The sequence below is a fragment of the Salvelinus namaycush genome, chromosome 5 (assembly GCF_016432855.1).
Source record: "Salvelinus namaycush isolate Seneca chromosome 5, SaNama_1.0, whole genome shotgun sequence".
NCBI lineage: Eukaryota > Metazoa > Chordata > Actinopteri > Salmoniformes > Salmonidae > Salvelinus > Salvelinus namaycush.
The window spans coordinates 40274917-40347005 of record NC_052311.1 but is presented as its reverse complement, the minus strand read 5'-3'; the positions used below and the strand labels follow the sequence as shown (position 1 = coordinate 40347005).

The following is a 72089-nucleotide window of genomic DNA, read 5'->3' as shown; positions in this document are numbered from 1 at the left end:
AGGGGCAATGTCACTTCATCCACATCGGTATCTTCAGTCAGAGTGCAGTACCTCTATATTATACTGTAACATAAATCAAATCAAGGCGAAATAGGCTACTCAGTGCGCAGTAAAGAAATGACAGCTGCTAACTCCCGTTGACTCGCGTGTCTTTTGTCGTGAGATGAGGGAGGACAGTAAATAAGATCTTCTCTCAAAGATAGTCGTCACTTCTGCCTTTTTCCTTTCTTTATAGAGCGTGAAACGTTTCCTCGTCGGTTGTCACTCAGTGCATCCGAACTGTGCGCATCACCGTCTTTGGAGCTTGTTGGTATACTAGGAGTTCTGAGTTCGGGCTGTGACTCCATCGCCTAAGGCACGCCTATGATTTTTTAATTTGCATGAATACGCACTTGGCAAGTTTTGCAGCGATCAGCCCTCTGTGGAATCCCGTGGATTGTGACGCGCAACTTCTAAATATTTGATTCCCTTTTCGTCTCCAATAAATTTCTTAAAGCCTTCCATGTAACTTGTCACGTGAAAAGTATGTGGTTTAGTTTGGCTACTTTTGTTTTCCAAAGTTAACCGTTACCTATCCATTGTGCTTGGCTTGTGGGCGTCGCTTCTCGCTGAAAGGCAGGTACAGTTTTAGGAATGTCACATGCTATGTACAACCCCCCTCCCCCCTTATTATTTGAACGAAGATAAGTTAGAGCGACATCAACAGCCTGGGGTTACATCCCAGGCTTTGTCGCAACTGGACGTGACCCTCATTATAGGACGGCGAACAATTGTCCCAGTGCCGTCCGGGGTGGGAGAGGGTTTTGGCCGTTGGGGCTTTCCTTGGCTCCTCCGACACATTGGTGCGGCTGACATCCGGTTTAAGCGAGCAGTGTTCACCAGTTCACCAATTCATACAGTGTGCTCCCCAATAGCAAATCGGACTTCTGACTACAGCCGCACTATAGCGACGTTGGCAAAAAGCGGATGTAGCCAGTTATCAGGCATACAGAATTTAACCTAACTTCACGGAAAGAGGGACACCGCACAGGCGTTTTCTACGCCTGCTAATGTTGCTACAAATAAAATGACAGTTTTGTATATTCTCTTATGAAATGCAGGCACAGTTCATTGAAAATATAATAACCTAATGTGCCCTCCCTTGAGTTGAAATCGCATTATCGCATTAGGCTTTCACTATAAAGAGATGTTATTTTGACTTGCAGGATTTCATTGACCATACAAAAATTGTGGAGCAAAAGCCTACCTTTGAGTTGGCATTGCCATACCGCCCTCTATGGGAAAGAGGAAAAAGTTAGATCACAATCCTAACCAAATCTATGAGTAATTTGAAAAATATTCAGCAACAACATATTGTGAGCAGTGGTGTAAAGTACTAAAGTAAAAATAATTTAAAGTACTACTTAAGTAGTTTTTTGGGGTATCTGTACTTTACAATTTATATTTTTGCCAACTTTTACTTCACTACATTCCAAAAGAAAATAATGTACTTTTTCCTCCATACATTTTCCCTTGGCACCCAAAAGTTCTAGTTACATTTTGACAGGACAATGGTCCAGTTCACACACTTATCAAGCGAACATCCCTGGTCATCCCTACTGCCTCTGATCAGGCGGACTCACTAAACACAAATGCTTTGTTTGTAAATTATATCTGAGTGTTGGAGTGTGCGCCTGGCTATCCTTAAAAAAAAACAATTGAAATGGTTTATACTTTTGATACTTAAGTAGTAGTATTTTACTGGGTGACTCACTCTTATTTGAGTCATTTTCTATTAAGGTATCTTTACTTTTACTCAAGTATGTCCATTGAGTACTTTTTCCACCACTGATTGTGTCATAATGTAGAATGACACTTCCTACAGTTTGTCTATTTTAGGGAGCTCCAGTGTTCCTATATTGATATTTACTTGCTGTGTTGAGGAAACGTCATATAAATATGCCACTTACAGCAAATGTTTTCTCCAAGGCAACTTTTAATACAGTGAGTGCATACATTTTTAGTATGTGATCCCTGCATGATTTGAACTCATGACCTTGGCGTTCCTAGAACGACACAGGACCAACACATACCTAATTATGGTTTCCCTAATGCCATTTCCTAAACCAGGCCCCCAAACTCTCACCTCTAAAGAACACTCTCTTTCCTAACCTCCAACCCTATTGTTGTTTCTATCAAACAGTATAAGTTGTGACCTGATTTAGTGCTTGGTTAAGCTGTATCTGATCCCAGCCCACATGAAAAAATACTATAGTATACTATAGTATTCACTGTAGTGTTTTGCGTCCGCAAAAACACTACTGTGAATACTGTAGTATTTACTGAGTATTTACAGTTAAGTATAGTATCAATACTGTAGTAAAATAAAACTGTAGTATATACTATAGTAATTAATTAAGTGTTTTTGTGGACTATAGTATACTGTAGGATTTACTGTAGTGTTTTTGCAGATGTCACTGCAGTATCTATAGTGTTTTTGTTTTATTATCTTTGACATAGAAGTGGAGGCTTTTTCCTTCAGGAAACCTACTGGAGAAATACTGAGAGAGCTCATTTTCCATAACCTGTAGGTAGGTAGGTAGGTCTGGGGTCTGAACGGATAGTTCAGAGCTTCTGCTCTTTTCTATAACCTGTAGGAAACACAATATATGGTCTATACTTGGCATGTAGGTTTCTCACTAACGTGTGGCACAAATTGCAATGTGGGGGTGGGGAATGTGCAGGGTATACACAATTTAAATACTGTAGTATTTACTATAGTTAAAAAGAGTAGAGTTTTGCAGACATTAATGTAGTATTTACTACAGTGCTTTTTTTGCAGATAATACTGTAGTATTTACTATATTATTCTAAAGATACAACATTATAATTACTACACATGATTGAGGGATACAACAGTGTGTAGTATATTATTCTACAGTATACTTCAGTTTACTATATAATTCTATAGTAAGTACTTTAATATTCTATAGTAAACTGTAGTCTTTTTTAATGTGGGAGGGGTCTTACCAATGTTGAGGGGACTTTAGCCTAGCGGCTCGGGAAGGCCTGGCTAGCTCAGTGGTCTTATGAATGTGATGGGGACGTGTCCAGCCATAGAAGTTCAGACAATATGAGTTTAGTCCCTGTATGCAACCATGTATTTCTCTCTTCTTGGTCAATATACCCCCTGGCCTGGGCTAACTAGTGTTGTGAATGTGTGTTGTAGACATTAGCGGTCTCTGTTGTCTTGAATCCCTTGTTTTCCCCATCATCATACCCCCTGGGCTTAATGCTCTCTACTGAAGTGTGAGTGAGACAGCTGACACAACAGCACAGTGCTAGTCAGACTCTAATGTCAGTGTCAGACTGAACTTCCATGGCACAGTGCAGCACAGCATGACAGCTAGCATCAGAGAAACACACGCTCATCTCTATCAAACATCAGAGAGAAACCTGCCAAAGCCAAACATATCATATTAGGACTAACATGCTGTGCCATGTCATGGCCGGTCGGGGCAGCCATCAGGGCATCTATCAAGCAGTGCAAAGCCCTGCGTCACTGCTGCCACACAGCCCTGTAAACCCAGTTTATCCCATTTACTCGTAGCCCACAGCAGAGCAGAGATCCCAGAGCCTACCTGCACAGTCACACTCCTCACAACAGGGGGTCAGAGGCAATCGCATTCACATAGATCACTGATCATTCACAATCGCTCCGACATGGCTAGTCCAAATACTTATATTATATTTATATATATTCTTAATTCCATTCCTTTAGATGTGTGTGTTGTTCTAGTCAATGCTATCCTATATTGCTGTATATATACTATTCTATCCTACATATTCTACAGATATACTAAATACTCTATCCACATACATCACATACTATATATTTATACTCCGGACTCCGACATTGCTCGTCCTAATAGTAATACATTTCTTAATTCCATCCTTTTACTTTTAGATCTGTGTGTATTGTTGTAAATTGTTAGATATTACTGCACTATTGGAGCTAGAAACACAAGCATTTCGCTACACCTGCAATAACATCTGCTAAACATGTATGTGACTAATACAATTTGATTTGATTTTAAGCATTATAGACTTAGATCAGATACATTCACAGCCATATTCCATATGCAACCATATGCACATTATTCGAATCATGCATCTCACTCACGCTTTTTCTGGGATAGCCAGTTTTTTATTGGTGGACAGTCCAATGAGAGATCACAAGTCTCTCAAATAGCAACTAACATCTGGAAATGTATGTGAGGAGTCAATGTATTTCCCAGGTGTGGAGGTATGGGTTGGCCTTCGTTCAAGAGCTCTGTGCACCAGCCATCTCCACTCCAGCCAAATCAGAGTGGTTGCCATAGAGACAGTAGGTGTATATTCCTCTACAATGGTTGACAGGGGCTGCATAGAAAAAAAAGGATATGCAAAAATTGTCACATTATGCTTTGGTGACTGGAAACATCCTCATTGCATGGACAATCCTGAATTTTATATAATAACAGACAACTTTATCTTCAGAGATGCCATAATCAGTGAGTGCTTTGAAAAGCAGTAGATGGGTAAAATCACTGGGGATGCCAAGCCAGGGGAAAAAATTGCATATTGTGTGTTGTGATAATTGTGTTGTTTGCTCTATAACATGTTAGTTCATATGCCTTGCCACCGTGATATATAAGCCTAAAGGCAGAGACAATAAGAAGAAAGGGGCAGAATAAATTCAACCACCTTTGTTTCATCACAAAACCAGACAGCAACATCTGTCCACAAATCATATTGCATGTAACAAACAGTTACATGACATACAGCATGGACAATCAAGTTAATGTCTCCGACATTTTCAGACAACTATTTATTTAGAATCACAGAGTTACCGCAAGTCGCAAAGAAAACAGGAGATGCCTCCACTATTCCAGCACAATTTCAACTTCCACATCATCAAATCACCTATGCTTAGTCTAATACAGTGACAATTAAAAGATACCAAAAACAATTTAGTCCAATCAACGTAAACTAAATACACTGCTCAAAAAAATAAAGGGAACACTAAAATAACACATCCTAGATCTGAATGAATGAAATATTCTTATTAAATACTTTTTTCTTTACATAGTTGAATGTGCTGACAACAAAATCACACAAAAATTATCAATGGAAATCAAATTTATCAACCCATGGAGGTCTGGATTTGGAGTCACACTCAGAATTAAAGTGGAAAACCACACTACAGACTGATCCAACTTTGATGTAATGTCCTTAAAACAAGTCAAAATGAGGCTCAGTAGTGTGTGTGGCCTCCACGTGCCTGTATGACCTCCCTACAACGCCTGGGCATGCTCCTGATGAGGTGGCGGATGGTCTCCTGAGGGATCTCCTCCCAGACCTTGACTAAAGCATCCGCCAACTCCTGGACAGTCTGTGGTGCAACGTGGCTTTGGTGGATGGAGCGAGACACATGATGATGTCCCAGATGTGCTCAATTGGATTCAGGTCTGGGGAATGGGCGGGCCAGTCCATAGCATCAATGCCTTCCTCTTGCAGGAACTGCTGACACACTCCAGCCACATGAGGTCTAGCATTGTCTTGCATTAGGAGGAACCCAGGGCCAACCGCACCAGCATATGGTCTCACAAGGGGTCTGAGGATCTCATCTCGGTACCTAATGGCAGTCAGGCTACCTCTGGCGAGCACATGGAGGGCTGTGCGGCCTCCCAAAGAAATGCCACCCCACACCATGACTGACCCACCGCCAAACCGGTCATGCTGGAGGATGTTGCAGGCAGCAGAACGTTCTCCACAGCGTCTCCAGACTCTGTCACGTCTGTCACGTGTTCAGTGTGAACCTGCTTTCATCTGTGAAGAGCACAGGGCGCCAGTGGCGAATTTGCCAATCTTGGTGTTCTCTGGCAAATGCCAAACGTCCTGCACGGTGTTGGGCTGTAAGCACAACCCCCACCTGTGGACGTCGGGCCCTCATACCACCCTCATGGAGTCTGTTTCTGACCGTTTGAGCAGACACATGCACATTTGTGGCCTGCTGGAGGTCATTTTGCAGGGCTCTGGCAGTGCTCCTCCTGATCCTCCTTGCACAAAGGCGGAGGTAGCGGTCCTGCTGCTGGGTTGTTGCCCTCCTACGGCCTCCTCCACGTCTCCTGATGTACTGGCCTGTCTCCTGGTAGCGCCTCCATGCTCTGGACACTACGCTGACAGACACAGCAAACCTTCTTGCCACAGCTCGCATTGATGTGCCATCCTGGATGAGCTGCACTACCTGAGCCACTTGTGTGGGTTGTAGACTCCGTCTCATGCTACCACTAGAGTGAAAGCACCGCCAGCATTCAAAAGTGACCAAAACATCAGCCAGGAAGCATAGGAACTGAGAAGTGGTCTGTGGTCACCACCTGCAGAACCACTCCTTTATTGGGGGTGTCTTGCTAATTGCCTATAATTTCCACCTGTTGTCTATTCAATTTGCACAACAGCATGTGAAATTTATTGTCAATCAGTGTTGCTTCCTAAGTGGACAGTTTGATTTCACAGAAGTGTGATTGACTTGGAGTTACATTGTGTTGTTTAAGTGTTCCCTTTATTTTTTTGAGCAGTGTATGATGTGGCTGTCCATGGTAGCAATTTCTGTGTGTGTGTGTGTGTGTACGTACAAGTACAAAAAAACATGTTGACTCACCCTACTTGTAGAGAAACGCCAATGCCATCCTCCTCTCATGTCGCCGAAACGGTCTATGACTATCATACGGTAGGCTACACACGTTTAGTTTTTGTTGTCCTGGCTAAAATGCTTGCTAGCTAGCCTGACTTCCTTTCATGGGCAATGATGAACCAGCTAGTTAACATTAGCCTACTATATCTACATATTGAACTTCCATCCTTTCAGGCCAGAGGCAATGTATGAATTTATGGTTGGATCAGAATCGCCTTTATTATCATTGGCCAGTATGGAGAATTTAGTAAAAACCACAAGTCCAAATCCCTATCTCCATCCATGGTTAATTTAGGAACAGGACAATTTTAGCTAGCTAGCTAGACACCAGAGGAAAACAACACAGCGAGATGCAACAATTAAAGTTTTTTCTGTCAATGTTGTTTAGCTGTGATCGTGATGTGATTGGTGTGAAGCCAAATCCAAACTGGCTTCCATTGACACTTTTTTTGGGGGTGAATCGGGACCATTCACAGTTGAGCTCAATGCTGATTGACTATTATTTTATATTGTTTTTATCAAGGGAGGCCAAATGCAGGCTGGCTTCCCTTGCATTCAATGCTACGGGAACCAAATCAAATGTATTTATAAAGCCCTTCTTACATCAGCTGATATCTCAAAGTGCTGTACAGAAACCCAGCCTAAAACCCCAAACAGCAAGCAATGCAGGTGTAGAAGCACGGTGGCTAGGAAAAACTCCCTAGAAAGGCCAGAACATAGGAAGAAACCTAGAGAGGAACCAGGCTATGAGGGGTGGCCAGTCCTCTTCTGGCTGTGCCGGGTGATGTTCAAATGTTCATAAATGACCAGCAGGGTCAAATAATAATAATCACAGTGGTTGTCGAGGGTGCAACAGGTCAGCACCTCAGGAATAAATGTCAGTTCGTTTTTCATAGCCGATCATTAAGAGTATCTCTACCGCTCCTGCTGTCTCTAGAGAGTTGAAAACAGCAGGTCTGGGACAGGTAGCACGTCCGGTGAACAGGTCAGGGTTCCATAGCCGCAGGCAGAACAGTTGAAACTGGAGCAGCAGCACATCCAGGTGGACTGGGGACAGCAAGAAGTCATCAGGCCAGGTAGTCCTGAGGCATGGTCCTAGAGCTCAGGTCCTCCGAAAGAGAGACAGAATTAGAGAGCATACTTAAATTCACACAAGACGCCGGATAAGACAGGAGAAATACTCCATATATAACAGACTGACCCTAGCCCCCCGACACAAACTACTGCAGCATAAATACTGGAGGCTGAGACAGGAGGGGTCGGGAGACACTGTGGCCCCGTCCGATGATACCCCCGGACAGGCCCAAACAGGCAGGACATAACCTCACCACACCACTAGAGGGATACCTTCAACCACCAACTTACCATCCTGAGACAAGGCCGAGTATAGCCCACCAAGATCTCTGCCACGGCACAACCCAAGGGTGGGCGCCAACCCAGACAGGAAGATCACATCAGTGACTCAACCCATTCAAGTGACACACCCCTGCTGCTTTTTAGTTAGCTTTGCGACAGTATCAAAAATAAATGTTGGATTGTTCTTATTTTCCTCAATTATGTTGGGAAAATAGGATGATTGAGCAGCAGTGAGGGCTCTTCAATACTGCACGGTACTGTGCAGTATCATACTCTTTTTGTCATACTCTTTTTGACCAGACAGCATCAGATAGATGGGCTACACATACAAAGAAAAGTGGGGTCTGTTTCGCTCGCTCGGAGGCTTTCCCTGGTGAAATACAAAAATGCAGCCTCTTGCAACTTGAAGGAAAATTATGAAACACAGAGAGATTAAAGAAATTATTTGTTTCTTTTTTTGTTGGTACATTTTTTGGGGAAGCCTGGCTTCCCTTGGCATCCATGAATACACACCACTGTTGAAAAGACTCTTCATGTCAATGCACCACGGAAGGACCCAACATCTGAAAATATCTTATTTCGCAACTGTGATTGTTGGCCCTCTCCCTCGTAAAACCGATCTTTTACACTCACAGAGAGCCTGCCCCCAGGGTCCATAAAAAAATGATCAGGACAGTTCGGCCCAATAAACGAAGAGAAGCCAGGGTTTTCACTGTGCCAACCAGCTGACAGGAACCATTGGATTGATGCACCGTGAAGAGTCGCATCCTCTCGGACAGCCACATCATCTCCCCTTGAGCTCATCTTTAGAGTTAGAGACGGTCAGGGAGTTAGAATCTAATGTCTTAGTCACTATTCTTCACTCGTCTGCATTTTCCACATCTAACAACAACAACTAATGAAGGTCATTGACGTCTGAAACATAATGTTTTGAAAACAAAATACAATAGCTAACTTAACATGTTTTGTGAGCGAGAGTCGCTTTAGTCGAGCAGGGCGACTAGCTAGCTAATTCCTCAGATCATATGGAGAGGAACTACACATTAACACATACTGCTAATGAGTTGGATAGAGAGCAGGGCTCTCAAATACATTTTGGCGATGCGGTTCCGGGGAGAGTGCACTCGTGTGTTTTCTAGTTAGACCTATTTTAATGTGCTGGATGAGATGCATGGGTTGTGGTGTCAGTATGTGGATTGCCCAGAGGGCCATGGAGGTCCAGGGTCCTCTAGCGGCATGATGAGAATTTCTATCTCATTAAGAGCAATCGAGCCGGTCTGACCTCTCTCATCTGACCTCGTTTTAACAGGAGGGGATGGAAACACCGGTTATTATGCTCTAACATGAGTGAATGAGTACCGAGGCACTGGTTAGATGGGAGTGGGGACTTAGGCCTATAGCAAATGCAAAAATATCTGTTCGTACACATACGTTGCCACAATCGCTCTGAAACGTTCTACAGATGCCAAACTAAGATGGTTGGAATAGGTCATATAGATGGAAAAGTTTTATTTCATGTGGGGTATGACTTTCATAGGATTTATGCGGAGGATTTGAAGTGCTCTGTATTTTTTCACACCTTTTACCCTTTCCTTCACTATATCTGTGTGTCTTTACCCACTTTGCATAATTTCAAGTTATTCAATCATTCTACACTTCTAAGCAATTGATTAGTGCGGGCAAATGAGCAAAAAAGTTATTTCATAATGTAGACCACTCCTTTCAGCAGCATGTGTTTTAGATGTGTTTTTATCTCCTCTCTTTGGCTGTGAAGTTGTGTGGAAACAACTGACAAACATCTTGGCTAATCTGTTTCCTCTTGGCAGTTGAAGTGAGTAACGTGAACTACCTTATATTATATATATTTTTTGTGTAGAGCTATAGTAGAGACCAGGACCGGAACTCTTGCATGTTATCTGCATATACCACTGACGGTGATGCAAGATGCATTTTGCAAAGTCGATTATCTTAGAAGTTGTATGGGCAGTGCATTTTGTGGGGATAAAGAGCTTAAGGTTTGATTTGTAGCACTTCACTTAAAGCCTGCAGGTATAATGAGGCGGCAGCATTATGAGGAGGTTATAATGCAGTGTAAGACATGTCATACGCATGCATGACTCCTTAATAACATCTAAACTCATTATGATCCGGACAAAATACCAAGCATTTTGAGTCAAATAAACATTTCCCACATAACTGTATTATATGTCTTGAGCCATTATGAAAGGTCATACGCTTATAACAATTCATAAAGCATTATACCTGCACTTCTGCAGGGTTTAAGTAATCCGTGTCCTCCTCTTATTCCTCTACCTCTTTCACTCTGTCTCCCCCTTCCCCCTGCCTAAGATGACTGGATTTCCAGGTGGGTCGCATTAGTTTGTCCAGTCGAAGTGACATTCCTGGCACTGACGGTAGTTAGTTTTGGGTGTGGATCAGAAGCTCCCGGACGGAATGGGATTTCCAGCTTTTCTCAGTCAATGTGTTTTGACTCCTGGTGAGATAGGGTCGTGGCAACTAAAAAAAGCAGCAGCTGCTTTAATATGGATGTTTCCTACTTCACCGGCGTGCGTGTGACTGTGTGTGAGTGCGCATGCATGCATGTGTGTGTGCGTGCATATGATGCGTGTGTGCACGTTCACACACGTGTGTGTGTGTGTGTGTGTAGGTGCATGGTGAGACTGATCTGGGTTTCTTTTGTCAGGGCCGTACTGAGGATAACAGTACGGGTTGTGTTTCAGGGAGACACAGAGAGGCCCATCTCTGTCCTAGTGGAGGTCTCATAGGCCGGATTATGGGCTGTATATGATCTGACAACTAGGGAGTCCAGTGACACCGGAGAAGGAAAGCACACCACTAGCTGCTAAAGCATTTTAGGGAGTGATGGGCATAGCAGACCCTATTTGATCTGACCCGTGTGCTGTGCTGGGTGGGTTCACCCTCCACCTGTCATGTGTTGTGTTGGCTTGGCTGGCTTACATTCTCCAGTCCAACCGTACGCCATCAACCATCACTAGACCTCTGCCCTAACACCTGGACCTCTGGCTCAGCTAGGCCAATATAGCAAAGCCTCCAAACTTTGGCACTCGTGTACACCTACCACGGTGTATTTCAGGGGTTTTTCTAATCTATTAACTCATTTTAATTGAGCTGTTAATTCAATAATGTCGTGGATAGGAAGTGATAGGAGTTTGGCTCCTCACAAAGGTAGTGGGCGAAGACTGAATACAACAAACCTACAACTGACCAAACAATGTCATGTCAACCCTTGGTTTGTCCACCGCCTAGCAACAGAAACAAAAAGGTCTATTTTCTGCAGCCTGGTTGTCCAGCCAAGTGGCCAGTAGGACTGGATGTTTGGTGCAGTCCAGGTAGCACGTGGTTTTAGCCCATCAAATCACCAACCTCATTGAGCTTCAAAGACGTCCCCAGACAGCAGCCAAGATGGCAGGACTGCACGTTGTGGGCACGCTCAGTGCAAGCTTGTCTTGGGAACGGACCTTAATGTTCTAAAGCAGCCAGCTGAGCTGACGATTGTGGAGCAGTCAAGTAATCCATGCTTAACTGGCTCCATGACCGCTAAGTGGGATTGGGAGTGCTGGCTGGGGCTCTAACCACTCTCTGTGGCTATGAAGAGAGACTATAAGCTGCTGGAAGGGACTTTAGCCAATGGACGGGTGAGGACTGCAGCGTATGAATATCTCTTTAACACACAACTTATGGATGTTCTTGGACAGTCTCGGACTGTCAGACACTCTCTGGTGAGTTAAAGTGACGTGTCACAAAGTTAAAGAGGTACAACAGAATTGTGTTCTTGTTAGATACTGCGTCAGTCTCAAAAGTGATGTAAGAGTACAACCTATAGAGGGCCAGAGTCAAAGGCCACCTTAAATTAGGGCCAGAGCCAAAAGCACAGACCGTAAATCAGTCCACAGTCGCACAGCCCACTTAAGTGACATACTAGTATCATTAGTGCATTATAGGATGTTCTGTGTTGAGTTCTATTAGAACATCATCTTTATTGAACTGCTCGTTTTGAGCCTGGTGTGGCCAGAAATGATATTCTCTCACCCTGAACCCATAAGCTTATCTTGCTGTAGTTGTTTGCTGTAGGTGTGAACACTTGTGAAATATAGTTGATAAATTGTGATGTGAGACAGGGTTGTATTCAAATCAAACTTTGTCACATGCGCCCGAATACAACAAGTATACCGTGAAGTGCTTACTTACAAGCCCTTAACCAACAGTGCAGTTCAAGAAGAGTTAAGAAATAATTTACCAAATAAACTAAAGTAAAAAAATAATAAAAAGTAACACAATAACAAGGCTATATACAGGGGGTACCAGTACCGAGTCGGTGTGCGGGGGTAATTTGTACATGTAGGTAGGGGTGAGTTGACTATGCCTAGATAATAAACAGCGAGTCGCAGCAGTGTACAAAACAAATGGAGGGGGGGGGGGGGGGGGGGGGGGGTCAATGTAATAGTCCGGTGGCCATTTGATTAATTGTTCAGCAGTCTTATGGTTTGGGGTAGAAGCTACTAAGGAGCTTTTTGGTCCTAGACTTGGCGCTCTGGTACCGCTTGCCGTGCAGTAGCAGAAAAAACAGTCTATGACTTGGGTGACTGGAGTCTCTGACAATTTTATGCGCTTCCTCTGACACCGCCTATTATATAGGTCCTGGATTGCAGGAAGCTTGGCCCCAGTGATGTACTGGCCTGTACGCACTACCCTCTGTAGCGCCTTACTGTCAGATGCCGAGCATTTGCCAAATCAGGCGGCGATGCAACCAGTCAGGATGCTCTCGATGGTGCAGCCATAGAACTTTTTGAGGATCTGGAGACCCATGCAAAATCTTTTGTCTCCTGAGGGGGAATAGGTTTTGTCGTGCCCTCTTCACGACTGTCTTGTTGTGTTTGGACCATGATAGATCGTTGGTGATATGGACACCAGGGAACTCGAAACTCTTGAACCGCTCCACTACAGCCCCGTTGACGTTAATGGGGGCCAGTTCGGCCCACCTTTTCCTGTAGTCTATGATCAGCTCCTTTGTCTTGCTCACATTGAGGGAGAGGTTGTTGTCATGGCACCACAATGCCAGTTCTCTGACCTCCCTATAGGCTGTCTCATCATTGTCGGGCCTACCACTGTTGTGTGGTAGGCCCGACAATGATGGCCTATCACTGTTGTGTCGTCAGCAAACTTGAATGTGTTGGAGTAGTGTTTGGCCACGCAGTCGTGGGTGAACAGGGAGACAAGGACGGGACACACCCCTGAGGGGCCCCAGTGTTTGAGGATCAGCGTGGCAGATGTGTTGTTGCCTTACCACCTGGGGGTGGCCCGTCAGGAAGTCCAGGATCCAGTTGCAGAGGGAGGCGTTTAGTCCCAGGGTCCTTAGCTTAGTGATGAGCACTATGGTGTTGAGCTGTAGTCAATGAACAGCATTCGCATCTAGGTGTTCCTTTTTTCCAAGTGGGAAAGTGCAGTGTGGAGTGCAATTGAGATGGCGTCATCTGTGGATCTGCTGAGGCGGTATGCGAATTGGAGTGGGTCTAGGGTATCCGGGAGGATGCTGTTGATGTGAGCCATGACCAGCCTTTCAAAGCACTTCATGGCTACCGACGTGAGTGCTACGGGACGGTAATCATTTAGGCAGGTTACATTTCGTTTCATTGGGCAAAGGGACTATGCTTGAAACACGTAGGTATTACAGACTCAGTCAGGGAGAGATTGAAAATGTCAGTGATGACACTTGCCAGTTGATCTGCGCATGCTTTGAGTACACATCCTGGTAATCCCGCTGCTTTGTGAATGTTGAACTGTTTAAAGGTCTTCCTCACATCGGCTACAGAGAGCATTATCAGACAGTCATCCAGAACAGCTAGTGCTCTCGTGCATGCTTCAGTGCTGCTTTCCTCGAAGTGAGCATAAAAGGCATTTAGCGCGACTGGTAGGCTCGCATCACTGGGCAGCTCGCATCTGGGTTTCTCTTTGTAGTTCGTAATAGTTTTCAAGCCCTGCCACATCAGACGAGCATCAGAGCCGGTGTAGTAGGATTCAATCTTAATCCTGTATTGATGCTTTGCTTGTTTGATGGTTCGTCTGAGGGCCTAGCATCAGAGCCGGTGTAGTAGGATTCAATCTTAATCCTGTATTGATGCTTTGCTTGTTTGATGGTTCGTCTGAGGGCCTAGCGAAATTTCTTATAAGTGTCCGGATTAGTGTCCCCCGCTCCTTGAAAGTGGCAGCTCTAGCATTTAGTTCGATGCGGATGTTGCCTGTAATCCATGGCTTCTGGTGTGATATGCATGTACGGTCACTGTGGGGACGACGTAGTCGATGCACTTATTGATGCTGCCGATGACTGAGGTGGTATACTCCTCAATGCCATTGGATGAATCCCGGAACATATTCCAGTCTGTGCTAGAAAAACAGTCCTGTAGCGTAGCATCCGCGTCATCTGACCATTTCCGTATTGAGCGAGTCACTGGTACTTCCTGCTTTAGTTTTTGCTTGTAAGCAGGAATAAGGAGGATAGAATTATGGTAAGATTTGCCAAATGGAGGGTAGGGGAGAGCTTTGTATGCATCTCTGTGTGTGGCGTAAAAGGTGGTCAAGAGCTTTTTTACCTCTGGTTGCAGATGAGACATGCTGGGAAAAATGTTGTAAAACGGATTTAAATTTGCCTGCATTAAAGTCCCCAGTCACTAGGAACGCCGCTTCTGAGTGAGTATTTTCTTGGTTTGCTTATGGCCTTACAGAGTTGGTTGAGTATGGTCTTAGTGCCAGCATCGGTCTGTGGTGGTAAATAGATGGCTACGAATAACATAGTTGAGAACTCTCTTGGTAGATAGTGTGGTCTACAGCTTATCATAAGGTACTCTACCTCAGGCAAGCAATACCTCGATACTTCTTTAATATTAGACATCGCGCACCAGCTATTATTGACAAAAATACACACACCCCCACCCCTCATCTTACCAGACGTAGCTTCTCTGTTCTGCCGGTGCATTGAAAATCCCTCCAGCGCTATATTATCCATGTCATTGTTTAGCCACGACTCAGTGAAACATATTACAGTTCTTAATGTCCCGTTGGTAGGATAATTGTAATCGTAGGTCATCAATTTTATTTTCCAATGATTGCATGTTAGCAAGTAGAATTGATGGCAGTGGGAGTTTACTTGCTTGCCTACGGATTCTCCAAAGGCAGCCCGATCTGCGTCCTCTTTTCCTCTGTCTTTTCTTTACGCAAATGACAGGGATCTGGGCCTGTTCGCGGGAGTGCAGTATATATTTTTCGTCGGAATCGTTAAAAGGTAGACATTTGTGGTGAGTAATCCCAGTTCTGATGTCCAGAAGTTATTTTCAGTCATAAGAGACGGTAGCAGCAACATATAAAAAAAATAATTTACAAACAAACAAAATAGCACAATTGGTTACGGGCATGTAAAACGTCAGTCATCCTCTTTGGCGCCATCTTAAATTCTACTCATCACCTTACTCTCATGTCCATTCTCATCACCCTTTCATTTCCAAAATGAGGATCCCTGTCACACAATGAGGTGGGGCTGACATGAATAATAAGATGAAGCCAAAGACTGACTCACCGTTATTACGAAGCCTCAAATTTTGCTCTAAAACAGAGGGACAATGATTAAGGTCTCATTCAACTGAGTAAGTCGAAGTAAGGTGGGGTGTGTGAAAATGTCCATTCCGGTGGAAGACAAAAATCACATTCAATTGTTTCTTGTCCAACAAGAAACTATCGTTTTTGTTTTTTTTGCTACGGTGGGCACTAATGAATACAACCCAGGTGTAGCTAGGCCTTTGCCTGGAATCTTCCATGCCCCGGGTTGGATCGGAGCGCCATATCACAGACTGGGAATGTGGGATGGAAGGAAATGGTATTGCGTGGAGCGTATAGCATGTTCCCTTTTCTCAATAAACATATTAATCCTGAGGTACATTATCTCCTCTGGCTGGCCTGGAGGGCAACTGACGGTACTATGAGCTTCCCATCTGCAGGATGAAGGAAAAAACAGACAGAAATGCTGTCTCTTTTCTGTTCCTCCACAGGAGGACTGTGCTCCCAGAATGTCTGGCTTGCTGCTCTGTTACGCTCATCAGGGTCGTATTTATGAGAGCACAACGTAGCAGAACGTTGCGCAACAGAAAACATAAACAAGTGTTTCTTACTGAACAAGTGTAGATAGTATCTCCCCGTTTCAGCCTTTTTCTTCTTTTTTTTGTGCCTCATGAATACAACACAGGGAGAGACATTTATTTTACTCAAACGGTTGGACCACCTACCCACTGGATGTTAGGAAATGACTAGATGGAAGATCGAGAAACATGGTATAGAGGTGATGGACACACTGGTTGCTAGTCCCATCCACACTAGTCCCATCCACCAAGCTACCAAGAGTGAAACAGGGAAGAGTCAAGGGAAGAAGAAACAGGGAAGAGTCATTAAGTTAATCAAAACAGGAGCATTTTACATCTGGTTAGAAATAAATAAGTCAATCTCAACAGAGAAAAATGTCCACCTGTGTGCTACCAATATTCCCCCAAAAGACGACCCATACTTTAATGACGACAGCTTCTTCATCCTAGAGAGGGAGATCAACCATTTCCAGACCCAGGGACATATACTAGTCTGTGGTGACCTAAACACCAGAACTGGACAAGAACCTGACACACGCAGCACACAGGGGAACAAACACCTACAGCATTCGCTCCCCCATATGGGAAAGGGGATACCTAGTCAGTCGCACAACAATGCATTCAAAAGAAATGTGTCTTCCTCATTTAATCCAACCCCTCTGAATCAGATAGGGGGGAGGCAGCCCCCCACACCTGTACACAACTAAACTCAGCAACAACAAAAAAAGTTACCTCTTTTTCAGGACCCCGTCTTTCAAAGATAATTCGTAAAAGTCCAAATAACTTCACAGATCTTCATTGTAAAGGGTTAAACACTGTTTCCCATGCATGTTCAATGAACCATAAACAATTAATGAACATGCACCTATGGAACGGTCGTTAAGATACTAACAGCTTACAGACGGTAGGCAATTAAGGTCACAGTTATGAAAACTTAGGACACTAAAGAGGCCTTTCAACTGACTCTGAAAAACACCAAAAGAAAGATGCCCATGGTCCCTGCTCATCTGTGTGAACGTGCCTTAGGCATGCTGCGAGGAGACATGAGGACTGCAGATGTGGCCAGGGCAATAAATTGCAATGTCTGTACTGTGAGACGCCTAAGACAGCGCTACAGGGAGACAGGACAGACAGCTGATCATCCTCACAGTGGCAGACCACGTGTAACAACACCTGAACAGGATTGGTACATCCGAACATCACACCTTCGGGACAGGTACAGGATGGCAACAACTGCCCGAGTTACACGAGGAATGCACAATCCCTCCATCAGTGCTCAGACTGTCCGCAATAGGCTTAGAGAGGTTGGACTGAGGGTTTGCAGGCCTGTTGTAAGGCAGGTCTTCACCAGACATCACAGGCAACAACGTCGCCAATGAGCACAAACCCACCGTCGCTGGACCAGACAGGACTGGCAAAAAGTGCTCTTCACTGACGAGTCGCGGTTTTGTCTCACCAGGGGTGATGGTTGGATTCGTGTTTATCGTCGAAGGAATGAGTGTTACACTGAGGCCTGTACTCTGGAGCGGGATGGATTTGGAGGTGGAGGGTCCATCATGGTCTGGGGCGGTGTGTCACAGCATCATCGGACTGAGCTTGTTGTCATTGCAGGCAATGACATTTGAGAGGCATTTTACTCAATCGTCACAGATATGAAACTCAGGGTTGACACTACCGTACATGCTCAAAGTTGGAACTCAAGTGAATAGATATATTTTTAGAAGTTAAATATAAAAAAATATGTTACCCATTAGATGGAAATTCAGCTCTCTGTCACATTCTATGAACAAGGAGAATTTCAGGAGATATCCACATTCATATAGTTAAATTCTGCGCAGGAGAGCATCTCTGGAGTATGTCACGCTCATTAGCAGGAGGTAAACGACTAATGAGGTAAACACTTCACATCTGAGGTAAACGTTTTTAGCAGGAGGCATACGTCGTGTGCCTGTCAGTGACCTAGCTGGACCATTCCGACCTGACATGGAGCCAAGTCTTTCTGTGTAACGCATCATGTCCGTTTTGACTAATTGAGCTTAATGGAGTAATCACTAGGAACTCAGGTCTCAGTCTCTGGCTGACTCCTGACGTCATACTGTATCGACTTAAGACTATTAGGATTACTTAATTACCTTAATCACCACCCTTCCTCTCTTTCCATGGCAGGGTCATCACGGGTAGGCGTTTAACGGTTGTTTATTTATGCAGAGCACAGATGTTAGAGTGGAGAGAGGCATTCAATGTTTCCATTGAGATCGATTCAGCGAGAGCTACATTTGTCGGGGAGCTTGAGGGCGAATGCCTACATTCTTGTGGGGACACTACAGACATCACACAGAACTATATCATTAGCCTTGGACATTCACCCACTCTTCTGTTTTGCATAACACAAGACAGGCCTATTGTAATACAGCACAAATAATTATAAGACCAATTCTACAATAAGAGTGATAGAACCAGGAAACATGGTTGTTGCACAGGTGAGTTTTATTGCATGCCATTTTCTCACATCCAAAGTCTCAAACGAAGGGTGCTGCATGGAATAAGACAGGGTTTACATGGTCCGAGTCTGGGCTACGAAGCCCACACATCGGCTCCAGAACACAAAATAAAGGAAAACAACTCAAATACAGCCAGCCAGAAAGTAGTGAAAATATTAGTGTGTGTACATCAGAGGATCATCAGGGTGGAAGCAAGGCACAAACACTCGTCAGCTTGTCCTATAACTCTGATAAAAGGGAAACACCAGCGAACTCTCATATGCAATTAGCTCACATTAGAAAACGGCAGGATGCATGACACCGTCACTCGCTACCCTCCTTTCATGATTCAACTACACTGCATCACACAATATATCCAGAACACAACTAATTTCCCAACTCATAAAGTAGAACTAGGTAGCAACCAGATCAGGCTAGCCTCAACTCCAGGCTCCGACTTTCTTTCGGCCTAGTTCTCCTCAGAGGAACTCGTGCTGTAGTACTTTCCCTAATTGGCACACAGCTTATGCACGTGCTGAAACCGACCAATCCTGCTGGGTAATGTAGTTTTGGACCCAATTTGTAGTTTGGACTGCTCCATTTCCTTATATACTTTGTCTTTGGCAACTACTGTGAACATATTTTAAAATGGCTGAAACTTTTAGGAAGAATCTCTTTACTCATGTTTTGATTGCAAAAAACGTGCATAACATGGGAGTCGTAACTTATATACCTCAATATTTTCTCCCCCACCGTTCCTTCCTCAGGGACACTCTCAAAAGGTTAACACGAGAAAAGAACACTGGAGTTAAGCATAAAAGACCTGCGTCAGACCCAGCCCACTGGCACAACTGGGCCTGGGGTATATCGTAACACTGACTGACAGGAGATACATAAGGATATGTGGGTGTGACGTCTCACAACGCTATGTGGGTGTGACGTCTCACAACGCTATGTGGGTGTGACGTCTCACAACGCTATGTGGGTGTGACGTCTCACAACGCTATGTGGGTGTGACGTCTCACAACGCTATGTGGGTGTGACGTCTCACAACGCTATGTGGGTGTGACGTCTCACAACGCTATGTGGGTGTGACGTCTCACAACGCTATGTGGGTGTGACGTCTCACAACGCTATGTGGGTGTGACGTCTCACAACGCTATGTGGGTGTGACGTCTCACAACGCTATGTGGGTGTGACGTCTCACAACGCTATGTGGGTGTGACGTCTCACAACGCTATGTGGGTGTGACGTCTCACAACGCTATGTGGGTGTGACGTCTCAGTGTTTGTTCCAGAAGGGGGTGGCGATGGGCCCCTGGACAGACCTCTCCACCACAATCATCTCGTTGGGGTTGTTGCGGGCGCCATAGTGATGCAAAAGCTCTTGGATCGCTGCCTCCTCAATCTGCAAGGAGGAGAGAGGGGGACATACAAACACAGTTGGAGTGTTTTAAAGTCACAGCCAAGTCTAGGCAGCTGTCAAAAGGCACAGCTGGAAACAAGTAATTTCTAATGACATTAGACAGAGGTGAAAGAACTAAGTATTTCTGATTTCCTCTTAGGAGACACTTATCAAGGTACTTTATTATTCTTAACCTTTATTTAACCAGGAAGGGCTCATTGAGATTTAAAATCTCTTTTTCAAGAGCGTCCTGGCCAAGATAGGCAGCACCAAGTCATTACAAAAATTACAGACAGACAACATGAAAAACTACAAGTAATCTAGTAAAAACCATTGCATTCACTAGAGTATAACAATATCAAAAACAGCAAATTAAAAACATTGACAAGTCAGGAAATCAGCCTCAAAATCCTTCATCAGTGATTTAAAAAAGTTCTTCCAGTTTAAAAGTATTTTGTAAGGTGTTCCAAGACGATGGCGCAGAGTACATAAAAGCCCTTTAACCAAATTCAGTTCGAACATTTAGCAGGATAAAGTCCAGCGAACGAAGAGAATACCCACCACATTTCTGAACAATAAAAATGCCCAAAATAAAAAGGTGGTAAACCCAAAATGGCTTTGTAAATAAAAGTATACCAGTGACTGAGCCTACGAGTGACTAGAGAAGGCCAGCCAACCGTGGTATACAAAATGCAGTGGTGCGTAAGGGTTTTGCAGTTTAAAATAAATCTCAGTGCCATGGTAAAGTGTCAATTGATCTCAAACACTGAGCGGAAGCATTCATATATAAAATATCCCCATAGTCTAGTAAAGGGATAAATGTAGCTGATACTAGCCTCCTTCTGGCTTCAAAAGAAAAACAGGCCTTATTCCTAAAATAAAATCCCAATTTCAGCTTCAATTTTTTTGTAAGTTGTTGAATATGCAATTTAAAAGAGAGGCCGTCATCAATTAAAATTCCAAGATATTTATATGAGGTTACAACCTCAATCTCCTTGCCCTGACAAGTAGTAATAGGTGAAAGGTTCAGAGGTCTATTTCTTGCATTAGAAAACACCATTAGTTTAGTTTTGTCAGTATTGAGGATAAGCTTCAATTGACACAAGGTATGTTGAACAGTATAAAAAGCAGTTTGCAAGTTCTGGAAAGCTTTTGTAAGAGACGAGGCACAACAGTAAATAACAGTATCATCAGCATTAAAATGAAGTTGTGCATTTTGGAAATTTTTGTCTAAATCATTTATATAAATAGTGAATAAGAGAGGACCAAGTACAGAGCCTTGGGGCACACCATTAAGGACAGACAATTTAACAGACATAAGCCCATCAAATTGAGTGCACTGAGTTGAGTATGTGAGTTGGACAGACAAGCTCACAGTGAAAGGAAAAGCACAGTGTGCATAGTAAACATCTGCTACAAATTTCTACACACACACACACGTTACCTGAATGAGTGCAAGCAGTTTCTCTCGGCTACGGATCAGTGCAGCCTCCTGTTGTTTCTCCTCCTCCACGATGGAAGCAAAGGTTACCACGGAGGCCGTAGGGGGGCTGCCCGCCGCTCCCAGCACCCAGGGGCTGGTCAGTAAAGAAAATTACCTTGACTTTGTGACAGGTTGAACATTCTCCCCCTCAAACAATTGTTCCTTTTCCCCCCCGTGGTTGTTCAGGTTTTTTTATTTCAAGGTTGGGACAAGTTGACAGGTGTTAGGTACATCCTGTAATAATTCTGACGCTGATCTGACAGAGTAAGAGACAAACAGAGAGAGACACAAAGACACAAACAGAGAAAGACAGGTCTGAACTAGATATATCCTGTGACAGTGGTAACCAAGGATGACCACAGGCTACCCAAGAGGACAAGAGTTGGGTGAATTACAACTGACACGCACACAGAGAGTGACAGAGAGTGTGTGTGTGTGTGTGTGTGTGTGTGTGTGTGTGTGTGTAAGAAAACACTAATGAGTAGAAAATAAGTATAAAAAAGTATAAAAATAATAAGTATTAATAATAAGTATTATTATTATTCTACTTGTAAAAAAAACGACACATATGGATATTACACTTTCCCCAGCCCTGAACTTTCCCTCCTTCCATCCCTCCCTCTGTGCTTATCAGCATGAGTAGACGAGAACCTGAATCCTACTTCCTGTTCTGAGTGATCACTTGTGACATGGACAGCACTTATCAGTGCTGATTAGGATCAGAAGCCAACAATACATCACAGACTCACTGGCTGATTCATATTCAGGACCCACTACTAGTTTACGTCCCAAATCACCCCATATGCCCTACACGGTGAACTACTTTTTACCAGAGCATGGAGTGAGCCATGTGGGCCATTTTTTTAGGCAAGTCAGTTAAGAACAAATTCTTATTTACAATGGCGGCCTACCCCGGCCAAACCTGGACGACGCTGGGCCAATAGTGCGCTGCCCTATGGGACTCCCAATCACGGCCGGATGTGATACAGCCTGGATTTGAACCAGGGACTGTAGTGACGCCTCTTGCATTGAGATGCAGTGCCTTAGACCACTGCGCCACTCGCGGGCCCAAATGTAGTGCACTACATAGGGAATAGGGTGCCATTAGAGACTGCACAGAGTGGGAGCGGACGTCACAGACCAGAACGTGAGCGTTTCCAGTCTGTGGGCTTTAATCCATCTTAGCTCTGGGCATAGATAAAAGATCTACGTCTGGAAGACAGATGCCTCGAATGACCCTGATAGAAGAGGAAGTAAGAGAACGTCAAGAGCTTCTGCAAAAACAGAGAGATAGACACCACTGGGTCACACAAGTGCACACACACACTTCCTGTAATTCTTTGGCATGATATGACTTGAGAGATGTCACAACTCAAAACATTGCTACCAAAGTTAAAGTAAAAACATCCACACATCGGTTTCACAAGCATTCCTCAAACACCTCCGCCCATATTATGTGTTAATCTAGATGTGCTGTATCCTACAACGTTGACCAGTACATGAACAATCTTCTTTTCCAAACTTTTTTGTTATGTCAAAACACCCAAAAATATATAATGCTGAAGTCGTATTGTTTACTGTCGTTTCAAATCAGGAGCACACATTATTCAGTTACCCTGGTCTCAGATCAGTTTGTGCTGTCTTGCCAACTCCCATGGTTATTTTCATCGTAGCACAAACAGCTCTGGGACCAGGCAAGTATTCAGCTCTTTTGGCATCTAAAGCTCTACCAATCCAGCTGGTGTCTGAGTGGTGGTGTAGTTCACAGTGCAGGGTGAAGTTGCCCCTAGGGAAGCTGATCATAGGATCAGTTCTTATGAGAAAGTTCACCCGAGGCATAGTTGACGAGGCAGTTCTTCTAGCTGACGTGTCAGTCTTGTTGAATGGGAAGTGAAAAGGTCATAGTGACCATCAGCCTAATAGCACCACAGCCCTAGCAGTGAGTCACATCCTGCTTCAGGCAGCTGCCTCCCTTTCAGTACATTGACCATTCACTAAACCCCGCCCCACTTGGTTACTGTTGGAACCTCGGACAACATCTCAGGATGCCAAATTCCCCCTTCCAACCACTGGCGAAATCCATTCACATTGATCTCAAAATGTGTTTTTAATACACAATGAAATAAAACAGACTACCCCTAACTAATCAGGAAATTATTGGGTGTTGTGGACTGTCATCACAATTGCTTAACAGGAACGTAGGACTATATTTTACCATATACCGGTATTGATGCACAGACTGGTTTGGGTTTTTACTTTACATCCTATAACGGTATTTGAATGTTTGGTTTTTAAAATGTGATACGCCATGTGTAACATACATTTTTAAAGTTTACTTCGCTACATCCGTCTCCGCTCTCTCACTCCATGCGGCTTTCCACACATACCTAGCCCCGTCCGTCACTCAAGGAGCGCATGTGTTATTCCTCAACCACGATACACTTGCGTACAGTCTGCATCCAGCACATGCAACAATGTTGATGACAAGGATACTGTTTTCACTTTGATTCTTAACATAATTCCACTAGCGTTCTATAACTACACTATTAGGTCGTGTTTCTTACATCTGCAAACAGCTAGTTTGTATTTTCTTTACAAGTTGTGTCTAAATCTTGTTAGCCGCTAATGCTAATCACTAGTTACCTAATATACGTAGTCAAAGCAAACGTAATTAGCTATACACACACAGGTGACAGTGTAGACCTAAATCAGCATGTCGTTTGTGCAACAGTATCTTATAAATCAGAGAGGAATACGCGAAGCATGAATATGTTAACTACATGAAGTAGCTAAGAGAAAACATTCAATGCAGCAAAAGATTATTGGGTCCCCTAGGTAACACTTAACAATTTTGGTTCCTACCCTATAACTCCTTGGCATTTTTAATTGTTGTCATATCAAACACTGTATTCAAAGCTCCCACTGTTATATTTGAACTATAGAATTAGAATAATCATTTTATTTCAATGACGCCAACAGTTCACCCAAGTGTTTTGCTCTAAATCACATGTCAAATCGCAATAATGCCTATAAAAGTGTGGAAATTATCTCAAATGAGTGCAGGAAATGCAGAAATGAATGAAAATAAAAATGAGTTGAATTGAACAATATAAACAAAATCAGAAAGGAGCAAGACCCATTGAAATAACTTAGATTTGACAGTCACGCACTCATATAGCAAATGTAGAACTTGTATTATTCAAGAAACTTTAGAAAACGTCATACCATCCCAATTTTTTTCAAATATGATATTTTGGCCATATCGCCCAGCCCTACGGGAACCTGGTAAAATTACCTTTACGTTTGGAGTGTGGTTAGTCACTGAAGGGCTCAATGTACTGTGCATGCTGTCAAAGGTACTGTAACGACCCTGGGTTTATAAGCGCGGAAATCGACTCTGCCACTTGAGCATGCTTTTGCGGCAGTCGATAGCGCGCCGGACCTCGGGCTTAGACGGTTGAGGGTTCGAGACCTGCTCCTTGCTGTTTCATTACAGTACTAACCACGTTTGGGGCTAACAAGTGCTCTCAAATATTTTGCTGATGTCGACAGCAGATATGTTAGAGAAAAAAAGTTACATTAAGAAGTTAGCTAGCTAGGCAGCTTTAGCAATGTTTGGTGCTCAATGAGAACGATGCCAGTAGCTAACATTAACCAGTTGAGCTAGCAAAGTACAATTTCGTGTTAGCAAAATACTCCAAGAGTCTCTGCATTTCATGAATCACAGTGGCAAGTACCCCTTATTGCATTGTTCAATTATTTAGCCATTTAAAACATATGTATAGAATAAAACTCAGTTTTTCCTCACTGCCCTCACTGGCTTTCATGTGTTCACAAGGTGTTGGACTCGACGACAGTTGCTATCCATTGGAGTGCTGCGATTGGTTGCCCAGAATTCCAGGGCAGTTATGGCGATATTGTCCTCTGCTAAAAACAATGACGAGTTTGCCATTTTTTGTGCCATCTGTGCATCTGCATAGATCACTTTGCACCCATGTAGGCAGGAGTTTCATGAGAGTGAGTGTAGAGAAGGCGGCTTCCTAACCTTCAGATGACATTTGAACATTTCCGATGCATCTGCTCAAGCAAACCACAGATAAGACTCTCAGGGCTGGTTTCCCCAGACTAGCCTAGTCCTGGACTAAAGATCATGGTCAATAGAGAGTCCAGGATTTGGCTTAATCTGTGTCTGGGAAACCACACTCCAGAGCGTTTCATTTGGACAGTAAGCTTAACATAGTCAACTCTAAATTATCTGTATAAAAACAAGTAGTCCTCCAAATCATTATTCCTTCTTTCGTGTGCTTCCCTTTGGAATAACAGAGAATCATCATAGAGAAACTCTGCCAGTCACTTCCCGCTTTCTTAGTGACTATGTTTATTCTAAAGAGATACCTCACACAGAGTTTGAACTAATTCCTGTATGGTTAACCATCAGATACAAGCTTTACCATCTCCTTACTACAACAAATTTGTTTCTCACCAAGGTAACCAAATGACATTGATGCTAGTAGATCTTTTAGTGTCAGATTCCTGTCTGATAGAAACAAGAATATGCATGAGCATGGCAACACACTAGAGACATCTAGTGGACAATCCTGGTACTTTGGGGTAGAAGACTAGTTCATAGATTTTTATTTTATTTAACTAGGCAAGTCAGTTAAGAACAAATTATTATTTACAATGATGGTCTACTGGGGAACAATGGGTTAACTGCCTTGTTCAGGGGAAGAAATACACATTTTAACATTGTCAGCTCGGGGATTCGATCCAGCAACCTTTCGGTTACTGGCCCAACACTCTAACCACTACCTGTCGCCCCAAAATTCATCAGCCATAAGGGCATTCATCCCTTGGCCATACATAAATGCTAGTCTATAATGTGTGTTTATATAATGGACACCTCTGTATGTGTGTTGGCGACGATGAACATAAAATTTGACAAACTGTATGTGTGCATGTGTCTGTGCGTGCATAGTCTTACCCGGCGGGTCTCTCTGGCTCACTGGGGGGCTCAGCAGTACATTTGAAGGTAACCCTCCTGGCAGCAGAGACCGGAGGCCCCTGAGCTACTGGTCTTCCCGGGGCCCCTGGCCCCCCGTTCCTGACCTGGCTCTCCTCCTCCACCAGGAGGTCCCGGAACGCTCGAGACGAAGGGGGTGTCTGGAACGGAGTGGCCCTGAGGAGAGGAGGGAGGTGGAACCACATTTGATAATCAAGAGTTCTACTTCAAAGCATTAAAAAGGACCTGTTTATTCTATTACAAAGGGATTGTCGCACCAACCCACAACCTTCTGTGCTGGCTCTGATATCAGGAGCATTCCTTATGGAGAAGCGCTTACCATGTTTTCGCACTCTTCGAGGGAGTAATCACTGGTGTCGATTTGGATAGGGCGCACTCAGCACTGCCCTCCTTGGTTGCCGTGGCGATCATCTTCCTCTGCTTCTGGGAGAGCTTGGCTGGGAGAGGGGACTGCTTGCTGCTGCTGCCAACACTGCCAGGACTTTTAGGAGTTGCTCCGAGACTTTGTGTCTTTGAGCTGGCTTCCATATCCATGATTGCCCTGAGGTCCAAGACAGGAAGTGGCAGAGCAGGACTGGAGAAAGAGAGAAACGACACAATGTCACATACAGTTCCACCCCTGACCTGGTCCACAGTGACCTGGCTCACCTGGCTGTGACCTTGGGGATGTGCTCTAGAGCAGAACTCTTTGGGGGTTCGGCGGGGAGGCTGTTCCTCATGGTGGTGGTGGGGGTGCTGGGGGGAGTCTTCAGCCTGGGACCTCCTCCAGCCCTCTCCTCCTCGGGCCTGTCGTGGAACACGGGACTCTGGAGGTCTCGGGGGCTGCCCACACCCATGTAGCTGCCCTCAGAGTCAGATGTCATCAGCTCCTGCAGAGACTCCATGGAGTTGGTCTTTCCTGACTTTACCAGGCTGGGAGAGAGGACTGAGACTAGAAGAGACATATCATAATCCATATCAGCCCAACTCCAATTAAAGGAAATAATTATTAGGTGCCGTGACAGAGTGTGTGTGTGTGTGTTCTACCTGCAGCAGGAGGGCTCTGGATGATGTCAGAAAGGGTGTAACCCCCTGAGCTGTCGGAGCGTCGCCTAGGTTTTCTCTTGGCCTTTAACTTAGCCTTCTTCAACAGAGTCTCCCTGAGAGGAGGAAGATGAGACAGATGATGAAGAGGAACAAATTCGACCACGGTTCAAATGTTAGGGCGGTTACTGGCTAGATGCATTTCATTCCAAAACATTGGAACCTAGTTTCAGCACCAATTCAGTCCCATCTCAATCATAACAGGAAGTGAACGAAGGAGCAACTTTGTGGAATGAGATGCAGCCACAGTGTTGTACATAGTTTGATAGATGGTATAGTACCTGCAGGAGTAGTTCAGTTCAGTATCAGCTTTAGAGCTGAATGAAGAGTCCCAGTCCTCGTACACACTGAGGTCCGGGGCGTCTGGGTAAGGAGTGATCAGTCGCATCTGCATGGCCGGAATCTGACAGGAACAGGATGGTAACAGGTCAGTTAGTCAGAACCAACAGTCGTGTTCAGTTCAGAACCTATGGTTGTGTTCAGTAGGAATCGAATGGAAGAAAACAAGTGAAACAGGGAGGGACTATCTGAGGAACCATCCAATAAGAAACCCCTATTGTCGTTTTCTGTTTGGAACAGTTTCTGTTGAGTTCCCCTAATGAACATATGCCAGGTATCTCACTATGCAGTTGATGCAGGTATGGTCACGGCACTGAGGTGAAATGACTCACCATACTCCTGTAAGAGGCAGAGAGCTCCACCAGCACCTCATCACTCAAGATATCCAGCGCTCTGAAGAGAGAGGTACAGATATATAAACAGAGAGGGAGATGGAAAAAGAGAGGGCGGGGCGGAGAGAGGGAGAGAGAGTATTGAAGAATCCATACACTAGCCACTTCTGGGAAGATTGGAAAACACCAAACAACACGAAGAGTTATCTATCCAAAATGGAGATGTATGGGTAAACCACTTCTCCAATCTTTTTGGCCCCATAACAAAGAAAAAACAGCAAAAACATATACATGATCAAATACAAATCTTAGAATTAACTATTAAAAGACTACCTGAACCTACTGGATTCTCCAATTACATTGAATGAACTATAGGACAAATTAGAAACCCTACACCCCCAAAAGGCCTGTGGTGTTGATGGTCTCCTCAATTAAATGATAAAATATACAGACAAATGCCAATTGGCTATACTTAAACTATTTAACATCATCCTCAGCTCTGGCATATTCCCCAATATTTGGAACCAAGGACTGATCACCCCAATCCACAAAAGTGGAGACAAATTTAACCCCAATGAGTCAACAGCAACCTTCGGAAAATCCTCTGCATTTCATTAACAGCAGACTCCTACATTTCCTCAGCGAAAACATTGTACTGAGCAAATGTCAAATTGGATTTTTACCTAATTACCATACGACAAACCACGTAGTCACCCTAACTAACAAACAAACAAATCAAAACAAAGGTAAAGTGTTCTCATGCTTTGTTGATTTCAAAAAAGCTTGAGACTCAATTTGGCACGAGGGTCTGCTATACAAATTGATGGAAAGTGGTGTTGGGGGAAAAACATACAACATAAAATCCATGTACACAAACAAGTGTGCGGTTAAAATTGCAAAAGAAAACATTTATTTTCACAGGGCCATGGGGTGAGACATGGATGCATCAAAAGCCCCACCCTCTTCAACACAAATGAATTGGCGAGGGCACTAGAACAGTCTGCAGCACCCGGCCTCACCCTACTAAAATCTAAAGTTAAATGTCTACCGTTTGCTGACAATCTGGTGCATCTGTACCCAACCAAGGAGGGCCTACAGCAGCACCTAGATTTTCTGCACAGATTATGTCAGACCTGGACCCTGACAGTAAATCTCAGTATGACAAAAATGATGGTGTTCCAAGAAAGGTTCAGTTGCCAGGACCACAAATACAAATTCCACACCGTTGCCCTAGAGCACACAAAAACGATACATACCTCAGCCTAAACATCGGCGCCACAGGTAAGCTATGAACGATCTGAGAGACAAGGCAAGAAGGGCCTTCTATGCCATCAAAAGGAACATAAAATTCGACATGCCAATTAGGATCTGGCAACAAAAAAAACTTGAATCAGTTATAGAACCCATTGACCTTTATGGTTGTGAGGTCTTGCTCACCAACCAAGAAATCTCAAAATGGGACAAACACCAAATTGAGACTGCATGCAGAATTCTGCAAAAACATCCACTGTGTGCAACATAAAACATCAAATAATGCATGCAGAGCAGAATTAGGCCGATACTTGCTAATTATCAAAATCCAGAAAAGAGCCGTTAAATTCTACACTCACCTAAAAGGAAGCGATTCCCAAACCTTACATAACAAACGCCATCACATACAAAGAGATGAACCTGGAGGAGAGACCCCTAAGCAAGCTGGTCCTGTGGCTCTGTTCACAAACTTATATTTAAAATAAGGCTGTAACATAACAAAATGTGGAAAAAGTCAATGGGTCTGAATACTTTCCGAACGCACTGTATACACACTCACTTGGACTCGAGCAGGGCAGCCATGTTGAGCACAATGAACTGGATGCAGGATAGTTTGAGCTGCTCGGCGTTGTACATGGCAGAGAACTGCAGCAGCTCTGCAGCGTTCTTCAGTGTCACTGAGGATTTTTAAAACCAAACAGGACAGTGCACTTACACGAGTGCTTTTCAAGACACAACAAAGCTGTCTGATATCATGTTGAGAGGCATGAGAGAGAGGAGAGGACAGAGGGATGAGAGGAGAGCAGAGGAGGCTAAGAGGACTAAGAGGACAGAGGGAAGATGAGAGGACGTACGGTTCTCAGTAATGGCCACTTCACACATCTCCTTCAGTCGGGTGATGAGAAGCTGATCGGCCACCACCAACATGTTGCAGACAAACTCCACATTCAGAGACTCTGGAAGAGGATAGAGACGTTGCTTCCACCATGTAGCTTTCAACTATCTTATGCATCAAGATCAAAGTCAACATGATGAGGTTCATAAATATCATTATGGGTCACATCACATGATACTTATTTTTAACTCAATATTTATGTAATGCACTTATTTGACAGGGACAGCGCACATTAATTTCAGAGTCAATGTATATGTACCCAAGTTGGCAAAAGAGCTATTTTCCATCCATAGTCCTGAAGCATTTTTCACTGAGTATTTGTGTGTGTGTGTACAGGTTGTATACGCATGATCTGGTGTGTCCTGTGTACCTTTGATAGTGGGAGACTCGTCAGTGTAGACATATTCTAGGATGACATGCAGTATGTCTGAGCTGGTGGGCATCTCCAGTGCACTACATGAAGTAGCCTGTTGAGAGCACACAACAACGACATTACCAACACTGTTCACAAGTAGCAACACACCTACTCAAGCACAATGTGAGACAACGTATTCAGAGCCAACGGTTACTTCTGGCAATATTAAAATTAAGCTTTAGCGTACAATGAGCAAGACCTCCAATTGCCAGCAACTAAAAACAGACATTTTATCATTTGTATAAACTAATACAGATTGATAAAAAATGAAGTAACATCAAAGAAACAAAACATTACGACATACCTCTATCCAGGGGTTCGCCAGCATACTGTGGAAGTACTCTGAAAACACATACGTGACATATGTTTACAATACAACCGCCACCAAGAAATTTCAATTTAAAATATATCTTTTTTAATCATCTCCCAGATACTGATTAATCTTAGTGCTTAATTAAAAATAATTTTAAATTGAGATTCTCCATTGAGCATGCTTTTAGTCCAGGGCTAGGGTTAATCTGTGTATGGAAAACAGGTCCCATAGCTTCAACAAATGACTGGAAAATCTAGTGTCAGATGTCTTCAACATTGAATAACCCAACCCCCCAGTTCACACCTCACACCCCAAGAAACGCAACAATATGTTGGCACACTGTAGCTCACCAAGTCGGGCACACAGCACACACTTGTGACAGGGGAACTCCTTGCCATCCACAGACCTCAGAGTGACGTCACAGAGGTAGGAGCTTCGGGGAGACACAGATACAGCTTAGACGGAACAATATCTCCTCTGGTATTGTGATTATCTGACACAACAATTGAATAGAATCACAGAACATCGACTTGAATAAGAATGTCATTCTAGTAATTATCTTTCTATGAACACAATATTGTCTCACGTAATCTGCCACATGGCAATTACTCACCACTTTTTCTGGTTACATCGTGGCTTGTTGGCAGTCATCTTATGGACTACGTTGATCTTCCCGTTTTCATATTTCACTCCATCCAAACTGTAATAAATGTATTTAACAAAATACACTACATGTTAATAACCCCCTTAAGGTCGATGCCCGTGCGGAAATCAATTAACATAATATAAAATTTCCATCAAAATCCGACGGAGTTAGAGACTTTTTTTTTTGCATGGGCTGTGTCTCAATCTAACGCATCCGCCGATGTCCTCCTTCCGCATCTGCAATGGAAGATGGCAGAGCTACAGCGGTGTTTGTTAGACCAGGAGACATCCCGAAAAATCGTTTTTCACAAAATGTCCGCAGTGTCAAAAACGGTTGTGGCTAGAAACTACTTGAACACAAATGTGTTCTCGGTTTTGCTCTACGATACCCACACGCTTCACAGGACTAGTCTCATGTCGCTAACACCGGCGTCTCAACTCCAAACACTTTTGTCAAGTCCGAACGGTTTGAGCTACAAACTAATATGACCCCACCATCAAAAGCGAAGACTCACAAACGTGTTTTCCGTTTTGCTCTATAACGCCCACAAGTTTCACGAGACTCGTCTCAAGGTAACCCAGTAAAAAATGAATTAAAATGAATAGTTTTTTTTGGGACAAGGTTACACATGTAACCTTTTTTTTATGCTTTCCTATATACACACACTGTATCTCAGATGCATTTCAGACACCTCAAACCATACTTATTTTTGATAAATTTTTTGACTGTTTTGTCACGTATGAATGTGTTAAAAAATGTATTTATAAAGCCCTTTTACATCAGCCAATGTCAAAGTGCTATACAGAAACCCAGCCTAAAACCCCAAACAGCAAGCAATACACAGAAACTCCCTAGAAAGACAGGAACCTAAGAAGAAACCTAGAGAGGAACCAGGCTCTGTTATTCAATGCGTTTAAGACCAATAGCAGAAGCCCAAATTCAATGTTTCAAATAATATATATATATTTTTTTTTTTATACCTATAGGGGTCCTAAAATTCCAAATCAAATAGCTAAATGATCCATGGTATGACCGTCTTAAAACAATTCCACATGTTAAGCCCCCAAAGGCTTAGGGGTTAATAGCAAGACAAATAACATAACAGTAAACATGTCGTCCCCCACAAATGTCAAAATCGGGCAAGTGGTGTCTGAGATATCGCATGTGACTAACGTACATACAGTTGATTACTATAGCGCCCCCTTGGGCCAATCAGTGTAATTTCGTAAATGCTTGATCTCTATGGCAAGGCTATCAGTCATACGAGTTGACAAAATCAGCCAGTGTTGACAGATATCTCATGGGTTAGCTAGACTCATATCCTGAGCAAATGTGCCAAATTTCCTCACTCAGAGTCAAACAGATCAAGAGATATAACATGTGCCTGTAATGGCGGCACCGTGTGGTCAATGTGAGTCTTGACAGTGTTTGTTCTTGCACATGAGTCTTGACAGTGTTTTTTAAAATACAAATATCCTTGACTGATTTATATGCATTTATGTGCCAAACCACACCCACGTGAATGTTTATTGGTCATGTTGTTTCAGGTACTAGTTTAAAAATATTGCATCGAGAGACATTTTCCCCTTGATGCCACATATCAAGTTTCGTCATTTCGGTCATTCGGTGCCAGAAGAGCTGTGTTTTAAGTGTTTATCACAAAATTCTAAATGGTGGAGAATCCATCATGGCGGACCTTATGTGTCCCTGATGGAAATTTGTTCCTTGTGGGGAGAAGGACCCGTTTCGAATTTCATGACTTCAGGTCAAAACGAGGTGAGGTGCATAACCTTTCAAACTTAGCATTTTCAAATCTCATTTTATAGCACCACCATCTGGCCAATCAGTATAATTTTGTAAATGCCGGATCTCTATGGCAAGACACATCCTTCACCCAAGTTGTCAAAATCGGGCCAGTGCGGTCTGAGCTATCGCGTGTGACGAACGTACTTACGGACAGAGACAGACCCACTATCCGATTTCATCGTGGGGGACAACAATCATAACCAACTCAGTCCTCACCGTGCCGACAGACTGCCCATGCCGAGCTTCTTGGCCACGCCCTGTAAGGTCTTGACCGGGTTGACTCTTCCTCCCTCTCCAGCTCCAGCCTTGCTTCCCTTGCCTTTTTTCCCAGGCTTGGTACCCTTGCTTTTGGGCTTGTCTCCGTCCCCTCGGGCCAAAGGGGTCAGCGAGCGGTACACTTCCAGGGCCGAGCGGTCCCTCAAGTTGCCCTCATGGAAGCCCAGGTCCTGCAGGCTGCTGATCAGCTGCTCCTGCTCCGGGTCTGGGCCCTGTTGATTCTGATTCTGGCCGAAGACTCGAGGGCGGTGGCCCTGCACCAGCAGATCACAGGAATCCGTATAGATGAACTTCAGGACGTGCTCCAGCATCTCAGGGCTCACCGTCTCCACCACCAACAGGTCACAGCCCACCGCATCCTCGCTCCTCCTCACCTCCCGGTCTCCCTCCTCCCCGTCCAGCACCAGCTGCTTCCTGAAGAACTCGGACCTCATGGACAGGAGGTACTTGTGGGCGGGGAAGGTGCGGTCTCCGGCCTGCAGGGTCACGTCGTGAATACTATCCGTCTCGTCCGCTTCCTCCAGCAGGCTCTGGAAGTGTTGGGAGAAGGAGGAGGGAGAAACGCTGGGAATCTCATACAGGCTGGGCGGGGGAAGGAGAGAAATCAGACATTTTGTTCACTAGGCACGAAATGCTCCACAAATGAGTTAGTACATCCCTGTTTATGTGAATTTACCCAACAAACATTTCTTGTCCATTTCAAAACTTTTTGTGACAGTGTGGCCTAATGAAGACGACATAGTTCAAATGTTTTAAAGGAGCGACAACACACAGAGAGGAACAGTACCTGGTTTTGGGGTCCGACTGCAGCACTCCAAAGTTGCGTCCCTTGGAGTCCATGGTGATGCTGACCGCACGGTGGACGTAGGGGAGCTTCTCCAAGCGGATTCGCTCGTACACAGTTCCACCCTCTGGGTAACCACACACCTCCACACTCCCATCTAAAGCACACAAGGGAGAAATGCTTTCGTCAAATTACAATGCAGTGATTCCAACTTAAATTCCCAATGATTAAAATACAAAAAATGTCTGATTTATCTTGGATGATACACATCATGAAATACAGAGAAATAGTAAACAAGATTACTTTTGAATCTAAGTCTTGTTTACCATTTTTCCATACTTCATGAAGTTTATCATCCACCATACATGTAAATGAGGAAAGTGTGAAATAATACTGGTAGTACTCAGAAGTATCATTATGTCATCGCTGAGCTATGAGAGTAAACAATTTTCTCATCTCACCTTTCTTCTCCACGCTCTTCCTGTACTCTCCGTGCCACTGTCCGCTGAAGCCCTCCCCTTCCTGTGTGACAAACATCATGTTGTTCCTGCTCAGGGCAATGTCCGACATGAACACCTGGCGCCCGTACACCCACCTGCATTGTCTCACCGAACCACCCACTGAACGCCAGCAGAACACCTGATAGAGAGAGAGAAATCAATTGAATAAAACTTTAATAATCCAGAGGGACAATTAGAAAGGCATTGTCAGTGACTGACAACAAATACATTGAATAAACATAAAAGACCATACAGCTCAACACACATCCAAACTTCATAACATGCACACACAGAAAAAACTAAGTGAGAAAGACTGGGATAAGATGATCAATGACTCAAATACATCAGCTAGAGAGGTGATCATATGGAGTGAACATTAAGGATCCACCACCAAATGACTGTAGCTAGTCACTACTAAGTATTTGGTATTTTTCAATGTATCGGACCCATCTGGTCCTTACCCGCCCAGCTTCATCCAGGGCCAGGATGGCCACCTTCTCTCCACCTCCCTCGTTCAGGACCTGGGGGTCCACACGATGGTCGAGGCTGCCTCCGCTCACAAGGACCTTCCGGATGTTCAGTTGTCTGAAAGAGAGGCATCGGGCATGGGAAAGAGAAACTATGAGTTGACAGAGAGCGAGTGACTGACTAAAATTATCACATATCTCACGCTCTCCCTCTCCTGTTAACCCATAAGAGTCTAAACTGAAGATCTCGTACACTGCTGTGTACTACTCCCTTCACAGAACATCACAAACTGGCTCTAACCAGAATAGAAAGAGGAGTGAGAGGCCCTGGTGCACAACTGAGCAAGAGGATGAGTACATTAGAGTATCTAGTTTGAGAAACAGATGCCTCACAAGTCCTCAACTGGCAGCTGAATTAAATAGTACGCGCAAAACACCATTCTCAACGTCAACAGTGAAGAGGCAACTCCGGGATGATGGCCTTCTAGAAAGAGTTGCAAAGAAAAAGCCATATCTCAGACTGGCCAATAAAAATAAAAGATTAAGATGGGCAAAATAACAGACACTGGACAGAGGAACTCTGCATAGAAGGCCAACATCCCGGAGTCACCTCTTCACTGTTGACGTTAAGACTGGTGTTTTGCGGATCCTATTTAATGAAGCTGCCAGTTGAGGACTTGTGAGGCAATCGTTTCCCAAACTAGACACACTAATGTACTTGTCCTCTTGCTCAGTTGTGCACCGGGGCCTCCAACTCATCTTTCTATTCTGGTTAGAGCCAGTTTGCGCTGTTCTGTGAAAGGAGTAGTACACAGCGTTGTACGAGATCTTCAGTTTCTTGGCAATTCTCACATGGAATAGCCTTCATTTCTCAGAACAAGAATAGACTGATGAGTTTCTGGCCATTTTGAGCCTGTAATCGAAACCACAAATGCTGATGCTCCAGATACTCAACAAGTACACTGCTCAAAAAAATAAAAGGGAACACTAAAATAACATCCTAGATCTGAATGAATGAAATATTCTTATTAAATACTTTTTTCTTTACATAGTCGAATGTGCTGACAACAAAATCACACAAAAATTATCAATGGAAATCAAATTTATCAACCCATGGAGGTCTGGATTTGGAGTCACACAAAATTAAAGTGGAAAACCACACTACAGGCTGATCCAACTTTGATGTAATGTCCTTAAAACAAGTCAAAATGAGGCTCAGTAGTGTATGTGGCCTCCACGTGCCTGTATGACCTCCCTACAACGCCTGGGCATGCTCCTGATGAGGTGGCGGATGGTCTACTGAGGGATCTCCTCCCAGACCTGGACTAAAGCATCCACCAACTCCTGGACAGTCTGTGGTGCAACGTGGCGTTGGTGGATGGAGCGAGACATGATGTCCCAGATGTGCTCAATTGGATTCAGGTCTGGGGAACGGGCGGGCCAGTCCATAGCATCAATGCCTTCCTCTTGCAGGAACTGCTGACACACTCCAGCCACATGAGGTCTAGCATTGTCTTGCATTAGGAGGAACCCAGGGCCAACCGCACCAGCATATGGTCTCACAAGGGGTCTGAGGATCTCATCTCGGTACCTAATGGCAGTCAGGCTACCTCTGGCGAGCACATGGAGGGCTGTGCGGCCCCCCAAAGAAATGCCACCCCACACCATGACTGACCCACCGCCAAACCGGTCATGCTGGAGGATGTTGCAGGCAGCAGAACGTTCTCCACGGCGTCTCCAGACTGTCACATGTGCTCAGTGTGAACCTGCTTTCATCTGTGAAGAGCACAGGGCGCCAGTGGCGAATTTGCCAATCTTGGTGTTCTCTGGCAAATGCCAAACGTCCTACACGGTGTTGCGCTGTAAGCACAACCCCCACCTGTGGACGTCGGGCCCTCATACCACCCTCATGGAGTCTGTTTCTGACCGTTTGAGCAGACACATGCACATTTGTGGCCTGCTGGAGGTCATTTTGCAGGGCTCTGGCAGTGCTCCTCCTGATCCTCCTTGCACAAAGGCGGAGGTAGCGGTCCTGCTGCTGGGTTGTTGCCCTCCTCCACGTCTCCTGATGTACTGGCCTGTCTCCTGGTAGCGCCTCCATGCTCTGGACACTACGCTGACAGACACAGCAAACCTTCTTGCCACAGCTCGCATTGATGTGCCATCCTGGATGAGCTGCATTACCTGAGCCACTTGTGTGGGTTGTAGACTCCGTCTCATGCTACCACTAGAGTGAAAGCACCGCCAGCATTCAAAAGTGACCAAAACATCAGCCAGGAAGCATAGGAACTGAGAAGTGGTCTGTGGTCACCACCTGCAGAACCACTCCTTTATTGGGGGTGTCTTGCTAATTGCCTATAATTTCCACCTGTTGTCTATTCCATTTGCACAACAGCATGTGAAATTTATTGTCAATCAGTGTTGCTTCCTAAGTGGACAGTTTGATTTCACAGAAGTGTGATTGACTTGGAGTTACATTGTGTTGTTTAAGTGTTCCCTTTATTTTTTTGAGCAGTGTATAAGGCCAGTTTTATTGCTTCTTTTTCTGCTGTGCTAACATATTTGCAAAAGGGTTTTCTAATGCTCAATTAGCCTTTTAAAATTATAAACTTGGATTAGCTAACACAACGTGCCATTGGAACACAGGAGTGATGGTTGCTGAGAATGGGCCTCTGTGCGCCTATGTAGATATTCAATTTTTTTAAACAGCCGTTTCTAGTTACAATAGTCATTTACAACATTAATGTCCTCACTGCATTTCTGATCAATTTGATGTTACAAAAATGTGATTTACTTTAAAAAACAAGGACATTTCTAAGTGACCCCAAACTTTTGAACGGTAGTGTATGTGTTCATGAGTCTCACCTTTACACATAGGGGTCATATTAGTATGTAGCCCAAACTGTTCTGCCACTACAGACAAAAGTTGGGAGACCGGCTATACTGACATCAGACGAGTCCCAAGACACTTGTGGGGGTCGTAGAGGAAACACTATCGTGAGAGTAATCTTTCCATAGAGTGGACATAATATTTTGTAGGCCAAACTGGTCGGATGCTCCAGAAGATTTTGTGATTAGACTGATTTTCGGGATGTCTCATGGTCTGACAAACACCGCTCAAGCTCTGTCACCTTTCACCCCAAATGCGGAAGTGTTAAATAGGCAGATGCGGTGGATTGAGACGCATCCAATGCAAAACAGATATCTCTAGCTTAAACTGACATTATGGGGATTTTTGTATTATGCTAATTAGATGGACCTTAAGTTAATTGTCATCTCTCTATCATAAAGAAAATGTAATTTGGAATTCAGTCAATTCAGGAGGTAAATTTAAATTTGTATTCCAATTCTCCTCAACGAGAAATTGGAATTGCAGTTTACTTCCTGAGATGACCGAAATGGAATTGACGTCAACCCTGGTAGTCACTTCTCCACTATCGGTGTAGTCACCTGGATGCCAACTTCTTGCACTGATAGTTAGCCAGCAAGTAGACATCTCCCTTCTCTGTCACCACCAACGTTGCCCCATTACTGGCCACTGCCATGGCGATGGTGACGTCCTTGTGGTAGAGGGCGGACACCTGTCGAGGCGTGGTCACACACCTCTCCCCGTTGGGGTCCACCAGGTAGCCTAGATGTCAAAAGCCAATCATCACCATGTATAATGGTAGGGGAATAATAGAGCATATCATTATAGTTGCCTTGGCTTAGCTTCAAGGGCATTGGAAACCAATGTCTTGCTACGGTGTGCCAGTCATAATGACTTACCCAACTGCCCTCCATTCAGTCCCACTGTGTAGACAGCCTCCCTGGTCCACAGCACTGTGTGGAATCTCCCTGCTGCTACACCAATCACAGTCCTGCCTTTAAGGGTCTTGGAGAATACCTGCATCCCATCGGTCAAGACCAATGTCAGTCAACAACCAATCCAAACTGTAATTCAGCATACCACACATTCAAGTGTCTGCTCTGTGTACATGTTTGTCTTATGATGGGGGCCATGGGCCGTGTCACGTTCATAAATCATTAATATAAAACACTTTGTCAATGTGATTTCAGCATTTACATAAGTTTAAGTTGATTGAAAAGGAAAACAAACTATTTATGCAGTAAGTACTCTTGCATTGATTTTGTTTATGCCATAATAAATGAGACCCCAGGAGTTTTTCCTTAGCTTGTCCTACTCCGGTCACATGGTAATGGAAAACTCCCCATCTAGCTGCCTAGCTATGATGGCCAGGTGCTCTCTTACCTGTTTGGGCAGGTGGCTAGAGGCGGGCGGGGGAGCCAGGCCCAGCTGGTGGAAGGTGTTGAGGCCGAAGGTGTAGACATAGCCCTCCTCGGTCAGCACCACTGTGTGATCCTTGGCTGCAGCCACCTGGGAGCAGTGATGGGACAGAAGCCCCTCCACCATCCGAGGAACCTGACAGATGATAGGCACATGAGCCCAAAATCCACAGCCCTATTTGACTTTTTAAATATATCAAATACTTTGAGCGTTTGCTTGATCCTGCCCTGGAGTAACTTCAAAATGGGGCAATATTGAAGTTTACACTTTTGGAACTATTCCATTGGTTCCATTGTGCCAGACAAGCTCAAACATTTCAAAAATTATTTGAACCCAGGTTAACAAAATGGTGTTATAGAGAGAGGCGGCAACTAAACCCCAGGTACACTCAGGGTGGAGTGGTTACAGCTAACCAAGCTAGAAGCATGTGAACACAGTTAGACAGCCATACAGCAGGTAGCCTAGCAGTTAAGAGCGCTGGTCCAGTAACCGAAAGGTTGCTGGTTCGAATCGCCGAGCCAACTAAGTGAAAAATCTGTCAATGTGCCCTTGAGAAGGGCACTTAACCCTAATTGCTCCAGGGTCGCCGTCAGTAATGGCTGATCCCTGGTCATGACTCCATCTCGAAGGGTGTCTCAGGGGGAGTAGGATATGCAAAAAAACATATTCCCAATTCACACATGCGTAGAATATACATGTGGAAAAGGACAAATGTAAGCACCAACCTAATTATTATAATACAGGGCAAACAGTCGGAGTAGGTCATAGGTCAAGCATTTCGCTACACCCGCAATAACATCTGCTAAACACGTGTATGCGACCAATAAATTATGTTAGGTCAGATATAATACAGCAGAGGCGTGGACTCGAGTCACATGACTTGGACTCGAGTCAGACTCGAACCACAAATATGATGCCTTGTGACTCGACCTTGAGCCTTGTGACTCGACCTTGAGCCTTGTGACTCGACCTGACTTGATAACCTCCAAGCCCAAATATAAAAAATTATGCTATTAAAAAAAGTGTGCAGCGCATCAACTCCGATTCAAACTGTAATCCGTTAAATGAGGACAGCAGCCAATCAAATTGTGCCAGCTGAGAAAAAGTTGTGCGTGGCAGTGCAGAGGAATGTCGGCGGGTGAATTCAGATGGAACCCTTGGAAAGATGATACCCCAAATTATTATTCTCGGATATAAAGACGACGCTGTATCAACAAAAAAACGGATTGCAACTTGCAAAACACGCGGGAAGAAAATTACAGACGGAGACGCAACAATTTCCAACTTTGTTCGACATTTGAAGCTGCACAAAGAACGGTAAATCGTGGCTAATATAGCCGACAGCTATATATTTTATTACATTACTAGTTTATCATGTAGGCTAGTGTAACGTTAAATCAATGAGCCTCTACACAGTCAGTCAGTGAGTGAACGTGATCATTGCACCCAAGTTTGAGCTACAACTGGCTAGGCAGTTGGTAGCCTAAATCCTGCCTGATGTTACTGCTATTCCTAAAACAAGGTTGGGTGATTGTGTACAAGCCTACATCGCCCGATTGCGCCCCATAGCGATCCTTGATAGTCGTACACTATTGGGGGAGGGGGGGTAATAAATAGATATTTTTAAAAGCATTCATGATTTGCGTAAAAGTAATATACTAACTATTACTCTTGTTAAAAATATAAAATGGTATTACATTTGGTGAAGAGTACATTATGACTTGTTTAGGACTCGAAACTTAAAGTTTAGGACTTGAGACTTAATGGCCTTGACTTGAGACTTGACTTGGACTTGCCTGTCTTGACTTGGGACTTGAGTGCTAAGACTTACTTGTGACTTGTAAAACAATGACTCGGTCCCACCTCTGCAATACAGTATAGTGTTCTCACCAGATATGTCTGTTCGTCCCCGTGTCCCAGCCGACCTCCCTGCCCATGTCCACAGGTATACACCTGTCCCTTCTGAGACAGGAACACGGAGTGGAACTTACACAGCACCACCTGAGAGGAAAGGAAACACATTTTTTGGTAATCAATAACATAGGTCTAGTCGGTGAGACAAATTTTGCTCCATTGTCAAATTGTCTTTACAAGAACTCAAGGAAAAGACATCAGCATGTTTGATTGTGAGGGTCTTTCCATTTCCGTGGCCAAAGCCCTCTCGTAGTAATAGTCAAATAGTGGTGGTACTATAGACCGGGGCACAAGTGGAAAAGTAAACATCATTAATAATGCATCACTCTCCTCCAGCTCGCAATAGGGATGTTTCTCCAAGTATCATATCGATAATGAGACAGCCACACACACACACAGCCGTGGCTCATTTAATTAAAGCATGTCATACTGGGATAAATATTTAACACCCAGCACCTGCTGAACTGTGAGCAGGTAGCACTGAGGACAAAGGCTCTCTGCCTCCATGTGGGGGGTACCAGTAGGTCGCTGAGAGGTCTTGAAATGGGATCTGCTCCCCACTGGGCAAAGGTCATGAAAATGCACAGGTCATGAAAATGTGTATAAAATATAGAAGCTAAACATCAACTTGCCATAAGACAATTATGAAACTTAGAGATACTCAAAAGTTTGGTCATTACTTTTCAATATGACATCTGATATATCTAGAATGTATCTAACCAAAAGACTTTTGTCAAAATCTGTAGTAAACTAGGAATGCATGCCACCCTATGACATCATCATCAAAAGATCCTTCCTGTCAGAGTCTATATAACCGCTGGAAAACGGTTCTAACTACAGAGATGTAGTGTTTAGAGAGAAGGAGGGGAATCCAATTGGGGTACATTTACCACCACTATTGTAAACATGTTTTTGTCTGTTCAGCTGTTCGATCCTTTAGGAAGAAAAATAACTTGGTTTAAGCTTTCATAGTGTCCATCGAGTTCTTACTCTGATAATTAAAACCTAACACCAGGGACCATCAACTAGATTCAGCCGAGGACCGATTTGTTTTTGAGCAGATGATGGGGGCCGGAACATACAGCTGAAGTCAGAAGTTTACATACACTTATGTTGGAGTCATTCAAACTCGTTTTTCAACCACTCCACAAATTTCTTGTTAACAAACTATAGTTTTGGCAAGTCGGTTAGGATATTACTTTCTGCATGACACAAGTCATTTTTCCAACAACTGTTACAGACCGATTATTTCACTTAAAATCCACTGTATCACAATTCCAATGGGCCAGAGGTTTACATACACTAAGTTGACTGTGCCTTTAAAAAGCTTGGAAAATTCCAGAAAATGATGTCATGGCTTTAGAAGCTTCTGATAGGCTAATTGACATAATTTGAGTCAATTGGAGGTGTACCTGTGGATGTATCTCAAGGCCTACCTTCAAACTCAGTGCCTCTTTGCTTGGCATCATGGGAAAATCAAAAGAAATCAGCCAAGACCTCAGAAAAAAAATGTAGACCTCCACAAGTCTGGTTCATCCTTGGGAGCAATTTCCAAACGCCTGAAGGTACCACGTTCATCTGTACAAACAATAGTACGCAAGTATAAACACCATGGGACCATGCAGCCGTCATACCGCTCAGGAAGGAGACGAGTTCTGTCTCCTAGAGATGAACGTACTTTGGTGCGAAAAGTGCAAATCAATCCCAGAACAGCAGAACAACCTTGTGAAGATGCTGGAGGAAACAGTAACAAAATTATCTACATCCACAGTAAAATGAGTCCTATATCGACATTAGCAAGGAAGAAGCCACTGCTCCAAAACCGCCATAAAAAAAGCCAGACTACGGTTTGTAACTGCACATGGGGACGAAGATCACACTTTTTGGAGGAATGTCCTCTGGTCTGATGAAACAAAAATGCAACTGTTTGGCCATAATGACCATCGTTATGTTTGGAGGAAAAATGGGGAAGCTTGCAAGCTGAAGAACACCACCCCAACCGTGAAGCACAGGGGTGGCAGCATCATGTTGTGGGGGTGCTTTGCTGCAGGAGGGACTGGTGCACTTCACAAAATAGATGGCCTTATGAGGAAGGAAAATTATGTGGATATATTGAAGCAACATCTCAAGATATCAGTCAGGAAGTTAAATCTTGGTCGCAAATGGGTCTTCCAAATGGACAATGACCCCAAGCATACTTCCAAAGTTGTGGCAAAATGGCTTAAGGACAACAAAGTCAAGGTATTGGAGTGGCCATCACTAAGCCCTGACCTCAATCCCATAGAAAATCTATGGGCGGAACTGAAAAAGCGTGTGCAAGCAAGAAGACCTATAAAACCTGACTCAGTTAGGTCAATGATCTGCTATGAAAAGCCAACTGACATTTACTCCTGAGGTGCTGACCTGTTGCACCCTCGACAACTATTGTGATTATTATTATTTGACCATGCTGGTCATTTATGAACATTTGAACATCTTGGCCATGTTCTGTTATAATCTCCACCCGGCACAGCCAGACTGGCCACGCCTCATAGCCTGGTTCCTCTCTAGGTTTCTTCCTAGGTTCTGGCCTTTCTAGGGAGTTTTTCCTAGCCAACGTGCTTCTACACCTGCATTGCTTGCTGTTTGGGATTTTAGGCTGGTTTTCAGTACAGCATTTTGTGACATGAGCTGATGTAAGAAGTTATATAAATAAATTTGATTTGATTTGAGTTACACCCGCTCTGTCAGGAGGAATGGGCTAAAATTCACCCAACTTATTGTGGGACGCTTGTGGAAGGCTACCCGAAACATTTGACCCAAGTTAAACAATTTAAAGGGAATGCTACCAAATACTAATTGAGTGTATGTAAACGTCTGACCCACTGGGAATGTGATGACAGAAATAAAAGCTGAAATAAATCCTTCTCTCTACTATTATTCTGACATTTCACATTCTTAAAATAAAGTGGTGATCCTAACAGACCTAAGACAGAGAATTTTTACTAGGATTAAATGTCAGGAATTGTGAAAAACTGAGTTTAAATGTATTTGGCTAAGGTGTATGTAAACTTCCGACTTCAACTGTAATTACAAATAATTTGTAAACTGCAAATTGACCGCAAGATGCCCAAAAAGATCATGTTTGACTAAAACAATCATTTCAAACCTTGCTTAAATTTGTATACGATCACTATTATGCGTGGGAATACTAGGAACAGATTTCTTAAATTTCCTGGTGTTTTTACAGTCGTATGTCCAATAATGAAAACTAATTTTATTTTATCTCCGAAAACTTGGGGGCCAAATAAAACAAGGGGCCAACAGTTGGGGAACCCTGCTCTATACTAAAAAGAGAGACAGACTGGGCAGTGACACAGGTGCTTTCTGGTGCCAATAGCTGTAGTCGCACTAAGAGCCTCCACATGGCCATCAGTGACACTGTAGAGCAGATCGCACATAAGGCCAACGTGGGTTAAACCATGCAAAACTGGGCTAGACAAAGTCAGACACAGAACCCAAGCCCAGTGCACCCGTCCTACTCCTCTAATTAATTCACCCTCTCACTCAGCAGGTCACTCAAAGGAGATTACGACTGATATTTCAATTTCTAAATCTCCCAAATCCATAGTGATAGGAGGACAATGATGTCAGTCAGTGTTTCCCCTGTATTCATTTAGGCGCACTGCCTCAAAATTGTTGCAACCACACCAAAAGAATTAAGGAACAGGGGAAAAAATACAGCAATGCTAATGATAACTGTCTTCTGGTAGATGGAAAGGCTTTCCCAAAAACCTAATCAATTATAACGTTATCTAACTAAAGAGTAGCCTCTGCCTACCTGGTAGAACGATTTCAGGATTATTTGCATCAATCCAGTGGGCATTTGTTTTGCTAACTATCACGTGTGCTACAGAAAAACACAGCTAACTAAACAGTGCTCAGTGCAGGTGCACTTGAATTAAAGGTAACTACACAAAAAAAGTGTCTTAGATGTTTCCCAGACTTCAAAAGTGGTCTCCTGATGTGGTTTAAGCATTGTTAATAGAGAGCTTCATAATAGCCAGTTACCATTGCTGTGATTTTACCCCTTATACCGTACACAATCACCCAATAAGAACAACGCCAACTTATACAAAACACCTTTGTTTCCTAGTTTCTACCCATGCCCGTTGTTCCCGGGAGAGCAGCCTGTTGTGAGGGGAATATCCCAGGAGGGGGTCTGTTTTGCAGGAGGTGCGGAGGGGGGCAGGTGACGTACCTGTTATCCAGGAGACGCAGATGGTACAACTGTGTTCTTACATAAGCATTGTTGTGATGGATCCCCCTGGTGAGCCATATAGAGGCCAAGTCTGTGTGGAGGGAGGAGGCCCCAGGAGACTAGAGTGTTTAAGGTGGGGGAAGCCCTATAATGACTCATGTGACCATCTAATGGCTGGTGGCAAACAGAGGTAGAAGATCTTCTCCCCTTAAGAGGAACGGAACAGAGCGTAGACTGAAAATAATTCAAGAGAACATTTATTGAATCTGTATAGTAGTCGGTTTGTTTACCTGTTTGACGTAAACCCCGGTCCGGGCAAACAGATCCACAATCTCCGGGTGATGTCTGCTCTCCTGATTCCCATGCCCCAGACTGAAATTGGTATTGCTCCCCCAAGTATAAACCTCAGTGGGGTCTGAGAGAGAGAGAGAGAACCAAAAGTTTAAAAATAATGCCTGCCACAGCCAAGACTTCCAACACTATTTTCTACAAGTAGGCAACAACGATTGACAAATGTCTTGACTATGTGCTTAAAAAGAAACATCCGCTTTTCACTTTTTAAATCATGCGTAGTCTAAATGAAGAGATCGATATGAAATGATAAGAGATCCTCACCGGTCTTTGTAAATACCACGTGTGCTGGTCTGTCCTTCATGGTTAAGTCCAGGACAGAGAGGCCCTCCTTATCCTGGGTGGAGAGAATGCCGCCATGCTGCAACACAGAAGCACCATTCCAGACTAGAGACACAATATTATTTCCATCTAACTACACCCAGCTGTAGGCCAGTGATGAATCAAGCAAGAAAAGAGGAGCTACAGAACAAAAGTACTGCAAATGGAAGCCATCTAAAAGGTCTTCCTCCACATACCAATCATTTACAGTGGCAAGCAAAAGTATGTGAACCCTTTGGAATTACCTGGATTTCTGCATAAATTGGACCTAAAATTTGATCTGATCTTCATCTAAGTCACAACAATATACAAACACAATGTGCTACAACTAATAACACACAAAATATTGTATTTGTCTTGTCTATATTGAATACATCATTTAAACATTCACAGTGTAGGTTGGAAAAAGTATGTGAACCCCTAGGCTAATGACTTCTCTGAAAGCTAATTGAATCAGGAGTCAGCTAACCTGGAGTCCAATCAATGAGACGAGATTGGAGATGTTGGTTAGAACTGCCCTGCCCTATAAAAAAAAACTCACAAAATGTGAGTTTGCTGTTCACAAGAAGCATTTCCTGATGTGAACCACGCCTCGAACAAAAGAGATCTCAGAAGATCTAAGATTAATAATTGTTGACTTGCACAAACCTGGAAAGGGTTACAAAATGATCTCTAAAAGCTTTGCTGTTCGTCAGTCCACGGTAAGACAAATTGTCTATAAATGGAGAAAGTTCAGCACTGTTGCTACTCTCCCTAGGAGTGGCCATCCTGCAAAGATGACTACAAGAGCAGTGCAGAATGCTCAATGAGGTTAAGAAGAACCGTAGAGTGTCAGCTAAAGACTTACAGAAATCTCTGGAACATAATAACATCTATGTTGACAAGTCAACGATACGTAAAACACTCACTAAACAAAAATGGTGTTCATGGGAGGACACCATGGAAGAAGCCTCTGCTGTCAAAAAAACACATTGCTGCACATCTGAAAGAGCACCTGGATGTTCCACAGCGCTACTGGCAAAATATTCTGTGGACAGATTAAACTATAGTTGAGTTGTTTGGAAGGAACACACAACACCATGTGTGGAGAAAAAAAAGGCACAGCACACCACCATCAAAACCTCATCCCAACTGTAAAGTATGGTGGAGGGAACATCATGTTTTGGTGCTGCTTTGCTGCATGCTATCATCGACGTAAAAAATGAATTCCCAAGTTTATCAAGACATTTTGCAGGAGAACATAATGCTATCTGTCTGCCAATTGAAGCGCAGAAGGCTAAATGGCTTAAACAGAAGCAAATACTGTAGTGGCCCAGTCAGAGTCCTGACCTCAACCCGATTGAGATGCTGTGGCATGACCTCAAGAGAGCGGTTCACACGGACATCCCAAGAACATTGCTGAACTGAAACAGTTTTGTAAAGAGGAGTGGTCCAAAATGTCTCCTGACCGTTGTGCAGGTCTGATCGCAACTACAGAAAACTTTTGGTTGAGGTCATTGCTGCCAAAGGAGGGTCAAACAGTTATTAAATCCAAGGGATCACATACTTTTCCCACCCTGCACTGTGAATGTTTACACAATAATGACAATATGCTCAATAAATGTATAATTGTTTGTGTTTTATTAGTTTAAGCACACTGTTTGTCTATTGTTTGACATTAATGAAGATCAGATCAAATTTGATGACCAATTTATGCAGAAATCCAGGTAATACAAAAGGGTTCACATACTTTTTCTTGCCACTGTATTGTAGAGGCCAAAGGAGGCCCAGTCATCTCAACATTAGTTCTGAAACACAGAGGGAGACTCACCTTAACAAGTGACATGAGGCAGTGGATGTGTCCGTAGAAGACGCTGCGGTGCAGGGCGGTCCAGCCAGACTCCTTGTCCTTCACCATGAGGTCAGCGCTCTTCCTCTCCAGCAGCCACTCGAGCAGGGCCCTCTTGCCCAGCGAGGCGGCCAGGTGCAGGGCCGTGCGGCCGAAGGCGTCCCTCAGTGTGGCCGCGTTGTGGCAGTGAGTGTTGAGGAAGGCCCGCAGGCGCCCCTCTGAACCCTGCGTCAGCGCCGCCACCACCTCATCTGCATGCCGCATGGAGCGGCACTTTGGCGTGCAGTCCGGGGTTGCCATCACCATGCTCATCCTGAGTGACTTCTAAACCTTGCTGTGAACTCCCCGCTCTAATGCGGTCACGGAGACCCTGCTCCCCCTACACTCCCAACTCTAAAAAAAAAACACTGAAACACCCTTCAGTACAACAACAAACCCTAAGATAATGCTTTAGGGGCAAGTCAGTTTGACTTTGAAACTATAATGTTTTAATGTAGCTGCTCTCGGAAGAAAATAGAAAAAGGTGGGAGATTGTTTTGGGGTGCTAGAATTGTGCTTGTGTTGAGGTTCCACCGCACCCTAGCAACCCCAGGGCCTTGTTTTAGGTCATCTCAGTCCACCATGTCAACCCAAAGCTCAACACAACCAAATGTGTTTGAAACATACAATGGCATCAGGAATTCATTAAATAAACATCTACAAATACTATACTTATATAAAATACAAATATACTATAAATATTTCCAAAAATACTTTTAAACTTTTTTTTTTTTTTTTTTTTTAAATACAATATTTTACAAAGGGCAACAATTCATTAACGCTCCAGAAGGTCCCTTCAAAAAGTCCATCCAAATTGAGGGGAAAGGCCCCCTTTCCCCCCAAGACGCACAAAACCCTTCTCAAAACTCCATAATTGTATTAGGAACCTGGGGAAGAAAGGGTGGACAGAGTCATTAGTTGTAAAACACTGGAAGTAGGCAGAGAAAACAACTGGATTCATAGCTACACAACATAAACCTGGCATGTACTAAATTTGTCCACAACGCCACAGAACAGGCTTATTCAAAGCGCCAAGAACAAATACATGCTCTGGAAAATCCAACATACCCATCTTGCTCTTTAACTGTACTATGCTACATAGATTAAATGGTTCAAACCTAGCAAGCCATGTTGAAAGGTCAACAGAGAGGTCAAAGTGCAGTTCAGCACCCCAGATATGCAGAGACAACCAGCACGGATCAATTGACTTGACCCTACTGTGCCTATAATAGTAGCCCATTGACTCCATGCCAAAAATACTGCACAAACTTTTTAGTAACACGAAAATAAACAAGGGTATCAAAACAGGAACATGCAACTGCAACAGTTTGTCTGTTTCCACATCATGCACAGTTTGGAGTTGTGAAAGTGAAAAACATGAGTATAATAAAAAGGTATTTAAATAAAGATGCATTGATCTGCAAAACACCTGTTCTGTGTATGGTGTGCATTAACTGTCCACAGTGTAGTGAACATAGCTAACATATCTTGATTAGCTAAGTTAGAAGCGGATACAGTCGACGCTGCTTCCATCTACGTTACCTTACTTGCTACTTAGCTAGCTAACTAACATAGTTACCCTAACGTCAAGTCTCTTAATAAGGAGAACTGCACCAGACAATAGGCCTCCATTTTTTTTTCCACTGGGCTGCTAGTTACAATGTAATCCAGTGGTATTGCAACTAGTTATATACATGTACAACAACGTTTTTCACCATGATTTAACAGTTTCCTGAATCTTTCATTCTCTAAATCATGGCTAGTTACCTGCTACGTTGATAGCTAGCTAGCATTTGATATTGGAAAGCTGAAAATTAGCTACAAACCATTAACATATTGGACAATCTCTCAAATACTTTAATCTAAATAAAACTTGTTATATACGGCACGGGTGACAATGTATCGTTGGTTGTTAGTCTGATGTGACCATCGAGGTCTGAATGATGTTACTGACGTGATGATGTTTAGTTAGATTAGCTATGCTAGCGAGTTGCATTGAAAATAGATTGCCACGATCACATTTCACTTTCTCACCTGTCGCTAGATGAAGACGAAAGTGGTTATGAAGCTTGCGCCAATGATACACATCCACTGTGTCATCGTTTCAAAAATATACATCGCTAAATGCTCTTATTAAACCTGGATATTTGGACAAAACAGATGCTATTCCACAGTTAAGTAAGGATCCAAAAAGGAGGGAGGCTGGGCAACACGGTGACTTCTGATTGGTTGAGAGATCTTGTTATCCCGTTTTCAATTGGACGGTTTCACAATAATCGCTTTAGATCATCAAACGAAAGTCTGGTCAAACCTCAGTGGTCTGGTTGCATTTGTCAATGTGGAGTTGATTAAGCACTTTATATTGAAAACTTGGCACAGGTACTGAATGACTGCATTAAAAATATGAACACCGATATGCGCAGCAGTCACAGGAGAACGTATATCTTCTAGCCTGATAGCGCCCCCTGTCACAGATGATTGGCACACTGTCAAAATAATTCCTCTCGATGATTGACGTCACTGCTTGGAGAAATAGGCTGTCTTTTAATAAACTAAAAGTGACACCTACTCTGAGTTATGAGCTGGGAGTAGACTAATTACATGAATGTATTGATTGTTTAATCAACACAAAATGTTTGTTTTTTTACCTTATCACTGGTATCTCTGGTCCTGGGGGTGCCCAGAGTAGGTCCAGGTTTGCCTACCCTTGGGCCACTGGTTTCCAACTTGAAAATAATACATCATGGCTTCAAGTAATAAATGCATGAAGGTGTTGAATTTTTTTTCCTGAAAAGTCAAAATGATTTCTCCTCCACATCTCTTAATTTCAAATGTTGGTCACGTGGGCTCCAGTTAAGAATAGATAAGGGGTCAAGGTTGGAGCTAGGGTTAGACGTTGGGTTCACGCCAGAGCTTGACACACAATTACATATTGATGAGTATTTCCTTCTCGAGTCACACATGTACTTTTTTTGCTACGATAGCAGCATTAGTCTTCTTAATCCTAGGAGAACAATTCTGCTGCTGAGTAAGATCAGGAGGCCAGTCATTAGAAACCACCACTAATGAGGAAAGAGTGCAGTCAGAAAGACTTTGATACATGCTTTGGTAAAACTTTAAATTAGGTTATTCTTCAAAACTTATGCCTGTGTAGTTATGAAGAGTTTCAATTCAAAACACTATATATTCATTTTCAGAAATGTTGGTAAATACACTTTTTTAGTTTAAAGAACGTAGGAAGGAGATTGGTGTGTTTTTTCACCATCTAATCATGACATGGGGTTGTTAAATGACAGGCATGTATTTGTTTGAAACCTATCACTAGATGGTTTTATTTCATGGAGACAAACATTTTGTTGCAAAATGAGATACAATACATTGCCAAAAGTATGTGGACAACCCTTCAAATTAGTGGATTTGGCTATTTCAGCCATACCCGTTGCTGACAGGTGTATGAAATCGAGCACACAGCCATGTGATCGCCATTGACAAACATTGGCAGTGGAATGGCCTTACTGAAGAGCTCAGTGACTTTGAATGTGGCACCGTCATAGGATGCCAGCTTTCCTACAAGTCAGTTCCTCAAACTTCTGGCCTGCTAGAGCTGCCCCGGGTCAACTGTAAGTGCTTTTATTGTGAAGTGGAAACGTCTAGGAGCAACAACAACTCAGCCGCGAAATGGTAAGCCACACAAGCTCACAGAACAGGACCGCCAAGCACTGAAGTGTGTAGCACGAACAAATAATCTGTCCTCGGTTGCAACACTCACTACTGAATTCTAAACTGCCTCTGGAAGCAACGTCAGCACAAGAACTGTTAGTCAAGAGATTCATGAAATGGGTTTCCATGGCTGAACAGCCGCACACAAGCCTAAGATCACCATGTGCAATGCCCCACGTCCGCTGCAGTGGTGTAAAGCTTGCCGCCATTGGACTCTGGAGCAGTGGAAATACGTTTTCTGGGTTGATGAATCACGCTTCACCACCTGGCAGTCCGACGGACAAATCTGGGTTTGGCTGATGTTAAAAGAATGCTACCTGCCCAAATGTAGTGCCAACTGTCAAGTTTGGTGGAGGATAAATAATGGTCTGGGGCTGTTTTTTCTGTTTCAGCATGACAATGCCCCCATGCACAAAACGAGGTCCATACAGAAATGGTCAGTCGAGATCGGTGTGGAATAACTTGACTGACCTGCACAGAGCCCTGACCTCAACCCCATCGAACACCTTTAGGATTAATTGGAAAGCCAACTGCGAGCCAGGCCTAATCGCCCATCTTCAGTGCCAGCCCTCACTAATGCTCCTGTGGATGAATGGAAGGAAGTCCCAGCAGCAATGTTTCAACATCCAGTGGAAATCCTTCCCAGAAGAGTGGAGGCTGTTGTAGCAGCAAAGGGAACTCCATATTAATGCAGATGATTTTGTAATGAGATGTTCGACGAGCAGGTGTCCACATACTTTTGGCCATGTAGTGTTATGTCTGCCTCACTCTGAGAAAAAAAAGTTGCACTACAAAGTGTTACACAGTTAAATGTGACACATAATTACATTTTAATAAAGAACTGTACAAATGTATTTGTGACTTAAATATGAAAAAATAGGCCTATATTTAACCATCATATGAGATCTGGGCTCTGGTCAAAAGTAGTGTACAATACAGGGAATAGGGTGCTATTTGGGACACGCCCAACTAAACGCTATAGCATGAGGCTAGATTTATTATAGGTAGAATTTATATGTTAAATATACAGGATACTTCTATTCCAGCTAAACAATGGGGTATATATATATATACAGGGGGGAAAAAAACATTTTAATACACATCTAAAATCTATGGATTAAAAATCTGAGAACAGTAATATTTTACACACACGCATAAAGGTACACATAAACATTTATTTCTAATGGAAAAAAAACGTGAAAAATTGGTGGATATACCATTTTGGAAATAAACTATTTTTATGCTGCTCTCCTTCATTTGGACCAGATGAAGTTCTTAACTCTTGGTACCGGAAGATCTGGTGAGCAGCAGTTTAGCTATTTTACAAGAGGATAAGTTTCTCTTATGTAATTACAAAAACATTACAATGGATCACTAAAAGTTATGTTAGTAGGTTTTTATCAATTAACATCACTAGAGTAATTACAGTGCAGGTAGCCTAACGGTTAAGAGCGTTGGGCCAGTAACCAAAAGGTCACTGGTTTGAATCCCTGAGTGATCCCGTGGTCCCGTGTGGCTCAGTTGGTAGAGCATGGCGCTTGCAACGCCAGGGTTGTGGGTTCAATTCCCACGGGGGGGACCAGGGTTCAATTCCCACGGGGGGACCAGGATGAATATGTATGAACTTTCCAATTTGTAAGTCGCTCTGGATAAGAGCGTCTGCTAAATGACTTAAATGTAAATGATCCCTAGGTGATAATCCCTAGGTGATAAATCTGTTGATGTGCCTTGAGCAAGGCACTTAACCCATATTGCTCCAGTAAGTCGCTCTGGATACGAGTGTCTGCTAAATGACGTAAATGTAACTACATGTATAAGAGCATGCATTTTACTGTAAACCTATGTACTATTTCTCTCTCAATCACACACACACACACACACACACACACTAACAGCAGTGCTTGGTTTCTCTCCACCCCAGAACTTCATCAGTGTTATGCCCTGGACCCTGGGGACTTTGTGCTCCTCATCAATCAATTAGGATTATATATTGGCTGTTAACTCATATAAATTAATGATTACTGTCTAAAATGACACATGTATGGCCGCGGGAAGATGTTCTGGGTTGGGGGTGCTGTCGGGTGAGGGGGATCTAGTTCACTAATTTTGTTGGACAAAAAAAAACATATTTTATTTATTATTATATTTTTATTTATCTGCAGCACCCTCAGAACCCCTACTTCCCACGGCTGGCTATGCTCACATTTTACAGCTGGCTATTCTAAAAAAGCGCAGGCCAGTAGCCTATAGTACATTAAACCACCCACATTATGCTCTATCTTTTGATTGTCATTCCCCTCTAAAAGCACATAATAGCCTACATTAAGTGAGGAAGTGCAGTACACAACCAAAGTGATGGATTTTCACTTGACAATAATCTTTCAATTGAATCATAAAGTCTGAGACTAATGGGTTCTTGTGTTCTGAGGTTTAAAACTGCATTCCCTTAGTTCTCCAGCACATTGGCTGAGTGGCCCTGATATCTACAATGTATCTGACTAATGATATTAAATAATATGCTATACTTGTTTACAGTTTCCAATAATTTAGTATAGTTGATGTGTTTGATTTTGGATCGAAAACCTTTCATTAGATCAAACTAGGCTACTTCTGCTATGAAGCAGTGGTTTATTTGGTGCACACCCATAGCATTTTCTTGACCATTAGGGAAATGCCCAATAGAGACTGCACATATTGTGATTGTATGTACATTTAAAAAAATAAAGGAAACAAGAAATGTGAGCAATAATAAGGATATATAACAAATATTTAATTTGTTGAATGACAACATTAAGTTACAAAAGTTTCATTGCTCACCCATTGTAATGGAACATGGTATAGCCTAAGCCTTGCAGTGGTTTGGCCGTCGCAGACTAATTTTTCGCATAACCCGCTTGGAGAAGGGTCTATTCTTTTGATTCGAGGGAAGCATCGTTGGACCAAGTGTGCTCAGATACTTTTGTTCGAACATTATATCGTGTTTTCTGTCCTCGAAATCTAATGGCTATTTACGCACTTCACGTCAACGACTGACTCGAGCGTGTGCGAATACATTTTAGTGAGAACTGTGCGATAAAACGAACGTCAACCGGATTTGAAAGCCCCACTAACACGAGGAGCATGGTGAGAGACTGGTTGGCAACAAAAACTTTTCTCTTCGTAAATGTATGCGAGGATGCTGTTTAGCTAATGAATGTAATCGTTGCCACCCATTTTAAATCGGAAGTGAAGCTATTTCCTTCAGGAAAAAGGTTGAAAAGTAGCATTTTGCATGTGGAGGACAAGAACTTGAAGGTAGAAAAAAAAAAAACATTTGTAACGTTACACGGTCTACGCGTTGTGCTTCGTTTCATCTATCAGATTCATTGGAACCAAGGGTGAGAAAATGCGTTTTGTGAGCTCATTGTTATGTTGTAAACTTGAAGAAACCCGAGAGAATACGACTCTGCATCGTTTGTGTTTTTTATTTGCTGTCCTTGTTTCAAATTCAGCCTGTCCTGACAAATGCGTCTGTTTCACATCCACGGTCAAATGTTTGAACCAGGGCTTATTCGCGGTTCCACAGCCATTGCCAGCAAACACTAAAACCCTGTTCATTACTGGGAACAACATTTCCCATCTCACAGCTGTGTCTTTCCCTGTGCCCCTTGAGCAGTTAACAGACTTGTATCTCACAGGAAACCAGGTGGAGCTGGTGGACCACAATGTATTCAACAACTTGCCAAATCTCAGGCTGCTAGACTTGAGTAACAACAGGATTCTGCATTTTAGTGCTCAAGCCTTCCCCGATGACAACAAACTGCTGGACCTTAACCTCAGCAGGGCTTTTTACAACCATACTTCCATGGATGAGCTCTTCAGTCTGCTACGGAGTGGCGGAGCCCTTCAACTTACCCGCTTAGACCTGTCCAACAATGACCTGGTGATCCTCCCTGAGGACATGTTCTCCCGCCTCTCCAACCTCACCATCCTCAACCTACAAAACAACTCCCTCATTTTCATCCAGAATGGGACACTGAGTGTTCCTCGGCTACGTGAGTTAGACTTGAGGGACAATGCCCTGAGGGAACTACCCAACACTACACTGATGGACTTCAGCCTCCAGCCTGGGCTTCAGGTGCATCTGGCAGGAAACCCTTGGCTCTGTGACTGCAATATCGAGGACCTTGTGGCCTGGCTGAAAAGCTCTGAGCAGGTCACAGACAAGCAGAATATGACCTGTTCTGACCCTGAGGTTCTGCGCCAGTTACCGTTGCTCCAGATAAAAGAGTTGGAGTGTACCTTTTCAGGTGAAATGAAAGGTGTGCTGGAGACCTCATATGTCTTTTTGGGCATGGTGCTGGCCTTGATCGGAGTGATCTTTCTGCTGGTCCTCTACCTCAACAGGAAGGGGATCAAGCGGTGGATATACAATATTCGGGACGCATGCAGGGACCACATGGAGGGCTACCATTACAGGTATGAGATCAACTCGGACCCCAGGTTGGCCAACCTCAGCCTCAAGTCAGACATTTAAGAGGACTGCTATGTAAGCCAGGGCCCCACAGTGACTGAGGCATTATGACTTGTTATGAGCAAGATATACAGGAGCAACTCTTTAGTTCCGGAGTGTTCCAGCCTGCCTGCAACCCACTCCACGGTACTGTCCAGACTTCTACACCAGTCATGACGACCCACAATCTGCCACCACGCATGCCCTTGGCCCCTGCAACGCAGTGTGTGATTATTTGTTTTTACTCCTTTTCAAGCAGTTCAACATTCCATGGATTGAGAATCATGACTCAGATGGGGTTTGTGAGCGGGCTCTCTGTAATATAAAATGTTCCCTTGAGCAAAAAAGGACGGTACGTAAAACTCTAACAGACTTATTTTGACTGGTAGTAACTAGGCTATATACACACATCTATATCCTTTCTGCTGGTTATATTTTAATCACATTTTTGTTTCCACTTTCCTTACACTGCACAGTGTTGCTATGCTTGTTTAGATGTCTTTATTCCTTTTTAATATAATGTGATTATTAAAGCACTTGCTAATTTATCTCACTCGTATTGCACTTGTTAGGTGGACATTATCAACATTTATGATGTACAGCTGAATAAAATGTATTGCGTTGCTGTTTTCCTTTCTCGATTGAGGTCCTTTAAACTCCAGAGACTGAGGAATGTGGAGGTATTTTGGGCAGCAGAGATTCAGGGTCATGAAATGGAGAAGTGCACACTCATTGCAGATTCAAACACATGCAGACAGAGGTCATCATGCTACAGTCAGCACCAACCATACCACACAGGCAAGACTTTACATGTCACCTCTATACATTAACAAGCTCTCTGTCAGCTCGTGCAGATGAGACATTACAGGCAGACGCCATTGAGTGTCCAAATTTTACTCTTAAGGAGGTGAGAAAAGGCTAACTGGGACTTTCGAAGGTGGCAGAATGACCTTGAAGATTAATTGATTTTGAAATACTTTCCAATTAAAGTTAATTCATCTGCCACTCTATTTGGGAATCTAGACGTGAAGGAATGTTCCTGTCCAATTTAATCCCTGCAAGGATTTGGGTAGAAATCCCTGGCGCGATAGTCAAATGATTGCATAGCTCCGAACCATCCAAAATTAATATTTTGACGTCTAGCCAATGGTTAGTGAACTAGCTCTTTGGTTCAACTACACCAAGTACAGGAATGGCACTCATTCAAAGCATTCCAGCGTTGTGAGTGCAAACAGCTGCAAAAGGGGAAAGATAAGTGCTGTGTTTCCTGACAAATGCTAAGGAAGGTACACAGTACCCAAGGTTCTTACCAGGAGGGCACTCTACAGGCAGTATGGTATGGAAATGAGCTCAAACTCTGCTTTAATCTGCAGTGTTTTAGGGGTGTGGCATCAAAGTATCTTATTTTCAAGCATCGTTTCCTTTCCTGCTAACTAAACACTGATCTGTTTCTGGTGTCAGTATGGATGAGTAAATATCAAATGTGGAATATTATTTTACAGTGAAAGTGGTCAGGTATAGTAGACATATAATTTGGATGGTAAAGTAACTGCACAGTTGGTGAATGTGTGAGTAAAAAATACCTGGCCATTACCTCACCATGCACATAGAAGACCACCCGAGAGGTAGTATGAGCTAACAAGCACAAAACAGAAATACACTAAGTCTCTGTGCACGACTAACTACTACCTTTGCATAGCCCTGAGCTACTGTACATATCCTCTTACCATAACAATGCCCAGACCTCCCTCAGTCACTAGTGATATGTGTTTGAATGTTAAAGTGGCTCTTGTGTAAACTGTTTTTGTGTTTCACAGGTCTGTGATCATACAGAGATTTTGTGTCCAAATTTTATGCAGTGTGTGGATGTTAACCATGTTTCTTCATCCCTCACTCTCAATACAAAGACAGTCTGTGTACAGGGTCCAACAAGGAAAATGCATTAAAACCATTACCCAGTAGATACATTTTAACCCCGGATTGACTATGGAGATGAGTTTAAAATATATAGGCCTATCACGTATTACGTCTGCAATCAATCTTCCCAAGGCATTGTTTGCTTTTAAATAAGCCAATAAGGTATCAGAAGTAGAGGCTAGGCTATCCATTTCAGGAATTCATTGTTTTTGTCATCATTCATCTTAGTTCCTTTCCAGCCAACCACCATTGCTATTTATTTTTATTTATTTTGCCCCCCCCCCCACTATATACACACTACTGTTCAAAAGTTTGGGGGTCACTTAGAAATGTCCATGTTTTTGAAAGAAAATTACCTTTTTTTTGGTCCATTAAAATAACATCAAATTGAGCAGAAGTAGTGTAGACATTGTTAATGTTGTAAATTACTATTGTAGCTGGAAACGGCTGATATTTAATGGAATACCTACATAGGCGTACAGAGGCCCATTCTCAGCAACCATCACTCCTGTGTTCCAAGACTAGTTGAGTATCTGGAGCATCAGCATTTGTCGGTTCGATTACAGGCTCAAAATGGCCAGAAATAAAGAACTTTCTTCTGAAACTTGTCAGTCTATTCTTATTCTGAGAAATGAAGGCAAGAAATTGCCAAGAAACTGAAGAGCTTGTACAATGCTGTGTACTACTCCCTTCACAGAACAGCGCAAACTGGCTTTAACCAGAATATAAAGAGGATTGGGAGGCCCTGGTGCACAACTGAGCAAGAGGACAAGTACATTAGAGTGTCTAGTTTGAGAAACAGACGCCTCACAAGTCCTCAACTGTCTTGATTAAATAGTACCCACAAAACACCAGTCTCAACAGTGAAGAGGTGACTCTGGGATGCTGGCCTAGGCAGAATTCCTCTGTCCAGTGTCTGTGTTGTTTTGCCCATCTTAATATTTTCTTTTTATTGGCCAGTCTGAGATATGGCTTTTTCTTTGCAACTCTGCAATATATGTAGTGTTTTCAGTAATATCATTACCGATCTCCTTAATCCCACCCCTCAGCTACTCTCAGCCCAACCCACCATGGCCAGCCCGCTCATTCGGCAGGTTTAGGCCGCCGTCTACGGCAGATTGACAAGGGCGGAATTTGAGGTAAACTGACCAAGACGCACCTCCAACAACACATAAAACCTCACATAATTCTGCCCAAAAACAATGACAATTTTTCTTAACCAGTGGCATATTGGCTTTTTAGGTGAGCGTTGATGCCTCTGTGACAAGCAGTGCCCACTTTATCAAAGGCAGGGGCGCAAAATATTTTGCTTGTCCATTCCCAGCGCGCCTCACCAGGGTGCTGTTGGAGAGACGCATGCTGCGGCACTCCACCAACGTTGCGTCAAAAAAATTATCTAACATAAATCATGTAGCAGATATAGGATATGGTAGAAAGAGTATGTGGCCTTTTCTGTAGTCTACAGGCTGGATATAAAATGTATGACAATGCAATAAAACGGACACTTTTTACATTATGCAGGTTTCTCTGATCAAATAGCCTAACCTAAATGGCGCTCAATAAAATTAAACATGTACTATCACATCAACAAAACATGTCCTAAAAACAGGGCAGGTCAAAGAAAAATGGACAATATGGAATGGACAATCACAACTATTGTCCAGGAGTTTCACCCCATTGTAAGTATCAGTGATTTCAAGTTTGTATCCATCATTTTTTGATAAGCTGATCATATCGAAAAAGAAAATACTTCTGCATTTCCCGCTGTGTAAAGACATTGCAAATAGGCTCACGATAACTGCTTGAAAGTTGGGTAGTTGATTTTCAGAGCTTAAATAGCCAAATTGATTAGTCACATGAGTCAGGACTAATAAAGCCAATGCATCAGCCCATTTAACGAACGATGGGCATTCATAAAATTCCATTGCTGGCCAACATGGTAGGATACCCCAATAAGCAAGAGCAGACGTCTTTTCGACATCTTTTTTTATCCTGTAGACTTACCACATAGATGGGCATTCATAAAATTACATTTCAGGCAACGCTGTCGGTTACACCTCACCGTCTTTTTTTGGTGAGTCCGGACTTAATTTCCACATCGACAGACATTGGTCTTTGGTCCGGTCTGGACCAGCCTTGATTTGGCCCAAACATAGACGTCTATAAATTACTTATTTTCAACTTTCATTCAGAACCCAAAATGTGCCTGATTTCAACATCCATAAAATAGATCTAGAAAATACATATTTTCAACATACGGAAAATAAGTAGCCTATTTTAAACTTTCATTCAGAACTGAAAATTAACCTGATTTCATCGTTGGGGAAAATATGTATTGTTCAACATCCAGAACATTTTAAACATATGGAAAATATATTTTCACATTTAATTCAGAATTTAAATTGAACCTGTAATATTTGTGTTGTGGAGAAATGACTAGGCAGGAGACGGGAGTACAGTTAGTTTTCGTTTAGTCAAAACCTCTCGTGCTCTACAGTTCCCGGGCACACTAGTGCGCATGTGCATTTCCTATTAGGTGTAGTAACGTAACACTGTCGTAATACATCACTGCTTAGTAACAGCATAGTAACTAATATAAACAGATGTAGATCCCAGATACTACACTCCTCTCCCATAGTGTTTAACTCCCAGAGAACAAGGTAAATATGTTAGGGAACTACTAATGCAATATCTGAACAATGCATTCTTAACATTTTCAACTACTGGGTTGAAGCAGACTTTTCAGAGCCCAGCACAAATCCAGGGGATTATTCTGCCCCGAAGATGGAGTTTGTGTCCTAATAACTAACCCAGGTAATGTCCTTTTTCTTTCCTTTTATCTAGGACATATTAAAGTGTTTGTTTGTTTTACTGTCTGTTACCTTAACCAGCTCAACTCACAGGTCAAGCTTTTGAGGTGCCCTTCGCTGTCGAATAGGATATCTCCGCTCCTCCTGGGCTTCCGGTGGTGGGCCAGGTTCGGGTGGAAGGTCAGGCTCTGTCTCTCCCGTACGTCCACAGTCAGGAGAATAGTCCTGGGGGTCGTTATTGTTCTCTCGGCGTGTCTCTGCTGGGGCGTTGGACCGTAGCAGATGATCCACATGAACGTTGACCTGGCGATGACCAATTTGGACTTGGTAAGTCAAAGGTCCTTTGCGTTGCAAGATCACACCTGAGTTCCACAGGCTCTTGGGGTGTCTAAAATCACGTACCATCACCCTCTCTCCCTCTTTGAATTCTCTGACAGTCTTTGAGTGTCTGTCATGAGCTTTCTTCTGCTGGTGCTTTGCCACAGTGCTTGACAAGTCTGGTTTCAACAATGTCAGGCGGGTACGTGGTTGGCGTCTCAGAAACAGTTCAGCTGGTGTACATTCCGTTACTGTGTGTGGTGTGTTACGATAAGTAAACAGGAACCGGGGAAGCCTTTGGTGGGTGGGCACAGACTGAACCTCGAGTCTAGTCCAGGCCTTCTTAAAGGTTTGCACGGCTCTCTCCGCTGCTCCGTTTGATGCCGGATGGTAAGGTGGTGACAGGATGTGCCTTACTCCATTGTTCTTGAGAAACATTTCAAAATCGTTTGACGTGAAAGGAGGGCCATTGTCCGATACGAGCTCCTTGACTAGTCCAAAGGATGCGAACAGGTGTCTGAGAAGATTGATGGTCTTCTCAGCTGTGGTCAGTTGAGTAGGGAACACTTCCATCCACTTGGAATGGATATCGACGACAACAAGGAAATGTTGCTTGTCAATCTCGGCGTAATCCACATGGATGCGTTCCCAAGGTGTAGCAGCCCAGGACCATGGATGAAGAGGTGCAGCAGCAGGCTTGTTGCGAACAGCTTCACAAGGTGAGCAGTGGCCTACATGCTGTTGAATGTCCTGATCCAGTCCAGGCCACCACAGATAACTGCGAGCGAGTGCTTTCATTCGAGTGATCCCTGGATGTCCCTCATGCAGGTCAGATAGCAGTCTCCTCTGGAATTTGTGAGGTACCACCACCCTTGATCCCCACAGAACACATCCTTGATCAGTGGACAACTGGTCTTTCTTGTCGATGAATGGACGAAGGTTATCGTCATTTACGAAGTTTGGCCAACCTCCTAATGTTAAGTCCAAGACTTTGGAAAGCACTGGATCTTTCCTTGTTTCCTCTGCTATGTCTGAAGCAGATATGGGCAGTTCGTCAATGAGAGAGATCTGGAAGACTGCTCTATCATCTTCACTGTCTGAGTCACTATTGCATGGTAGTCTTGATAGTGCATCTGCATTTGCGTGATCACTGGATCGTCTGTACTCAATCTCGTAGTCGTAGGCTAACAATATCAGAGCCCAACGTTGCATTCGAAGTGCAGCAAGGGTTGGTATAGCTGATTTTGGTCCAAGGATGGCCAACAGAGGCTTGTGATCTGTCAGCAGTTGGAACTTCCTTCCGTACAGGTATTTGTGAAACTTCTTCACTCCGAATATTATGCTCAGGGCTTCCTTCTCAATTTGAGCATAATTTTTCTCACTTGGTGACAGAGTCCGTGATGCAAATGCAATAGGGTGTTCTTCACCTGACGATAGAACATGTGAGATGACGGCTCCTACTCCGTATGGAGATGCATCACACGCGAGTCTCAGCTTCATCTCTGTGTTGTAGTGGGCAAGCCACTTGCTCTTTAGCAGACGCTGTTTGCAAGTCTTGAATGCTTCTTCGCATTGTGGGGACCAATTCCACTTTGTATCGGCCTGCAGCAGTTGGTGAAGCGGATGCAACAATGTGGACAAGTTTGCCACAAACTTTCCGTAATAGTTCAGGAGCCCCAAAAATGACCTCAGCTCTGAGATATTTGTGGGTGCTGGTGCGTTTACGATTGCTTCCACCTTGCTGTTGGTTGGGTGCAGGCCTTGTGCATCAATCTTGTATCCGAGATACTCCACTGAGTCCTGGAGGAACTCACACTTGCTGCGTTTCATTCTCACTCCGTATTTCTCCAGTCTTGACATCACTTTGTCCAGCACTACAAGGTGCTCTCCAATGGTTGGTGCTGACACGAGGATGTCGTCCATGAAGCACACAACGTTGTCTATACCGTCCAAGATCTGATCCATTGTGTGTTGGAATATCGCTGGAGCTGTCGAGATTCCATAGGCCAAGCGATTGAATCTGAATAGCCCCTTGTGTGTATTGATGGTCAGATACTGTTCTGACTCCGGATCCAGCTTCAGTTGCTAATAAGCGAATGCCAGGTCCAGCTTACTGAAAACCTTCCCACCAGCTAGAGTGGCAAACAGATCTTCAGCGTTTGGTAGTGGATATTCCTCTGGTAGTATGCAACGATTTACTGTGACCTTGTAGTCACCGCACATTCTGACGGTCTTGTCTTTCTTTGGGACTACAACAATCGGAGCGGCCCAGTCGCTCCTCGCTACTTTCGTGATTATGTTATTCTTCTGTAGGCGGTCCAGTTCCTTCTCTACTGCTTCCTTAAGAGCATAGGGAACTGGACGTGGTTTGTGAAAGATAGGCTTGGTTTCTTCTTGCACTCTGACTTTTGCTGTGAAGTCTTGTATTTCGCCGTAGCCATCTTTGAAAAGTTCTTTGTGCTTCTCCAGCATGTTAGTGAGTGTAGCCTGACTCACTGGTTTGTCCTTTCTCAGACTGAAGATTTCTCCCCAGTTCAACTTGATCTTTTGTAGCCAGTTTCTGCCTAGCAAGGCTGATTTTTCTCCTTTAACAATGACAAGCGGTAGCGTCCACTCCTTCCCCTCATACCGGACTGGTACCTGGATCTGCCCTAACACAGGAATAGTGTCACCAGTGTATGAAGAAAGGCGGATGGACGCTGGCTGAAGGGGGCACTCTTTCAGTTTTTCTCTGTAGAGTCTCTCTGGAACCAGAGATACAGACGCTCCGGTGTCCAGCTGCATTTTTACCGGTTTTCCCGCTAACTCCATGTTGAGATAGATTCCATCTTTTTGTTGTTGAGCTGTGTACACTGTGGACAGTTCCAATACTGTTTCAGTAGTACCTTCCTCTTCTTGTGCTGCGTCTGACACTTTGTGCGCTCTTGCTGTGCGTTTTGAGGCTTTACACACTTTCTGTAAATGTCCAACCTTTCCACAATTGTGGCACTTTACATTTTGGAATCGACATTCACTGTGCTGATGATTATCTCCCCCACATCTGTAGCAACTTGGCTTAGACCTTTGAGATGTGGGCTGCTTTGTTCTTGTGTAACCTTGAGGACGGGACTGAGAAAAGTGTGACTTTTGTGAGCCTTTTTCACCACGTGCATCACTGACCTTGTGAACACCTTTCTGACGTTCTGCATATCCCGATAGCTCAATAGTATCCCTGTGGGCAAGCTCGAGTCCAAGTGCGATATCACAGGCTTTCCGAAAGGTCAGGTCCTTCTCTGACAGAAGCCTTCTGTGATATGCTTCACCTGTGAGACCACATACAAACTTGTCTCGAAGAGCATCATCAAGAAATTGTGCAAACTCACATGTACTTGCCAGCCTTTTCAAAGCAAGGATGTAGTCAGCCACGGTTTCCCCTTGACTCTGGTGACGTTGGTAAAATCTGAAACGTTCTGCAATGAGAATTGGCTTAGGCTTGAAATGCTTTGAAAGAGTTTCAGTCAGTTCTGCATAGTTCAACTCCACTGCTTTTATTGGTTCAATGAGACCTTTCAGCAATCCATACTCAGTTGGACCCAAAACACTGAGAAATACGTCTGCTTTCTTTTCATCTTTGATTTCATTTGCAGCCAGCCAACGCTCAAAACGCTCCAAATAGGAATCAAAATCCTCTTTTGTAGCCTCAAACTCTGGTACTCGACCAATGGTTGCCATTTTCACAGTTAATTGTTCAGTTTCCTTATTCCTTGTATTCCTTAATTTTCATCTAATTCTTCACTTCAGAAGTTTCTGCAATTTCTTCGTTCACTGCACTCATTTGTAATAATGTACACACCGTGTTACGTTCCTTCTTCCTTTTTTTTTTCTTCTTGACAATATTTCTCCACTGAGATCGCCAAATTTCAATGGGTTCAATTACAGTTTTTTTTATTTTACCACCAGAGGGCAGTGTCGCTATTCTGGACTCCAATAGTCTTGCTACTTGGCAGCTCCTGAACACTGTACCTGCTAGCAGTGCTTAGCCTTTTTTTTACTGGCGAAAGAAAATAAAAAATAACTGACGAATTACGTAATTATTTTGAGTTTCATTACTCACGCAACATTCTTCCCTTCAAGCAATGTCCGTTAAAGAAGTTTAACCACCTCGTCGCCACTGTAATATTTGTGTTGTGGAGAAATGACTAGGCAGGAGACGGGAGTACAGTTAGTTTTCGTTTAGTCAAAACCTCTCGTGCTCTCCAGTTCCCGGGCACACTAGTGCGCATGTGCATTTCCTATTAGGTGTAGTAACGTAACACTGTCGTAATACATCACTGCTTAGTAACAGCATAGTAACTAATATAAACAGATGTAGATCCCAGATACTACAGAACCTAACTTCAACGTCTGGAAAATATGTGTTTTTAAAAAACATTTTCAATGTCATTTTGCTTACTTTTTTGGTTTCGCCTAGAGCGGCAGAACGGCAAAGACGTGCCATGCATTCCACCTATCACCATAGACCAGAAGCCACATGTCTCGTCACAGCAAAATATGCAGAGCTGAGATTTTTGGGTGCCCTATATACACTGCTCAAAAAAATAAAGGGAACACTTAAACAACACAATGTAACTCCAAGTCAATCACACTTCTGTGAAATCAAACTGTCCACTTAGGAAGCAACACTGATTGACAATACATTTCACATGCTGTTGTGCAAGTGGAATAGACAAAAGGTTTACATTTTAGGCAATTAGCAAGACACCCCCAATAAAGGAGTGGTTCTGCAGGTGGTGACCACAGACCACTTCTCAGTTCCTATGCTTCCTGGCTGATGTTTTGGTCACTTTTGAATGCTGGCGGTGCTTTCACTCTAGTGGTAGCATGAGACGGAGTCTACAACCCACACAAGTGGCTCAGGTAGTGCAGCTCATCCAGGATGGCACATCAATGCGAGCTGTGGCAAGAAGGTTTGCTGTGTCTGTCAGTGTAGTGTCCAGAGCATGGAGGCGCTACCAGGAGACAGGCCAGTACATCAGGAGCCATGTTGGAGGCCGTAGTAGGGCAACAACCCAGCAGCAGGACCGCTTTGTGCAAGGAGGAGCACTGCCAGAGCCCTGCAAAATGACCTCCAGCAGGCCACAAATGTGCATGTGTCAGCATATGGTCTCACAAGGGGTCTGAGGATCTCATCTCGGTACCTAATGGCAGTCAGGCTACCTCTGGCAAGCACATGGAGGGCTGTGCGGCCCCACAAAGAAATGCCACCCCACACCATGACTGACCCACCGCCAAACCGGTCATGCTGGAGGATGTTGCAGGCAGCAGAACATTCTCCACGGCGTCTCCAGACTCTGTCACGTCTGTCTCATGTGCTCAGTGTGAACCTGCTTTCATCTGTGAAGAGCACAGGGCACCAGTGGCGAATTTGCCAATCTTGGTGTTCTCTGGCAAATGCCAAACGTCCTGCACGGTGTTGGGCTGTAAGAACAACCCCCACCTGTGGACGTTGGGCCCTCATACCACCCTCATGGAGTCTGTTTCTGACCGTTTGAGCAGACACATGCACATTCGAAAATCTCTCCCCAGCTATTTTGCGCAGCTGTCAACATTTTTTTGTCCTCAAATGAAACTGGTATATTTTTCTATTTATGCCGACCTTTTTCAGACTATTTGTATCTTTAATATATGGCAGACAAAAACGTTTCCTACCTTCTCCCCCTTCCACTTGCCTCCTCCATTTCTGCGGTAATGCTGCAATCAGTTGATTAACTTTGAGCAAACTTTCCCATATATTTTCGAAAGCTGCCTATAAGTCCACCATTCCTATTCAAAATATCATTAATAAAACATTTTAAATCCAAAAGCAATGTGTTTTTATAAATCAGTATTTCTTAATAATCTACTAGAGAACCAGTTCGGGTTTAAATATAATTTATGTATGAGTAAAGCTTTTAATGAGAGGTTTAATGCTTTACTATTTAATAATTTGAGCCCCCCAAACTCATATTCATTACATAAATTGGCATGTTTAATTTTGTCTGGCTTAGTGTTCAAATAGAGCGAAATATTTTTTGCTCATACGATTTAAAAAACGAGTCGTCTGGAGTAGGCGGTGCCATTACTAATTCACCGAATACAACCGGTGTAGACCTTACAGTGAAATGCTTACTTACAAGCCATAAACCAACAATGCAGTTAAGAAAAACAAGTGTTAAGAAAGTATTTACTAAATAAACTGAAGAGTTATATAAAAATAACAGTAATGAGGCTATATACAGGGGGTCAATGCAAATAGTCCGGGTAGCCATTTGATTAGCTGTTCAGGAGAAATTATGGCTTGGGGGTAGAACAGTCTCTGACTAGGGTGGCTGGAGGCTGGCAATTTTTAGGGCCTTGCGCTGATGCTTGCTATAACTTAATGATGGTGTAGGAGTCGTGTTTGGCCACACAGGGAGTACAGGAGGGGACTAAGTACACACCCCTGAGGGGCCCCAGTGATGAGGATCAGCGTGGCAGACGTGCTGTTGCCTACCCTTACTACCTGAGGGTGGCCCGTCAGGAAGTCCAGGATCCAGTTGTTTAGTCCCAGGGTCTTAGTGATGAGCTTCATGGGCACTATGGTGTTGAGCTGTAGTCAATGAACAGCATTCTCACATATGTGTTCCTTTTGTCCAGGTGGGAAAGGGCAGTGTGGAGTGCGATTGAGATTGTGTCATCTGTGGATCTGTTGGGGCGGTATGAGAATTGGAGTGGGTCTAGGGTATCAGGGAGGATGTTCTTGATGTGAGCTATGACCAGCCTTTCAAAGCACTTCATGGCTACAGACGTGAGTGCTATGGGTTGGTAGTCATTTAGGCAGGTTGCCTTGGTGTTCTTGGGCACATGGACTATGGTGGTCTGCATGAAACATGTAGGTATTACAGACTTGGTCAGAGACAGGTTGAAAATGTCAGTGAAGACACTTGCCACTTGCCAGAGCTCATGCTCGGAGTACACATCCTGGTAATCCGTCTGGCCCTGCGTCCTTGTGAATGTTCACCTGTTTAAGGTCTTACTCACATCGGCTACGGAGAGTGTGATCACACAGTCGTCCAGAACAGCTCTCATTGGAAGTAAGTAAACTGTGATAGGACCAAAGAGTTAATAAATTAAATTTTTCTATAAATAGACAGGTATCTATCTACCTCTCCATGGTTGCAGAATCTTGTCTATTCTAACTAACTTTCTATTGAAATTGGTTGTGGTAAGTGCATTTATACTTTTTTAGATATGAATACCAGGTATGTCTACTTCACCATCAGACCATTTTATTGGTAAACTACAAGGTACTGTAGTGTAAACGTTGTGTCTTTTGACGATCCAACACATAATATGGTACACTTATCGTAATTCGGTTTTAGTCCTGAGTCACTAGAAAAGTGATCTAGATCTTCAATGAGACTGTGCAGGGATCCAGATTATGGACTTAAGAAGAGTCATCGGCATACACTGACACTTTTGTTTTTAACCCCTTGATGCTCTTGTTGTATCTAATTTTAATAACTAGCATTTCGATGGCCATGATACATAGATATGGAGACAATGGGCAGCCTTGTTTTACTCCTCGACAGCTCAATACTTTCTGAGATGTAACAATTATTTACTATTTTACACCTGGGGTTGCCATACATAATTTAACCCATTGTATAAGAGATTCACCAAAATTAAAATAGTCCAGGCATTTATATATAAATTCTAGTCGTACTTTATCGAAAGTATTTTCAAAATCTGCTATGAAGACCAGGCCTGGTCCTGCATCTTTTATGTTTCATAATGTGCTACTGTTTCAATTAATTGTTTTATATTATATGGCAAAACCTTTTAAAATTATTTTCTTTGTCAGGATTTTCACATCACAACATTGCAGTGTAAGAGGCCTCCAGTTTTTTAAATGAACTGGATCTTTTACTTACCACATAGGTCCTGTTTCAGTAGTAATGAAATCAGACCTTGCTGAGTACACAATAGTCTACCATTTTTATAGGAGTAGTTAAAACATGCTAATAATGGATCTTTGAGTACATCAAAAAATACCTCTACTGGTATACCAACAAGCCCTGGTGTTTTTTCAGACTGAAAGGATTTAATTTCCTCAAGAAGTTCCTCCTCTCTAAGATGGCCTTCACACAAGTCTTTCTGTACATGTGTTCATTTTAGATTATTATTATTAGGAAGAAGTCCTTACAGTTAACATCTTTCAGTGGAGATGGAGGAGATTGAAAAGTAAACATATGCTTAAAATATTTTGCTTCCTCTTTCAAAATATAATTTTATGAATCATGGATGACTCCTTCATTTGAAACGAGTTTCTGTAAATTATTTTTGGTAGCATTTCTATGTTGAAGATTCAAGAAACATTCTGTGCATTTTTCACCATTTTCCATCCAATTCACTTTATTTTTGTAATAAATTACACTTGATTGTTCTTGAATAAGTTCCTCCAATTATTTTTGTTTTTCCTCTATAGTAGTTTTATTGCCATCTGCCTATGCTGTTATTTCCTTTATTAGTCTATCTTTTGACCATGACTGATTTACACAAGTTTAACTTATAATCTACCCTGACAAAGCCATGGCAAGATAGCAACGAAGCACATGCAGTACGAAAATCTAGAGTAGGGGTGTCCAACCTACAGGATGGTAGCTCTCCAGGAACAGGTTTGGAGAGCCCTGATCTAGAGAGCGTAAACCTGCAAAACCAACCTCTCCACACATATTTTATTGTTTTATTCCAATGAGATTTACTGTCACTGGCCTACACACAATGTCAAAGTGGAATTATGTGTTTTGAAATGTTTACAAATTAATAAAAAATGTATATGTAATATCTTGAGTCAATATGTATTCAACCCTTTTGTTATGGCAAGCCTAAATAAGTAAAAATATAATAAGTTGCATGGAAAGGGAAAGGGGGGATACCTAGTCAGTTGTCCAACTGAATGTATTCAACTGAAATGTGTCTTCCTCATTTAACCCAACCTCTGTGTCTTCCTCATTTAACCCAACCTCTCTGAATCAGAGAGGTGCGGGGGGCTGCCTTAATCAACAGCCACGTCTTCAGCACACGGCTTTGGTAACAGGGGTACTATAAAGGTAGGGGAGGGTGTGAGGGGGTTAGGGTCTCTTGCTACGGTAACGGGTATTATAAAAGGTAGGGGAAGTGTGATGGGGTTAGGGTTTCAGACTACGGTAATGGGTATTATAAAGGTAGGGGAGGGGGATTCCCTCTGTGTACAATAATAGTGTTTAACATGATTAGTGAATGACTCGCATCTCTGTACCACACATACAGATAATTGTAAGGTCCCTCAGCCGAGTAATGAATTTCAAACGTAGATTCAAGCAAAAAGACCAAGGTAGGTTTTCCGAAGCTTCACAAAGAAGGGCACCTATTGGTAGAATCAATATATGACTTCTGGCGCCGACAGATGGCCGCCTCGCATCGCGTTCACAAGAGAATTCTCTTCGATTAGAATCACAGCTGTATATATCCCCCCCAAGCAGACACATCGATGGCCCTGAACGAACTTCATTGGACTCTATGTAAACTGGAAACCACATATCCTAAGGCTGCATTAATTGTAGCTGGGGATTTTAACAAGGCTAATCTGAAAACAAGACTCCCTAAATTTTATCAGCATATCGAATGCGCTACCCGGGTGGAAAAAATCCTGGACCATTGTTACTCTAACTTCCGCAATGCATACAAAGCCCTGCCCCGCCCTCCTTTCGGAAAATCTGACCATGACTCCATTTTGTTGCTCCCAGCCTATAGACAGAACTAAAACAGGAAACAACATTGATGAATACGCTGATTCGGTGAGCGAGTTTATTAGCAAGTGCATCGGTGATGTTGTACCCACAGCAACTATTAAAACCTTCCCCAACCAGAAACCGTGGATTGATGGCAGCATTCTTGCAAAACTGAAAGCGCGAACCACTGCTTTTAATCAGGGCAAGGCGACCGGAAACATGACCGAATACAAACAGTGTAGCTATTCCCTCCGCAAGGCAATCAAACAAGTTAAGCGTCAGTATAGAGACAAAGTAGAGTCGCAATTCAACGGCTCAGACACGAGCGGTATTTGGCAGGATCTACAG

General features: G+C 43.4%; 2 protein-coding genes across 2 annotated transcripts; one reads left to right on the top strand and one right to left on the bottom strand.

Annotated features, from left to right (window-relative positions):
* Positions 1 to 18700: 18700 nt before the first annotated feature.
* Positions 18701 to 50933, bottom strand: LOC120048268 (inhibitor of Bruton tyrosine kinase-like). The gene is made up of 26 exons (XM_038994111.1): positions 50749 to 50933; positions 48658 to 49601; positions 46791 to 46887; positions 46466 to 46590; positions 41912 to 42022; positions 39986 to 40156; positions 39502 to 39619; positions 39184 to 39364; positions 35728 to 35851; positions 35228 to 35405; positions 34770 to 34923; positions 33923 to 34564; positions 31868 to 31954; positions 31605 to 31687; positions 31246 to 31283; positions 30897 to 30993; positions 30486 to 30587; positions 30191 to 30308; positions 28381 to 28441; positions 27991 to 28112; positions 27653 to 27765; positions 27275 to 27557; positions 26946 to 27200; positions 26588 to 26782; positions 21565 to 21697; positions 18701 to 20123 (listed from the first exon to the last, which is right to left on the bottom strand). Exons 2-26 carry the CDS (start codon positions 48985 to 48987, stop codon positions 19998 to 20000), a joined length of 4044 nt encoding a protein of 1347 aa, XP_038850039.1. The 5' UTR covers positions 48988 to 49601; positions 50749 to 50933; the 3' UTR covers positions 18701 to 19997.
* A 4399-nt stretch (positions 50934 to 55332) lies between these two features.
* LOC120048267 (trophoblast glycoprotein-like) lies at positions 55333 to 59171 on the top strand. Its single transcript, XM_038994110.1, has one exon. It carries the CDS (start codon positions 55820 to 55822, stop codon positions 56948 to 56950), a length of 1131 nt encoding a protein of 376 aa, XP_038850038.1. The 5' UTR covers positions 55333 to 55819; the 3' UTR covers positions 56951 to 59171.
* The last annotated feature ends 12918 nt before the right edge of the window (positions 59172 to 72089 follow it).

What these genes read in the sequence shown, in the direction of transcription:
- LOC120048268 (XM_038994111.1), bottom strand. Translation starts at nt 48,987, where the DNA reads ATGAGCATGGTGATGGCAACCCCGGACTGCACGCCAAAGTGCCGCTCC. An exon ending in ATGGGCAGTCTGTCGGCACG is followed by an intron (nt 31,955 to 33,922) that starts GTGAGGACTGAG and finishes CATTTATTACAG; the next exon opens with TTTGGATGGAGTGAAATATG. An exon ending in AACTGCTTGCACTCATTCAG is followed by an intron (nt 20,124 to 21,564) that starts GTAACGTGTGTG and finishes TCCTCCTTGCAG; the next exon opens with ATTGAGGAGGCAGCGATCCA.
- LOC120048267 (XM_038994110.1), top strand. Translation starts at nt 55,820, where the DNA reads ATGCGTTTTGTGAGCTCATTGTTATGTTGTAAACTTGAAGAAACCCGA.